Raw genomic sequence first — 57,316 nt, 5'->3', positions numbered from 1 at the left:
AACTGTGAAAACCACCGAACCGAATTGAACTGGTGGTTTTCGATTTTCAACTTTCTCCTCTTTTTTTTTTTTTTTTTTTTTAAGTTTTACAAAATGCAGCTATCAAGATTCGAACTCAAAACCTTTGTAATAAAAGACCAATGTATTAACCATTGCACCATCACATCTTATTAGTTTTTTTGGATAACTTATTTATATAAAACAAACACTCATATTTCTTTTTTTCATTTTTTTTTATAAAATCTCATCCTCTCATGCCTCTGTCTTTTTAATTTTCAACACCCTCTCTCTCTATCCTCTTTTCTTTTGTCACTCCCTTTTTAATCAAATCTCTTTATTTTTAATTTATTGATATTTTCTTCCATCTTTTAATTTTATTTTTGTCCATTAAATTGAAAAAAGTTAAAAAAATTATTTTTTTTAACCCAAATTATTTAATGCGACAACCACTCACTTTTATCTCATTTTTTGTTTGTTATCAAGTTTACATTTCTATTCTCGATTCTCTTGATTTCCTTCGAACTCCAAACTTCCTTTTTTAAATTGCAATATCTAAATCCCAAAATGTAAATTAAAATTTAAGTTCACAATGTCTAAATTCTCATAGACGCGAATTTTATATAATTTCAAAATATTGTGATATTTTTGGGTTGGATTTAGATATAATTGAAATTGAGATGAAATTTATTTGTTTTAACTTGTAATTTAAAAATTTTATTTTTAAGAATCCAAGTTATTAAAAAATAGTAAACTTTTCATCATATAAAGTATTAAATTAGTCCATTCCATGTCTTATTTTGTGCATATATATATTTATATAAATTATTTTTTAAAAAATTTATTGAACCGGAGTTGAACCGGTCTGACCGGTTAAATCTCGATCCTTTCACTTCACCGGTTCAATTAACGGTCCGGTTTTTAAAACATTGGTTTCTTCACCATAATTATCTCAAAAAGAAAAAAAAAAAAAAAAAACTTGGCACAGTTCAGCTTTGGCTCTGCCCTTTTGAAAAAAAAAACGTACTTCATTATCAGTTGCAAACATTAATATACAATTTGTGCTGCATTCACAAGGCAGTTGCATGGTTGGTTGATGAGCATATGCATCTTGTATACGTGCCACGGCACTTTCGTGCGAGCAACCTTTCCTCTAGTCTATTCACAAGGCAGCTGGGAGTGAGCCGTTACAGTCCAATGATCCAGCAGCTTAATCCTTATTTTCACAGTTGGGATCCTCTATGCCACTATTCGGTGTCAATCTCACTTATCACGTGATGATAGAAGAAATTTAAATAAACAGCACATGACAAATTAAATAAACAGGACACTATGGTATAAATATAGAAGTGGCACTGCATTATCAAGAAAAAAGTGGCACTGAGAATCCCGTGCGTTATTTCCATGGGTTTCACGTATAACACTCTTTAGACGAGGTGCCTTAAATCTATCTGACTGTCAGGTTTCTTCAAAGTGGAAAGTTTATAATTACATATACCCTCAGTGTGACTTACATCCCTCTCTTATAGATATGTGCTTCGAGGCATTCTTGGTAGGACTAGATTTCCACAACTATCACTTGCACAGAAGTGGAGTGTGATTAATTAGTAGGAGCTAACAATATTGATATTTAGATGTTTGGACAATATATGAATGTATATACGTATGTATGTGTAGCGCCGGAGACAATATCGAGCGAGTAATAACAGCTTCTAATTGTACTTCTCCAGTGGCATCTTGTGGATAAATTAAATGCCTTGTATAGTACTCCTACATGTGGTTAACAGCAAAGCTAAAAGGGGAAAGAAGTACGTAGTAACTAGTAACTAGTACTAGTGAGTTTCAAATATGGCATTAGCAAAAATGGGACGCGCAATTAATGTCCGTAATTTCTCAATTTACTCATTAACCAACATATTATTGAGGATGATGCCCTTTTCCAAATGAAATTAGCAGTAGCTGGCGTGACAAGCTAGCCAAGGGTGTGATGTCGTAAGTGGAGTGTGGGCACCATCACCGTGTAAGCGGCACCAATCAATTTGGAATCCCTTTCGTCCCGTTATTCCCGCCCAATCCAACTGGGGGTTTGGTCCGGTGTTCGCCTATTCTCTTCTTCTTCGAAAGGGTAAAATGCAGCCCATGTGCTTGGAACAACTAGTAAGTAGGTTACTAATGCCAACGACAGGTTGTAAGTTAAATTCCTGCATGTGATGTCTTGAAAAACTCTAGGATAGGCCTTCACCCCCGGGTAAGAGCTGGACTCTGCGGCCGCTCTCTAGACCAAATCCGAATTAGTTTCACCGAGGGTAGGGCGAAAGTTCAAATCTTATCTCCCATCACTTTATAATTATTTGGCTTCTCCAAATCTATATGGGTGCATGGTGCACCAATTTCATTCAATGATAGTTCAAACTCCGTCAATTCCTTTATTGACTCAGTTGGACCTCTCCTGAAATAAGTTAGATTAGAAATAGAGTAAATGATATCTATTGACAAAAAAAAAAAGGTAAAATGCCAGGATAAAGGGTGGTTTTTGTTGAGAGCAGATCCTCTGTCCAATACTTTGTGTCCAATTTCCTGTCCAATGTGAAACTACGTAGTTTCACTTATTATATCTACTGATGTGATAACTAAAAATAGGTGGTTGTTTGGCTGCCTTATACTTCTTTTTCTTTCTTCTTTTTTGGGTTTCTTTTGTTTACACAACTTTGTTACAATTCCCATCTTTTTTAAATATTCTTTTGTATTTGAAATCTTTAATACTTTGTTTTAAAAAAATGAAGTCCAATCCATCCTACACAAAAGGAAACCCCATTTGAGTCTTGTCCGCCCGACCATGGACATAAACAAACTCGCATTACACGAAAACAAATTGGAACAAAACATACGCTTATTATGAGTACCTTTCAATTACGAGGGTCATAGAATAGTGTTTTTTTTTTTTTAATCTATTATCACTATCTACATCACACTTCTATTTTAAATTATGCTTGAGGATGATCCAACAGGAAATCAATAGAATTAAACGACCATCAGATTATAAGAATGCAAAAAGCACTCATTTAAATTTAAGAGAAATCATTTTAATCTTTCACCTCACCAAAAAAAAAAAAAAAGACACGTGTGAGATAATTGGTTTCATAGAATAGTTCAAGGACCCGATATTTGCCTTTGGTCTCCTCGTGAATTGTGACGCCATCCCTTGTCGAGATCTCCAGTCCAGGGTCAAAATCACCAACGCCCGCCCGGCGCCCGTCCCTTTCCTTGCGTGGATGGTGTGTATCCCTTATAACCAGCCCGATATGAATCGCGCCGCATATCATGAATACAGACTTTCTAACATTCCCTTAAACGGTCCCAATTAAATTGCAAGGAAGTGATCTGCAGGTGGCCTCGTCCAGCGGAATCAAATCCTACTGCTACCACTTCTACAGTGGTTTTGCGATCTCGTGATGCCCCCTTTGTCCTACCTGTTTAGCTTCATTTTCTTCTCCACATGTATTTGATAGGCTCTTCCGGTCCCCCTTTTTTTTTGGTTACAATAATATTTAGCTTCTTCCTCAAACGTTGGACATGATCCATCCTTTTCCCATATATTTTTCTTCCGTGTCAGCATATCATCAACCTAATCCTGAATTTTTTTTTTTTTCCTTTTTGTTATTCAAGCATTAAACCATCCATCGTGTGGTATCAAGAAACCGTTTTTCCTGACCATGGAGCATCGATTCGCACTCTCGAGTCAGCAACACAAAATCAAATTGATGATGTAGAAATTCAAACCAGAAATTGTATTGACTTTTGATTTTTTTTTTTTTTTTTGGAAGCTACTGAATGTTGTTGATTGCATGAGATGGATACGAATACCACTAACCAACTTGTGACATAAACGCGGGCGTCTTACAACCTTATATTGATTATCAGACGCCAATATATACAAGTTTAGCATGCAAAATTCAGAATAAACACAAGGACCAGAGCATCCGAGGAAAGGGCCCATGACATAACTGGCTTTGTTGCCAAGGCCACCAGAGTCTTTGATGCTTATCGCCATATATATAGCAGCAACTTCTTGTTTGCATGCATGGTGGTGGTTTTTAGCTAAATTGCGCTGGCGCACTCTTTTTCCTCTTTTTTCGTTTGTTTTTTTCAGGAGGATGATGATTGACTTCGCATTCTCTATTTGCTTTGAGAAGGAGCACGAATGAACGGTACTACGTAGCATTTAATAAGAATATCATGCACATGGCTTGAGGCTGAAAACTAATTGCGGGACTCGTTGATCCCATGAAAATCCGTACCAGGTTAATTCGCCGGAGCTAGAAAGGGGATCCGGGGATGAGCTACTAAAATGAAACGGATAAAACATTCGTTTTCAGGTACGCCTGATCCGAGACAAGTGCCATAATATTGTTGCTGAATCATATGTATTCATCTAACAATCACTAATGTTGCCATCCAATCCGGTTCTTGTGGTCGTGAAAAACTAACATATTGCTTTTTCTCTACCATTTTCATCAATTCTTCTTTCCTCTGGAGCCCGACATATATCCTGACGTTACCTGTTAAGAGGATCATCCGTGATCTATAGAAGGGACCCATTTCTGTGAGCGTATGGATTTTGGGGATCTAAACGACGCTGCCGAGTTTTTATGAACTCTCTTTGTCTTCTAGCATGTGACGCTTTTCTTAGAACTATGGAGAAAAGCTGCAAATCTCTGACTAAAAATTAAGAGATTAGAGGAAAAATATTTTGACGGGGACTCCTATATAATCATTGGGCGATTAAGCAACAGCTAGAATAACAAAGCAGCCAAAAAACAAAAAATCTAATTGGTAAATAAGAGACCTTTAGGCCGTCTCTCCATGCACGTAAAATTTCATGTACGTGTGTGTTGTAACATAAACTCATGACAGATTCGTCAGGAGCAATTAAGTAGACTAATGCCCCCACATTCATATACACAGCAAATGTGATTGAATAGAACTAATAATGAAATCCAAAAAGTTGGATGTATTTGGAATTTCCATCTGTCAACATCGCTTCCTCTTCACATGTATGGACCATTAATTTTGTCATGCAGATGGTATCTTGGACAGCTCCAGAATATTTAGGGCAACTGCAGCCAACAGATCTAGAGTAACAAGCTAGGATGGACCTAGTACCGTCTGCAGCTTTCGTCGTGCCATTGGCTCTCTTCTCCGCAGCTCTGCTGGGCTGCTCTCTCTCTTACTCTCCGTCCATGTGTGCGTGACACGGAGAAAGAAACAGAGACTGAAGGTTGACAATATATGCCCAGATGAGTTTTGTTCTTCATCATTCACAATCATGAATCCCACATCGATCGACTAACTTGAATTTTGGACGTACCAGCAGCGCCAAAGCACTCACGTATATATTCTGAATGGACGAATTACTGAATTGAATGCGCCAACCTCCCATGTAACTTACCCGCCAAATCAATCACCATATATTCCCGTCCTGTGATTATGTATGTATAACTGATCTCTTAATGTTATTGCATGGCGGATTCCAATTCAAGGACTAGCACTGTATTGTTATTATATATATATATATATATAAGACATAATAATACTATCACTCCCTCTGCCACTTCTCTGTTTCTTAACTCCAACTAACTTAAGCGTCGGAGTCACAACGGGGAGTTAGTCCCGCTATTCTGCTCTTTACAGGTCAGTTCAAGATCAATTATCTGGTGCTAAGACCACCCCTGGTGTCTTGTTCAGGTCGCGCTCTCGATAGCCGCATCAATATACAAACAATTGTTATACATTTTTCTACCAGATAAAGTCCGAGTTCAACAGTCAAGCGTTAAAAAGGACGCCCTTCTTAATCTAATTTATTGGACGTGTGCAGTATTGGAAGAACAGCCTAATTTATAGTCCGCTTACAAAAAAGAAGTTGGAATCGCCAGAAAATCTATATCTATATCTATATGTATTGCAGAGAGGATTTTTAGCAGAGACCTTCTTAATGGTTCCCAATCTTCTCATTCTTTTTTCTAGAATTTTGTGAATATTTTAATACATAAAATCTAATTAAAAACTTTAAAATAGTGGATTATAACTAATCCTATCACTAGTCAAATTTAAAATTTAAAATGTTCTTGCTATCTCCTTCATAAACCATTTATAGTTTGTTATTTATACTTTAAGTCCTTTTTACTTCTTAATTAAATAAAATACATTTGTCAAGCCAAATTTCTCAAGGATAATTGATTAGTCTCATTTTACAATTATTCACCCTATTATATCCTTATCACTTTAGCCCCTTTTATTCCTTCATTAAAGAGGATTAATTTATCTAGCCAAATCCTTGAGATAATGTGATTAGTCATATTTTTTAGTTATTCATCCAATTATTTCTTTGTCGCTTTCCTTCTAGGTACAATAATCATTTGTCAAAATATTCTAATGATATACTTGATTACTCTTATTTTTTAATAATTTATGTTTCAATTACTAAATCAATTTTCTTGTGGCCTTAAACTTTTTTTTTTTTTTGTTTGTATTCAGCAAGCTAAGGGCACTTACTAGGTTTGCTTTATATATTTTTTATGTTGGATTTTATTCAGTAGGTTTGCTTTTTAAAGTTTTAAAATTTGAATGTTGAAATTATACTCTAACATTAAATTGGAGTATGTAAATAACAATTATGACATTTTATTTGCACTTAGAATAATCTCAATATTAATATCATGCAAGCATCTAGATGACTTTTCATTTAGCACATGTACACCAAAAAGTGTATGTAAAGAAAAATTTATGTATGAATTTTAAATTAATAAATGTGTATTTAGAAGGTTGCTTTTGGTGGTATTTTAGCAAAATTTTGATAAAAAGGTTGTATTTCATCAATTTTACATCCGAAACTTTACTCTTTATCGATGATTGCAATTCTAGCTTTTTATTTGATTAAAAACACTTAAAAATGAGGCAGCAACTTGGAAAAATAATTCTAACTTTTTATATGTCCAAAAACACTTAAAAAGTGAGATAATGAATTCTAAATAGTGAAAGCATTAAAAAGATAGAACTGTGAGGTTAGGGAAGGTAAAGATTAGGGGACAGTTATCAAATTTGATGATTCATGTGAGTTTGGGCAAGTTATAATTAGATTAATCTATATATTCCTACTTAGTTAATGATTCAAAATAGACGAGTCATCAATGAATATAGTTTTATATGGGTTTGGATTATCCAATCACCCTTCACAGCCCACTACTAAATTTTATTTTCTTTTGCATCCATATTTTGTCTAGCAACAAAATAGTAAATCATACCAACACATCAATTTTTACCTAAAGAAAGAGAAAAAAAACATAAAAATTGCTTAAAGGAGCCTAAAATGATCATCATAGTGAGTTTCAAATTTTGTCACTGTACGACAATCTAAAAATAGTTTAGGTATTAATGCAAACAATTAATTAACATTCATGAAATTTATTAAACTTTTATGAAAGGAATGAAGGAAGTAGGATAAATTTTAAAAAAAATAAAATAATAGAAATTAAAGAAGAGGATGAATAATTAAAGATGAATACATCTTATGATTGTTGGATGATTCCGGAAGGCACGTACGTTACAGATTTTTATTTTGCAACTAAACCTTGTCGTTCTTTTATTGGCTCCCGATTCTGCGTCGTCACTGGGAAACAGAGTCGAGTCTGTCGTGAACAAGGGTTTCCTCTGCATGCGTATCGTGTAAGATGATTCGATGAATGAACCAAACATGAAGATCCTCTTTATGACTTTTACGCATCTTTCGTCCTCCATGACCATTCTTGATCCTACAAGTATCCTTCCCCTTTTACATCAACTGCGCGCGGGGCCTGTCCTCCCCCGCTTTTTCTGTTTTACAAATTAGTCAAGATCAATAATTGCACAGCACCCCCCCCACCCCTTCCTCCACCCACACCGATTATAATCTCATGCGCTCTGCAATTTGCACACCCATCTCTTCCGATCTTCCATAGCTTCTTATTATTCAAGAAAAGGTATCTTTAAAGATCGCCATCGATCGTCTTGTCGGCTATCGGTATCAGGTTTGTTCAAAAGCGCAAGTGGACTGAATTATTCCAGACCAAAAATGACCCGTCCTCTTTTTTTTTTTTTTTTTTTAATTTAAACCCACGTTGATACTTGTCATCGTAGGAACGGCCACGTTATTATCATTCGTTAAATCCATTTTTTTTGAAAGCATCAGAGGAGTTTCAACAATTCATTCATCTTGTCTCGTGCCCCCGTTCGCTCGGCTCCAGCGGCAGATTTACTCCGAACTTCACAATCCTTGTTCCCTCACAGGATCAAGAAAACAACACGCGGATGTCTCCAAACAAGGGGTGAAATACCAAGACGCGTTAACCGCCTAGTGATTCAAATCCAATGGGCTAAAAGTTAAAATAAGTTCCTTGGCTAACAAGGATATCCTCCCCCCTAACCGTTAGCTTCAAGAACCCTGTTTTGTTGGCTTTACCACCCCCACTGTGCAGCAGGTACTTCAATCACACTACTGTTTTTTGCTGAAAAAGTTCCAGTAGTACAAATCAAGCCCAACCGTCAAATTCATGACGTGTATAGAATCTGTTAACAACCCAATATTCGCAATTTGGCATGTTTCAGCCACGCAATATCAGGCGATGAGATTGACAGCAGTAGCAAAACAGCAGCGTTTTTCATCCTCCAGTTTTACACAACTAAAAGCGAGAAAAAGGAACTCTCATAACCACGCTGCTTCATCTTTATCTAGTCACCAAGGCACAAACCAAAGACAACAAACTGGAATCCTCAAGAAAACTTCCGACTTCTGTAAAATGTACTTGTTCTCCGTCATAAACTGGGGCATTCGATAATTCCAACTAATAAAGATCCTCAAGTACACCAAACACGATGTAAGACGGACTTTAAAAGAAAGCAAATGTTCTTCTCTTTACCTCTTTTAGTGTTGTTCGAAGTATAAGGGGAAGGAAGGGAAGCAGAATGTTACAACAAAGGAACCAACCCGCTAATTGAATGCACTTGCATTCAGAGATTCTCGTTTTCATTCTGATGTGCATAATCATATTACTGTACACAAATGCGGAGTGGCATTTGAAGGCACCAAAGAAAGGAGGAATAAAGCTCAAAGAGAAATATGTACTCTTATTATACAAAAATTAATCCTGAACTTCCAAGCAAAATTGGATCTTCAATCTTCAAAGGAAAAAAAAAAAATCCTTTATGTACAAGATGAATCTTAAAAAAAAAAAAAAAAAAAAAAGTTGGAAAGGGAACAATTACTAAAATATCTAAAACCTTATGTATCGTTCTTGTATGACTAAAAGGCACAAAGCCTAACTGGAGGTATTCTTCTTTGCAGCATAGGAGCGATATGCTGCCAATCCAACAACAGCAACAGCAGCAGCAACTGCAATAACAGTTGAAGAGTCAAAGCAAATGCAGAAGGCTTGAGGAACCTTTTATGTACAATCACCTCAAAGATTCCCCCTTTTATTCCATTTGCCCTTTCTTTTGGGGGGTGACTCTTTTCAACTTAATTCCAGATTACTAGACCATAGCTCAAATCACAGTCAAAACTTAGGACACCTTCTAGCATACAGGATAAATTTCTGGTAATTTACAAGCAACTAGCCTCAATAAGGTAGTGCTACTGCTGTACTAACAGTTTAGTTTCAAAAGGAAGGCATTTGAGAGAAAAATCATACCTGAGACAAACATGAGAGAGCGACTAACAAAATGGCGATACAGTTTCCTGTTTTGTCCAACCTCAGTTTCCGGAATGTTGAGATGAGGGCGATCAGCTGCATGCACTATTCTCTGGAAAACATTGTTCAGATCTCTTTCCTTCACACTCACATGAACGGGTGCATCTATTCCCATATCCTGACAAATCTAAAACATAAAGCATACTTACCACAGTTAAAAGATTAGTATATGCTCATTTGTGTTTGTGAGGGCGTCTCAGTGTGTGTGTGTGTGTGAGAGAGAGAGAGAGAGAGAGAGAGAGAGAGATCATCCTTTGTATTGGTTTTGTAGTTAACTTTTACTAATATTGTGGAAGACGAGGTGCACACCTCGACCTCCTTCCCATAAAAATTAGATGCAATAAAGCGGAACCAATCAAGTAACAAGTACCTTGGCTGAATCTTTTATACCATTTGAATAGGAATCCAGATCATCTTTGGCAGCAATAAAGAGACATGGCACCCCAAAACCGGTCTCTTCACCTTGCCTAGCAACATCCTTAAGCAATTCGGATGCTCTTTTTAAAGAATTTTCATCCGAGCTAAAGAAATGAAAAGTATCGTGAGAAACATCAGCAAATTTTGGAGAGAAATCTTTAGGAGAAAATTGAAAAAAACAGACATATTCTAAGAGTAGAGTTCTCTCATGCATCAGTGATAATGAGACTTGAGAGGCTAACCAAAGCAACATCTAAGACTTCCAATGACAGCTACCAACAGGACATAATTAATCATTTAATCCACTGAATCCTAAGTAGTCACAATTCACGGTTAACTCTTTGTTTAACATGCTACAATCCCCACCTGTCATAAACAAATACTGCAACATCACAAGCGGCCAAAGACTTCTTATCAGACAACAAATTTTTAACCTCATCTTCAGGAATTTCACGAAGCACAAGAGTTTTTCTAGTTCCCTGCATTAAAAAGTGTATATCGCAAATATGTCATCACCATGGTATTCCAAAGAATTTAAACTGTATAAATATGCTTGTGACAAGACATAATAATTGTTTTACTCATAGAAGACTGATATGGTCTTACATTAAACATGCTTTTTACAATTAGTCATACTCATTGACATAATATGTCATGCGCATGTTTATGGATTTGTGCAAGAGATTGAGAATTTTGAGATGGTACAAGAACATAGTTTATACGAATATGTGAGTGTGCATGTGAGTTCATATGCAGAAGTGTGTGTGTGTGTGTGTGAGAGAGAGAGAGAGAGAGAGAGATTCTTTCAATCTAACTCCAAAGCATGACATTTAAGCCACTAGTACTCACCGCAGCCTGGTTAACAACATTCACCACATACCAATCACTACTAGTTGGTCTGTAATTTTCTGAGAACGGCCTTAAATACAAGAAAGAAATGTAAACGACGTCAAAATCTTTGTGGGATGTAATAAAAATTATGCACAAGGAAAGACAGAAGCCAGCACTGGCAATAATACAAAGCAGAAAGTTAAAAGGATTAGAGACAAGTTTCTCCTAAATTTAAACTAATCTGATTAAAATATGAGAAAAACCATAAGCAATACACCTTCCAAGAAAAGACTTTAAGAGTGTAGACTTTCCAGCATTTTTAGGTCCAAAGACAAAGCATTGATGCACATCTCGTTCTGTTCTCTGTTTCTTGCGGTCCACAGATCTTCTCCTAGTTACATGGAATGCTGATGCAGCATCACAGTTATATCCAATGTATATTAAGTTAGCCAAACTTTGATTGGGGTTCAGCAAAGTCATAAGAGCCCACTGCAATCATGTGCTCTGTATCAGTGACAATTAACCGATAGCTCAACATCAGGCAGAAATGCCTAAGGTAAATGGCAGAATAAGAGACAGCATCCAGCAAATGATTCAAAAAGAGGCAAAAAGTACAGAACAAAGATAAAATGCAGCTAGAATAAAATATCAGTGCAGAACTCCCATAAGAAATCAAATAACAAGCAGCAAAGGCCAACTGTAGCTTTTGTGAGGAACAACCCATAAACCAACATGCAACATAACATTATCTGTTGAATAGATAATGTTGCATGAACTTAGTTCCACATGACAATCATATCAAGTTGACAGATCTATGTTGATTTATCAACATATAAACATGCGCATATGCATGTCCAGATAAATAGATGATAACAACAGAGATATTACAATTAAACCTCCCAATTGCAAATCTGAAGCTACAGAACTTGAGAAGTTTTAAGAAGCCAACAGGAATAACCACAGGAGTCAAAAACCATATGACAACAAAAAAATATAAACGTACGATCATATGCAATCATCAATAAAAAGGCATATCTCTAATGGCAAACTTCACTAGGAGTAACCACTACAAGAGCTTCAAACAACGCACCTCACATAGATATCCAGAAAGAGATAAGCCCCCCATTGGAGTTCTGTCAACTGCATCCTTATAAGGAGCATCTTCCCACGGACTGAAGTTTTAAAAATAAGACAGATTTGAGAAATAATAGTATTTCAAAGGAAAAAAAATAAGAATAAACCCATGATTCATGTGTAATACTCACCCACTAACATACATACATGCATGCATGCATATACATACATACGTATATATATATATATATGTATATATATATGTGTGTGTGTGCATAGATATATAGACACACACACACATACATACATACATCCATACATACATACATATATCTATCCAATCTCATACATTTGATAACTAAAAGTCTCGTGCTTTTTCTGTGTTTAAAATGCATAACAGAAACAGGAAAACTTTGCATTATATCTAGACCAGCCAAGTCAAGTCATATTTGTACGTGACTCTTCAAAACAAATTGACAAGCACAACATGCAAAATGAAGCACCACCATAAACCACAAAGTCAAATCCAAATTGAGCAATTCAGGGAGGACTGAAGACAAAACTGCTCAAAAAACCAACCTTTCTGGTGCAGTTGAAAATAGTTCAACAAGCTCAGAATGCTGAAGAACACCATCCTGTCAAAGAAAAACTCAGAAAATGATCTTCAACTGTCGAATATCAATTGATGTCTAAAAAACAGACATAACTGAAATTTGAATATAAGGTTATGCAGCTCCATAGTATGAGTCAACCATAGGAAACATGAATTATGCCAACTTTAACGCTAAAAGGGCACTATGATCCTACCAACATTAAAGCCTTTGGTGATCCCTTGTTACCTAGATAGCCATAAGAAGATTTTTTTTCTTGCAGGTCCCATTAGGGACTAGCTCAAACTTCAATCTTCCAAAACTCAGACATCCTAAACCCTCCACAGATACCATTTATTTTTGTCCAACTTGCACTTCACAGAGAATTAGACAGCCTTTGAGTGGTAGACATATGAGTGTGTTTGGATTACACATTATTTCCATCTTATTTACACATACTAATTTGCTTGCATCATCAACACATTTTCCAATCACCTTTTTATCTCACATATATCATATCAAAAATGTGCTACAGTATTTTTTCACAAAATTATCTCAAATAATTTACTATCCAAACACACTCACTCTCTCTTGCTTGCCGGCTTTCCCATGGTTACAAATGTACTCTTTTCTATGTATATTCAGTTGCTATATTGGAATGATCTTTTCCACAGAAAAAATTTTCCAGAGAATGCAACTAAAGCAGAGCACAAAAGTTCAGGCCTAGTTAACACTAACATTTAAAAAAATTTTAAAAAATTAACTTAAAGATATACGATTGGAAGAGGACAGGGAGGAAATAATCTCTACAGTAAAACACAGTACATTGTAGGCTTCACGAAACCAGTTAGCTGTAAATTTTCACTGAAAGAGTTACTTGATAGGTTTCAAACAAATTAGAACTCGGCAAAATACAAATTCTCTTAGAATGAACTTAGAATGAAGCAAAATGTCTACCGTACTTTATCACCATCATATGTGCTGAAGACTCCCTTCAAGAACTCCATGGCTTCACTTGTCAATTCCATATTCTGCAAGAAGATAATGGCAACTTTAGAAAAACGTTTTAGACATACTAGACTCTCTATAGACCCCATTCTTAGTACATCAAAGAGATACTCAGAAAGAACAGGACAAAATATCATAAAACTGAACCATTACCATTTTGACCAAATTTTAGTTGAGAAACCAGTAAGTTCATAATAACAGAACATGCGAGACTCATTAAAAATATCTACTCAAGTACAAGCACAATCACAGTATTGATTTTTCTCCGGCTAAATGCTACGGTTAGATTATCTCTTTACTTGACTTCTAAGGAATTCTTGGAAACACGTCATGTTTAACCAGTAAGGCAGTTTCATGATTGTGATGCCATTAGACTGCACAAAAACCTTATCCAATCATGCAAAAGGAAAAGAGGTAATTCATGGCTTCATTAGAGGAATCACCTGGTCAGGAGCCTTTTTGAATGGAATAGATAGATAAGGATCCCCCAGCTTAATTTCATCATCATACCCAAATTTTCTTAAAACAGTCCAAGTTGTCTCAAGCCGACCTTTTTCAATAAAAAGAGCATGCAAATAAAGAAACCCTGTCAGGGTAAGCCCAAGGTCATTGACTCCTTCACCCAACTTCTCTTGTACGACTCTCTTCACCTCCACTATTTCAGCAGGCTGTAGCGGAGCATTGAAGCATCTAACCTGTATCATATCATTTCAAATGGTATAAATGACGGCACTAAAACTGGCAGAGACAAAATATAAACGGGAAGAAAAATGATAATGTATGATGAAACAGTATCAGAGAAAAGGAAGTGGGAAGCAGCAACCTGAAACTCATTCAACTCTTCATCATTGAGGGCATCATCCATGTCATGGTCACAAAGTATAAATATCCGTTTTAACGCTCTTACGCAGCGGGGTTTCAGAGTTTGAGTCTCTTGATCAAATAGTGGGGCAGTTGGATGAAGCACTGCCTTTTGAGCATAATAAAATACTTCAGGGACCTATAGACAAACTAGCATAATATTAATAGCAACGGACTATAATTAAAAAATTTTCATAAAATGAAGTGACAGAATCTCTAACGAATAGAGGCAAACCTGAAGCATATTTGCTGCAGAACATTCTATACAAGTCTCAATCTCTCGAAACTGTTGCATAATTGGGGCCATTACCTGCTCCAAACTCATATGATACTCCTCATCTCGCTTATCCAGCTTGCAGCCAACAACTATGACTGGTGCCTTTATCTGAAAATTGCATTTAACAAAAAAAAAGTTTCAAGGTGAGTGGCAACAATCTCCACCATTTTGGCCTTGAATCTTGAGAATGAGAATGTTGGGATTGTAGTCTTTGGTAGTGATACTGCTATTAAAGAAGGACATCTTGCCAAGCGCACTGGATCTATTGTGGATGTTCTTGCAGGAAAGGCTACACTAGGGCATGTGGTCAACGCATTAAGAGTACCTATTGATGGAAGAGGAGCTCTAAGCGATCACCAGCGAGCCTATGCAAACAGGTCTAAAAGCGGTAGATAGGCCTCGTTCCTATAGGTCGTGGTCAACAAGAACTTATAATTGGGGACCGACAAACTGGAATAAAAACAGCTATTGCTATCGATATCATGTTAAATCAAAAGCAAATGAACTCGTCGTAATTGAAAATAGTTTACCAAAAGATTTAGCCGTTAAACATTGCAACAAGTGTCAAAATAGATGCTTGTGAAACAACATAATTCAGGAGAACTCCAGAAGAGAAACGGCAGGCTTGCAGCATCAGCAAGATGCTATATTCGGCACTGGTTTGCTTCTCGGATTTCACTCCGATGTTTATTACCAACCAACCAAAAAAAGAAAAAAGTTGGATAAATACTCGGTAACTCACATCAAGGTCCACTGTCTGCCCAATATACCACAAAAGAGCAGAGGAATCAATGAAAGAGTCTACGCGGGCACAGAAGAATATCGGGATTGAAAGCGTACCTCTAATCGGCGAAGTTCGTATAGCCAGAAGGTAGTGAGGCGCTTGAGCGTGGCAGGCTGATCGCATGCATAAGTCAGTACTACTACATCGGCTCGCTTCAATTCTTCAGCAAGCTTACCTCTGTTCTCCAAGCTAAACTAACCAACAATCGATAAAATACATCACTCATTACCCAAAAAAAAAAAGGATGAATTAGAAAAGAACAAATAAAAAAGCACTGGTGACTTGACGATTAACATAACGTAGTAGAACGAGGAGGAAATGGAATGAAGGAGAGTAATTGTGAGAACCTGGATGAGGTATCGATGAGAGTGAGGGGGACGTTATCAGGATAGAAGTCGGGGGGAAGGCGAGTGGGAGGGAGAACAGGCTGGACTTGGATGGGGAAACTTTCGGAGGCGGCAGCGGCAATGAGGCTTGACTTGCCGGTAGCGCGGTCGCCGACGACGACGACGCGTATGTTTGTGCGGGAGGAGGAGGTTGAAGAACCAGGCATCGAAATGAATCGTGTCTGTGATCAGAGTGGAGTGCAGAGGTGTGAAGAGACTTTGAGAGGGGCGTGATCGGATGAATTCCGGGGATCGAATCAACTATTCACGGAATGTCGCGTCATGTTCCTCTCGTGCTCTGAGCTCCTGTTGCGATTGGACATCTGGCGAAAATTGTTTGCCACCGTCGCCCACTCGGCCTGCGTTTCCATCCTGTCCCGAGGTACAGGGAAATCCATACAATGCGCATCGGACTTTGATTATCTGCTGTCATCATTGGGCTCGGGCCGCCATTATGTTTTGCTTAATTTAATGGGTCCGTGATAAATGTGCTGCTATATTGCTATGTCCCCACGCAGATTTTTTGCAAGGTGGAATTGATTTTTTTTTTTTTTGCTAAAGTCACGTGAGACACACAGCGCTAAAGCGTCCAAGCCTTCGACTCCTGCTCTAATATGTACTTAAGGGATCTCTAACCTATACTAAAGGCTACTCTAACCTCACAATTTACTCCTACTAAGGACTACTGTAGGAATTAAATCAAGATCATTATTTGTTAGTTTCTTAATTGGAGTTGGTTAGAATTAGTATAGTTGGAGTCTACGTCTAGTTAGTTGAGTTTCAGTCTAACAAGGATGCTTGATGTCCTATTCCAATGTGGTCTTTAATTTGAATTAAAAAACTACATCTAGTGTATTTTTATTGTATATAGTCATGAGACAAAGAGATATAAGTTATTCAATCCAAACACAGGAAAGGTAATTATTAGCAGAGATGTGATTTTTGATGAACATGAAGCTTGGAATTGGTCTAAACAAGATCCCAAGACATCGCCAAAACACCCATCCATTTCTCCCATTGTGGGACCAAGTGCTGATAAGCAAGCAGTGGAGCAAGTTGTGCAGCCTCTTGGTGATCATTCATCTTTCGTTATTCAGGTTGAGACATCCAGTCGACCACAGAGAGAACGACGCATGCCAACCCGATTTGATGATTATGTTGTTGGCACAGATGATAATTTAACTGACGAAGCAATTGTAAATTTTGCTCTTTTTGCAGATTGTGATCCTATCTCATTTAAAGAAGCTGTCAAAGATGATCGTTGGATTCGTGCAATGGATGAAGAAATTCATGCCATTTAAAAAAATAATACATGGAAGTTGACCACTATCCCACCTGAAAAGAAGCCAATTTGAGTGAAATAGGTATATAAGACCAAGTATAAGCCAACAGGAGAGGTGGATCGCTTCAAAGTGAGATTGGTTATCAAAGGCTATAAGCAGAAGGCAGGTATTGATTATTTTGAAATTTTTGCACCAGTTGCTAAACTTGATACAGTTCGTATGATTATATCACTTACTGCAAATAATTGCTGAAAAATTCATCAATGGATGTGAAATCTGCATTTTTAAATGATTTTCTTGAAAAATAGATATATGTTAAGCAACCTGCAGGTTATGTTAGAAAAGGCCAAGAAAGCAAAGTATATAGATTGAAAAAGACATTATACGAGTTGAAATAAGCTCCTAGAGTTTGGTATACTCGCATCGATACTTATTTTATTGAGCATGATTTTCTGAGATGTTCATATGAGCATACTTTGTACATCAAATTTAATCCTGGAGAAGATGTCCTTATTGTATGCTTGTATGTGGATGACTTGATTTTTACAGGCAACAATCCCAAACTAATTTCTGAATTCAGGGAGGTCATGATTAGTCAATTTGAGATGACAGATTTGGGATTAATGTTTTATTTTCTTGGTATTGAGGTTCATCAGTTGGATGATGAAATTTTTATCTCACAAAGGAAGTATGCAAGTGATATTCTGAAAAAATTTAAGATGGATGTGGCTAAACCAATGATGACGCTGGTTGAAGAAAAAATTGAAATTAACCAAAGATGGTATCGGTGATTTTGTTGATGCTACTTATTTTAGGAGGCTGGTAGGGAGTCTCAGGTGTTTAACTTCTACGAGACCTGACATCACTTATGGAGTTGGTTTGATTAGTAGATTCATGGAATCTCCACGTCAGTCTCACTTGCAAGCTGCTAAGAGAATTTTGAGATACATTCAAGGTACACAATCTAATGGTATATTTTATTCATCTTCACATGATAACAACCTTGTTGGATACACTGATAGTGATTGGGCTGGTGACACAATACAAAGGAGAAGCACTTCTGATTATGCATTTTACTTGGGATCTGGTGTATTTTCTTAGTCCTCAAAAAAACAATAGGTGGTTGCTTTGTCCACAGCAGAAGCGGAGTACATGGCGGCTACAAGTAGTGCTACTCAAGCATTTTGGTTGCGGAGAATGCTTGGATTCTTGCAACACAAGCAAGATGGTCCTACCACAATATTTTGTGATATCATGTCTGCTATTGAGTTGACAAAAAATCCAGTTTTTCATGGGCGCAGCAAACATATTGACATCAAGTATCATTTTATTCGTGAGTTGGTTCAATAGCAAGAAATTGCCATTGACTATTGCAGAAGTGAAGATCAAGTAGCTGATATTTTGACAAAGCCACTCAAGTTAGAAATATTCATGAAATTGAAGAAGATGCTTGGCATGGTGAAATTTAAAGATCTTGATTTAAGGGAGGCAATGTAAGAATTAAATTAAGATCATTATTTGTTAGTTTCTTAATTGGAGTTGGTTAGAATTAGTATACTTGGGGTCTACGTCTAGCTAGTTGAGTTCCAGTCTAACAAGAATGCCTGATATCCTATTCCAATGTGGTCTTTGATTTATTAGATGGTGCGGATCCCTGAGCAAAGTGAGGACTTGGTACCTATATGTATATGTGTAGTACTAGTCTGCCGTAGGTCGAAGCATGTGTAAAAGCTGAGGGTCCTTATAAATAAATATTGGCATTGCCTCCTGGAGCTTCATATGCTTCTGTCTCTATTTCATTTTTGGTACCGTTGCTTTATTTATTGGTTGCACTATTCCGCTGCAAGTTCATTGAGAAATTTATTTATTCGTTGTTATCCTGTGGGTTATATTTCTACAACTACTCTAACCTATATAATAAGGAAGTGTAGGGTTATGGGAATTAACAGAACTGAACCAACATTTAACCATACAAGTGCAAGAAGCATTGATAGAGATTGAAGAGAAACCACGTTAAGTGCCAACTTTTGATGGAAGCAAAGTTTGAATTCTTAACTTCCCATCCCATAAAACACATGTGATAGTCAATTATTCTAGAGGTAGTTAGTTCCATATTGTTCTAATCATCATTTCATTATTTCTAATAAAGTATGTTTCTCAACTATATTTTCCTATTCTCAAAATGTAGAATTATTTCTAATAAAGTATGTTACTCAACTAATTTTCCTATATGCAAAATGCATAATTTGGTGGTTTTTTAAAAAGATGCAAGATTTGGTTGATTTTCTATTTACAGATAACATATTGTGGGTTCACAAGAGATGATTTTGCAACATACATCATCCTTGTCTATTGGAAGAATAAGAATATACCAGGTTCTCTAAAACAAGATTCTCTAAGTAAAAGAAAATAAAAAAATTTAAAGCCAATGTACTCCGCTACTTCATTAAACAACTCTGTGACATATTCTCAATTTATTTTTTCATATATTAAAATTTAAATGATCAATAGAAGGGATATAAATGTGAGAGTATCCCTTATTAGAACCAATTATTAGCAGAAATGGTAGAAAAGAAAAGCGGGCTGATTTAGGGCGCCTTTTTTCGCCAGAAAACATTCCTCGGAGCAAGTTGAAGCGTTTTTTAGTTGTGTGAACCGCTAGCCCGGTTCTATTTTGCTCCGGAATTTCCCTGCCTTCTCATTGGTGTCCCGTGAAGATTAAAGATGTTCCCTCGTTTGTTGCGCAGATCCCTCGCCGTCGTGCGCTATTTCTCGGCAGAAGCCATTGGAGCGACGGTGAAGTCCCCACCATCAGGTGGTGCAAGCAGCAAAATCACGAGCACTGGTGGAAGAGACACCCTCGGGAGGAGGCTACTGAGTCTGGTATACACAAAGCGCAGCGCCGTCATCGCCATTAGAAAGTGGAAGGAGGAAGGCCACGTAGTCCAAAAGTACGAGCTCAACCGCATAGTCCGAGAGCTCCGTAAGCTTAAGCGCTATAAACATGCCCTCGAGGTGTCTTCTTCTTCTTCCTTCTCACTTTTTCCTTCTGTTTCTTTCTTTATTTTCTCAGAATTCTTTTGTTTATATTTCATAGTGAATATTACTGGGATGAATTAGAACTTGAACTTGCTAGTATATCAAAGATGATAAAATTCTTATTTCTTCTTAAAAATAAATAAATAAAGATGATGGAATATAAAGTTCTCTGGGACCCCTAATAGCTCTAATAAGAAAAGATAGCGAAATGGATTCAATACATTTACTTGCAGCTGTGTGTGAGCTGTGGTGAACATTGAATCCGGATGATCATCCATTGAGTTGCTCCTTGCCAGCTTTTAGTATTTACCATAATGCTCAATAAAAACCTTGCACAAATTTTATTTTATGTTTTTGAGTAGCCTTGTGAGGCATTATCCTTTGCGGAGGTTTTATTTGTTTCCTAGTCAATCTGAATACTGTACTTCTGTAGGTATGTGAGTGGATGAGGATACAGGAAAATATCAAGTTACTATCTGGGGACTATGCCGTCCATTTGGACTTGATTGCAAAAGTCCGAGGCATGAATAGTGCTGAGAAGTTCTTTGAAGATCTTCCTGACAAAATGAAAGATCACACAACATGTAGTTCCCTTCTTCACACCTATGCCCAACACAAGGAATCCGCTAAAGCGGAAGCTTTAATTGAAGAGATGTCAGAGTGTGGTTTCTTGAAGAGTCCTCTTCCTTACAACCACATGTTAACCTTGTATATCTCCACAGGGAAGTTGGAGAAGGTTTCAGCGATGATTCAGGTGTTAAAGAAGAACACTTCACCAGATGTTGTTACATATAACCTGTGGTTATCTGTCTGTGCACTGCAGAATGACGTAGAAACTGCAGAAAAAGTATTCCTGGAGCTGCAGAAGGAAACACTGGATCCAGATTGGGTGACTTATAGCACATTAACCAATATCTACATTAAAAATTCACTCAAGAAAAAAGCAGCTTCGACTTTGGGTGAAATGGAAAAAAGAATTTCCAAGAAAGTTCGTCCCGCTTATTCCTCTCTCATTAGTTTACACACTAGCCTGGAACATAAAGATGAGGTTTATTGGATTTGGAAGAAGATGAAGTCAATGTTCCACAAGTTAAATGACTCCGAGTATATGTGCATGATTGCATCCCTAGTGAAACTCCATGAATTATGCAAAGCAGAGAAGCTTTACATGGAATGGAGTTCTATTTCTCCAACTGGGGACTCTAGAATTCCGAATATACTTCTTGCTGCTTATATCAACGATGGTCATATGGAAATGGCTGAGAAGTTCTACAAACAGATGGTAGAAAAAGGTATGACTCCTAGCTATACCACTTGGGAGCTTCTGACATGGGGCTACTTGAAACTAAAGAAGGTGGAAAAGGTACTTGATTGTTTCAACAAAGCTATTGGTAGTGTGAAAAAATGGGAGCCAGATGTAAAGATGGTCAAAGAAGTATCTGGGATGCTTGAAGCGAGTGGCAACATTGAGGGTGCAGAAAAATTGTTAGTTACTCTTCGGCATGCTGGACACTTGAATACAGGAATATATAACTCACTTCTCCGAACTTATGCAAAAGCTGGTAAGATGCCAGTTGTAGTTGCAGAGAGGATGAAGAAGGATAATGTCGAACCGGACGAGGATACCAGGCAGCTCATACAGCTAACTAGCAGAATGTGCGTGACTGAAGTTCCGAGCTCTATCCTGTGAGAATAACTTGAGATTTGTTGTCTAGGAGATAAAAAAATGTACCTTGATGTATGCCTTTATTCAATTTGATTCTGCAGTTGCAGGGATTACTGACACAGTCTGCTGCTTCAATATTGTAAAATAACGGGGATAAGTAAGATCTTTACAAAGCGAGGAGACGGTTCTTCCATTCCGGTGGATGTTTGTTACTGAATTAGAAATTCATCAGGGTACAGAACAGGGAGGGTCCTCGTAGGCTGTGAATTTTTGATGGCGTAATAAAATGGTGGAAGAAGGTTGGCTGATTGAGGATCTTATTAAGCAGATTTCCGGCAACTCATAGGTTTTTTGTTGTTCAGTAATCTCCACACCCAATTACAGGGCATCTGTTCAATCAAATGACAAAGTGTTTATGATGGTAAGGTTCTGGAGCAGTAGCAAAAGGAAAACAAAAAAAACAGGAAAAGGAAAGGACCTTCTCTGGAATTTGTTACTAACAGCGAGACTAATTAGGCCATACGATCCTACGCGGCAATGTAAAAATTTGCACCATCTCTCGGCGCCTCTTTCCCCAGTCTTGGGAAAACGATAGACGGTTCAATGTTGGGCGATTTTTGGCATTTGAGAGAACAACATTGGACTTGTGGATGAAGGGAATGTTCAAAAGAAACATGCGTTTTTGCCTTTATTATGTCATTTCCATGAGATATATAATTACATCAATAGGTGGAATGTAGTAAATGGGAATCGAGAACGATGACACTAATGCTAGCACTAATTTGTTCAACCATCCCATTCTTCGCCTGCTGCTACGGCGCTGCCTCGTGGCTTTCCGGTGCGTAGTAAATTAGGTTGGGGGGATAATGGTAAAATCACAATCTGAGAAGATGGGGAAGGGAATCAACACGATGAGCTGGTTCGTTCACTTGTTCGTTCGGTTGATCAGATAGATGGTCCACTCTCCTAATTAAACCAAAAGTTGGTGCGGTGGTTAAGACTTTGAGACTGAAAGAGCCTCTTCCCTTCTACTACTACTAATAATAGTAATAGTATACTTAATACACCATCCGCTGCTTCCAACGCGCACGCGCTCGTAAATTTCCTTCTCTCCAATATCTCCGGACCGACAAACCCAACTGCCGGCCACGCAGGTCAAGGGAGCGAATATCTTGACTTGCATTCATCTTCAAAATTTTTTTGAAAGTTTTATCAGCGCTCATTTTGAAATTTTGTTGACTCCGAAACTTTTATAAGAGAAGGCCGCCACGGATGATGCGAGGAATTGGCATATAATTGGACCAGCGCGAAAACCTTTAATCTAAGAAGAGTAACTGCAACGACCTGGAGAGGGGTTTACCCAACCCAACCTATCCACCTATCCCGTCCAGGTCATTATCATCCTTCTTCGTGGTTTTGTTTCTCAACTTACTCATCAGTCATCATCCTCCCTCCTCGCTTATCATTATCCTTATTTGAAATCCAAAATCCAGGTCAACTATATATGTATATATATATATATATACCTTGCTTCTTAATTTCCCATCTCTCCGCATAAGTAAAATTAGTTGCATTGCAGGTTCAGAGTCGGAGCTCGACATTCTCTCTGGATCCGTCCCTCAAAACCAAAAAAGACAAACAGAGCAAACCATTTAGTAACCCGCACCCCTTTCTCCCTTATCTGATCCTAAATAATGGCTGAGAATGGAAATGAGAACGTGATTCGGTATGAAGAAGGAATGTCGAGTCTTCTTCCCGCAAATGCTTTTGACCAGCAACAATCATGCTTGCAACAGAAGGTGTTCTATTCTATCTTTCCAAGCTCAGCTCATCTGTCATGCACCACTAGTCATGCTTCCCTTCCATATATATATATATATATATATATATTCTTTTTTCCTCTGCTTATGATATTATTCTCAGTCCCTTTAATCTCTTCTGCTCTTTTCCTTCCTCCTATTAATCCTGATCATTCGACTGAATCGCTTGGTTCTGTTCTGTTGCATTGCTGGGGCAGTTGAGATATCAAAAGCACCACCAATCCGAGCGGCACTACTCAAAATCACCAGCAGCGGATAATTCGGTACTTAAATCACTTTTTTTTTTTTCTCTTGTATGTAGAGGAAAACTTTTATTTTCTTCTTGTTCATGATCATGAGCTTTTTCTCTGGTCTTCAATATGGAGTATGTATGTTATTATGCAGTTAGGATTTTCAAAGATATTCATAGTAAGTCAGCATAATAACAGACAAGATTTAGTAGATAATTAAACATGTGAGGAATAAGTCAAGGATTGCAGAAGATGCTTCCGCCGAATGTTGCGGGGCAACTCTTTGGGTAGCGTGAATTTAAATCCGAACCTTTCCGCCAATATGATATGGTAAGGAGTACTCAATTAGTAGTAGTATAAAATTTCTTCAATGTCTCTCTCTCCTTTTTTGTGATAAATGACGATTACTATGCTAGTTGTCAGTTTTATTTATTTTGTGATAAATTGCACATTAAGGGAGTAAGACTCAGCACACATTATTGTAGTTAATGCAAGACTCGCAGTTGGGATCCTCTATGCCACTATTCAATGTCAATCCCACTTATTATTTAAATAGCACATGACAAATTAAATAAACAGGACACTTGACATAAATATAAAAATGGCACTGAATTATCACTGGAAAAGTGACACTGAGAATCCGGCGTGACTATGAACCAGGCAACTGGGGTCCATTTTAAGTACTACTCAGATTTACTACAACTGTAAGATTTTAAGCTTAATTTTATCTTCCCGCCCCCAAAAAAAAAAAAAGGAAAAAAATTAATAACCTTAGTTTTCACTTCAAGGATTGAAATCCCAGTAGTTGCACGTTAAGTACAGAACAAAAAGGAGGATAGAACTTGTTAGAAGCCAATGACAGCATTTTTTTTAAAAAAATTTATTTTTCCTTCTCTCTCTCTCTCTCTCTCTGTTTGGGCTTGTCTCGGCCTATGGCATTAATTAGGCAGGCCGATAGAATGAAGATGTAAAAACTGATTAATTTTGGCATGGTTGATGACGAGCATCGAGTAGCATTGGAAGTCCGGCCAGCTGGGAAACCAAAGAACCAGAAATGGGGGGTCGTCGAACACGAAATGGGCAATTGGTGGTCCTGGAATGCAAGCCCTGTTCTTGGATTCTCGGCAACGATCCTGCGGAACAGGAGTGTTTCTCCCTCGAAGAGCAGGAACCCACTTTCCATCATCCAATAGGCCAGGTGGTTGATCATTCGCACCAGCTATCACTCCACCATGCAATAATCCTTGTTTCTATGTATGTACAGTACTTTGTAGCACCTAGTTATTCTCTTCTTAATTTTAGTTAAAAGGTCTTTTCGGGAAAATGCAGCCTGCCCGCCTGTTCTCCTTCCGTCCCGCGTCGTTCAGGTCCTCAACCTTAATGTCCACGAACTTGGCTTCCAGTCCAGGCCCCAACAACAAGGTTTGCATTAGCGTTCCACTCACTCAGTTTATCTGCAGCCGTTTCAATCGTCGAGTCAGCTCCTAGCTCAATATGCAACTTTCACATAAAGGACCGCTAGTATATATATACTATATGTGTAGGAGTGTTAACTACTAACATGAGACCTTCGACTAATATGCAGAGCGTACTGGCAAGCAATCCAATGCTGGTGGTAAGAAAGAGAACATTAATGCAGCAGCCGGAGTGGGAAGCGGAGGCGGCCAGTGTTGTTCGCCGGAGATTTTTCTCCCGAAGGAATGGACTTACTAGCTTGGCTGGCTTTATACCTCGTACAGAACACTGACCAGAACCTGCAACTCGTTTCAGATTGATTGCTGCTGACCACGTGCCTTGTGGTGAATTAAAATATAGTTTAAATAATACCAGCAGCCAAAACAAAACCAAAAAAAAACGAAATAAATTATTTAGAAATGCTGAATTGCATAGGTTTTCATTCTTTTTGCACGAAAGAAGTAGATGGTACATAAATTATTTAGTTCTTGATTTTTTTTTTTTTTTTTGAGGAAAGATTAGTTCTTGATTCAATTCACAATAGTCTGTAATTAATTTACTGTTATGAATTCCACTCGATCGATTGTATCCGTTTTCGGAATAAGGTTGATATATGTTACAGATGCGCCCGAACAAGAGACGAACTCCTCTGCCATTCAAGACTTTTAGCAATTAAGTCCATCGCCGTGCATGGATCATTGGATGGACTCGACTCACCTGGAGGTGTGATGCATGAGAAATGACGCTGTTGTTGCCGATGCTCAGGCAGACGGATCCTCTGTCCTTAATATCGGTTCATTTTTTCTATCAAATGTAAAATTATATATAGTTCCACTTATTAATACTGCTGATGTGACACATAATATTGAATGCATATTTAGAGGGTGTTTAATAAATGAAATGATATCATAATTGTACCCACGGTCTTTTACTTTGAAATTTCACGCCACATGATTCGGATGAAATTAGGCACGTATTTGAGGACGATATTCTTGAGTTTGTCAGAGTTGCAATTGCATACAGTTATGTTGATTCAAAAAATAGACCGTTCATGCTAAACTTGAATTAAAACTCATTTACCAAATACCCCCTAAATATGTATTCAATGTTATGTGTTATATCAGTAATATTAATAAGTAGAACTACATAGGTTTGCATTTGATGGGAAAAATGGACAAAGGCTCCCATGTAATGCCCATGCCCATGCCCGTTTGAGCATTGTATGATTTTTTTTCCATATTTGTTTTTTTCATTTCATTTTCTTTCTCTTCACCATTTGCCTTCACAATACTATTGCACAATCTTGAGAATAGAATTCTTATTTTTTTCCTTTACCCTTTCTCCTTATAGAAACGTAACAATACTAATAATAGAGAAAATATAGCAATGCTTACATTTAAGTTATTTATAATTTGACATACTGGAATTTATCTTTGATGCTAACCGTACATAACTTAACGGAAGTTGACCATTTTACTATCAAACATGATTTGTTGTGCAAGTGAGAGACAAAATAATAAAATAAAGGAAGAAAACAAATTACAAATAAGTTAAGGTCAAAATAAGGATCAAATTGACCAAACGCGAGAATCTAATGTAATGAACGCGGAGATATGAGATTTATAATAGAAAGAAAGGAAAATAAATGGAAAACAAGGCAGCATTAGACAAAATTTTGGGGGGGGGGGGGTTGTGGGGAAGGGAAAAGGAGCAGATTAAGAAAAAGTTGGTGTAAAACAAAATGCAAATTATCCACATTTTGAGGGTACTGCAGTCCGGAAAATTAGATGGGGTACCGTAAAATGCCTATTAAAAAGTTGAGGGTGGCAGAGTGGAACTCATACCAAAGTTCACGGGGCTTTAAAGGAATTAATCCTCTATTTGCAAAGCCCTCCCTAAAACCCGAATGGAAGACCCAAACTACTAAGCGGATCCGAGAAACGGTCTTTTTAAGGATACGGAGCATCCGGCTTTGAGCACGGGGTTCTTTTCCTTCCCATTACTACACTGTTCTGATGAACTCTGCGCTTTTCGGCCATGGAAACCACCATAGTCATCTCTCAGCTTCAACTCTTCACCACCAATTACTTCAAGATTTCAGGCAACTATGCCCTCTCTCTCTCTCTTGAATTTGTTCATACATTTACTTTTGTTACTATATCTACCTATTTTAGAATTCTATTCGCGTATATTCTGTACAACTAGATATTTTTATTTTAAAAGAATTACGAAGGTCTCAAGAATCTCGACATTTCGTACTGTTGGAAGTCACAAGAAGTAAATATCCTGCTAACTGTTAGCAATTATGTTTATTTCTTTTTTTTTTTGGCCAACCATGTTAACTTAAATTTGGCTCAGAATTATGCATATGCTGTGTTATTTGCATCATTCTCCGTATCATCACTTATTGGAAGAAATTGGTTTCTTTTGTGATGTTCTATTGTTGGAACTTTAATGCGCTATTTTTGGTCTTCTTTCCTAAGGCATGCTGTTGGCATCCCTTTTCTCGATCCAACTTGTGTCTTATCATTGAGTCGGCAGCAGGAAATCTATTTGGCGGGGAGTTGGAGTTCTACTTTGATTTCTTTTTCCCGGTTTTATCAAAAGTGCACCAATACTTGAGCTATTTTCAGTTTGTGATTGATATTCTGAACCAAGGACAAGGAGAACTCTGAGGGAGGGTGCTTTGGAATTTGCTGTATCAGACTAAGTGTTTTGTTTCATCTCTGATGTTGCAGGAAACGATATTATGCATAGGGAGAAATTTTGTCATCGACCAATTCCTGGATTATTTCCACTCAAGATAAATTGTTCAAGATTCGGTGGAAAGCCCTTATTGTTGTTGGATAGGCAAAATATCAGACCTTCTTATGATATTGTTTCTAAGCTGAGAGGAAGATGTTATGATATTAAAGCTGCATCTACTGAGTCTTTAGGTTATGAACAATTCCTGCCTGAACCTAATGCTGGCGAAGTGGTTCTTCCCTTGCATGATTCTGGTGGCAATGATTCGTTGCGACCAAGGCCGAAAGCTTATAAGAATAGATTTTTGAACTTTGTTCGCCTCAGTTCAGTCCTTAATACTGCTGCTGAATCTTTCTTTAAAAGTGAGATACGAAGGAGGTTATTTGTGACTGCCATCCTTATTGTGATAAGTCGTGTTGGCTACTTCATTCCTCTACCTGGTTTTGATCGGCGGTTGATGCCCCAGGACTATCTTAGCTTTGTCTCAGGCTCAGTTGGTAAGTCGTGGTCTTTGTGATCATAATTCCTTTGTATGAATCTACCAAATGCTCGAAATGAAATGGTTGTTTTTTTGATGTATCAAATGCGATTACAGCTTTGGTCATTTTTTGGAAATTTCTGGTGGAAGACTTTATTGATTTCTCAAGACATAGTATCTTTTTAAGTTTTCTTTTGGTATTCAGTTAATGATATCTTGGAAAAGTGGAAATCCCTGGAGTGTCTTCTTCATAAGTTTGGGACATTATGACATTTACATTGTGTCTCTGTGATAAGTTGGTATGGCTGATAGTCCTGTCATGGGAAAAATTCTTACTTGTCATGGTTTTTCTGTAGTTTACCTTGTGGCTGGTAAAGTGGTTAGGATAAATAAAGAACATGTTTTAGTAAAGTGACTAAAAAAGTAATGTTATAGCAAACTTGGAACCTGTTTTGGGGAATATGGACAATAGTTGAAGCTCTAGTTTTTATAATTTGCTGTTGTATCTTGTACAATGTCTTTAATAAATTGGTCACGCAAATTTCACCCATTGGAAATGGTTTCTAGTAGTTTGAACTCTAGGTTGTGTATAGTTCCTCAGTAAAAAATGTTTTTGCTTCTAGATGAAGCAAGAGGTAACATTATGTTCCTTTGGATTTGAGGGTCTATCATGCAAATTTTTTTCGCCTTCTTGCTTCAAAGGCGGGAAGGTAGAAAAAGAAAAAAAAAAAAAAAGGAACTCTGTGACTTTGCAGGTAAAATCATTTTTCACTTTCACTTTGCAGATGAACTAGGTGACAGCACACCGGAACTTAAGCTTTCTTTGTTCCAATTGGGTATCAGTCCTCAAATTGCAGCATCAATTCTCATGCAGGTATCCTGGGTTTCCCATGATAGATCATGTTTTTGATGGTTATTTGGTAGTATTATGCTGCTACACAGGCTAGTGCTTTCCACAATTTATTGTTATCTAGGATTTTTGGAGCTGCACATTACATAAAAGACATTGTGAAGTTAATCATGTATATTTGTCAGTAAATCTTCCAGCTTGGCCTCAGAGTTTGTAATGCAAGGGATAGTACTTTGTATAAAAGCATTTATATAGGCCCAGTTGGTGTGTCCTGTATATAGAGCTGCTACACATGCTCTTGCTTGCCTATGATTATTCAGTCTAAGAACCATTATTGTCACTTTTCAGCATAGTTGCCTGTCGTTTAGCATCTGAGGTTGTAGCACCTTATTTATAATGGAGCACATTCTCTTTTACAGTTGTCTTATTTTGTTGTTTTTTCTTAAATAGGAGTAGATGACGCGAATCTTTTGAGTTAATGTGCTTTATGCACTTTGCATTTACCTATAGAGTCTATTATGTTCTTCTTTTTATTATGAATTTCAATGAGCTTAAATCAAATTCATTTTTGTCATTCAGGTTCTTTGCCATGTCGTTCCTTCTTTGGTGAAGTTGCGAAAAGAAGGCTTGGATGGTCACGTGAAGATTAAGAGTTATATGTGTGTCTTGGTTATCTATTTCAAGCAGTGAAATGAGTTGTTAAGAAAAATTTTCCTATGTTATCAAGTTCATTTACCCTTTGATCAAGTTAAGGACAATAGCAAATATTTATTGATCTCAGATGGTGGATTTCGCTTGGGTTTGCCATAGTGGAGGCTCTGGTTCTTTCTTGTTATTCGCTCCCATATTCCATTTATGCTGCCAGTTACAGGTGATTCGAAAATATGAATTTCATTCTTGACAATGAATTTGTGATAGAGTTGGTTGTCTTATCTGATCTGGTTACCTTTTTTTCTACTGTGGGTCATCTAATCATGCAAAAGTATTGTTTGTCTCCAATGAGTTGCATTTTTGTACTATTGCTGAAATACTTTGTTATATCTAAACAATTTCTTATGGATATTTTCATCTTGGCTATGGTGTATTCTCTATGGCAGGGTAAAGCACGTGATGTTGACATCTTCCCTTTTGGTGTGTGGTGCAATGACTATGACATGGATTTGTGACAAAATAACAGATGCTGGATTTGGTATTGCCTGGAATTCTCAGTTATCTGCCTTTCCACAACTTTTTACTGCTGTTGTTTCTGCATGCTGCAGGGAGTTAACAGCTTATTTCATTTTCTAGTCAAGCAATAAAGTCAGTCTACCTAAAACCTGTCAAGCTTAGGTTTTCATTAGAAACAGTTGAGTTTTATCTCTTATAGAGATTAGTGAATGATTTTTCGGACGAGTTTTCTGTCCATAATGACCTTTTGAACTTCATGGGGGTTTCTGCAGGTCAAGGCTCGTCATTGATTATCTGTGTGGGAATTTTGACTGGCTACACAGATACATTGTCCAAAATGCTAACTCAACTATCAGGTGGGCAACAAATTGCAGAATGTGAAACCTCTTCTGGCCACATGATTCTCTGACTCGTGGAAATAATACTTAAATGTGAAGTAAGACATGTAGTATATAGCTTGTGCTCTTATCTACAAAGACTATTATGAACATGAAATTGGCTTATGTAATTAAACCTCTGGATTGATGATTATTCAGCGCATAGGGGCCTATTCTGATCCCCCTAAAAAATAGAAAGAGATTAGCTCTTATGTAGAATATTGCAGATTCCTCCTATTTCTTTGCATGAAATTCAGTTTTTTTTTTCTTTTGAATTTTATTGCATGCTACGTGATTCCCTGGCTGGTACCTTCTCTTGAAAGCAATACCAGGTCCTTAATTATTTCTTTCACTTGAAGAAATATGCAGGTACAGTTATAAATCGATTTGAAGAGTATATTTCTGTTAATTGATTCTTGTTACCATTTTGACTGAGATTGTGGAGTAATTGGGTGCTTCTTGTTTGAGCATCTTCTTTGATATCATGTTGCTTTTCAAGAAATATTGTTCTCATCTTTTGCATGTGATATTAATTTGGACTTCTTGCTTTTTGCAGGAACTGCTGTTAGCTGGTGGCCGTATGTACTAGCTGTTTTTGGTGTTTTTACTGTAGTAACTATGTGGGCAGTTGTTGTGACTGAGGGTTGCCGGAAAATCAAGCTGCAGTATTTTGGTTTTAAACTTGCTTCAGCTGCAAGGTTATGCATATTGGCCTTTACAATACTTACGGACTCTTGTATAAATTAGTAATGACTTTGCATTGCCATGATAATTGATAAGGGCGTCAAATCTGGTGACAGATTGAATTCACTTAAGTTTGCCAGAGTTGAACTTAAAAATTGAATCTCTGCTCTAATTTGTCACACTTTTGGATATAGACTTAGCTATAACTTGATTTTTGACTAACTTAGAAACTATTTGATTTTTTCTCATTTAATTAAATGTAACCTAGCTTGCGTTAATGTAAGATTTCTGTTTGGTTGCACCCTTATTGATCATTAGACCCTATGTTTTGAGCAGAGAAGATTCTCCAATTATTGAGGTGGAGCCTTACATCCCATTCAACATAAATCCTTCAGGGATGCAGCCTGTTCTCACAACTTCTTACCTATTGGCTTTTCCCGGCATCCTAGCAAGGTAACTTCATCTGTGATTCAGCACTTAGTGGTTTTCAGTGGTTCCATTTTGGTTTCTATCAAACTTCAGTGCTATAAATCATTCTTCAATCTAAAACTTGTCCAATGCCTCTTAATTGCATACTATCCAGCACACTGGCTGTGGATAACTGGAGCCTGCTTGTTATCCTGGTTCTTGTGTTTTTGGTTGTTTCTTAGCTAGAGCAGTATAAAGCCTTGCAGTAATATTGTTATTTTCTGGAGAGTTTTTGCAGATTAAATTCCTTGCTCCGTTTCTGTTTCTTGTGGTCCTCCAATTTGCCACTAACTATACTGGTGTCTATCTGAAAATGCCGAATTGATATCTATTTAACTTTAAATGAAGCATCTTGTGAGCAATTCCAACCTATAACTCTCTCATTTGGTACTTTCCTGACAGCCTTCTTGGTTCACGCTTTTGGGAAAATGTGAGAAATATCCTGAATCCTGAAACTTCTCTTGGTGCTGAGCCATGGGTTTATTACACAATTTATGCGTTCTTTGTGTTCCTCTTCAATATATTTGACATTGTAAGTTTTCTCACTCCACTTCATTCTTTGTTGATGTGGAATACAATCTACAATAAGATCCATTGCTTTCTTCTTTCTGAATCTCTTCATAAATTGACTTGATAGTTTCATATAAATGACTAGCAAGGGTTGTTCTTTAACGCCAAAAGTTGTTGGATGTTTTAGTGATAATTTCGTCCTTCAGGAAAATATACCCGATAACAGAAGCATTTTGGGGGTCTGTTTTTGGGGCATGTTTCAATTTTTAAGAAGTGGAAGGTATCCTATTGTGCTTCAAAATGCTGTCAGCATAATGTAAACCATCCTTTTTCAACTTTGGAATGTAAAAAGGTATAAATTTTGGTCGTAATAAGATGTAATTCTCCCACTTGATATTAACTTAATGCTGCAGCAGAGTCCAATTCTATTGATATTAATTTTTGATTGCGTGGTGTGTTTGATGATTTATGAGAGGATGAGATCTCATTCTTTCTTTTGCTACGGGGACATGTATCTGTAGGCAAACATGCCCAAGGAAATAGCTGATTATTTGAACAAGATGGGGGCCAGAATTCCACATATAAAGCCTGGAAAGGCTACCATTGAATATCTGACAAAAGTTCAAGCTTCAACACGTTTTTGGGGTATGGATCAACCAATTCTTCCTTCAGATTTCAAATTTCATCTGATGCTATTACTAGTTCAGCAACGCTATATTTGCATCTTCTTTCACACTTGGGGTTCACCAGGTCGCATGCTGAACACCTGCAGGTGGTTTATTGTTAAGTATTTTGGCCACCACATCTACAATACTTGATCATTATTTACGCCGCATCAATGAGGGATTTGCAATAGGTTTCACGTCAGTTTTGATAATAGTAAGTCTTTTACTCTTGGACCCTTTTTGATATTAATTTCTCCTCCTGCCTCACGTTAACAAGGCACTTGTTTGCATGTTTGCAAGTTACTACACCTTTTGTTCTCTTTGCATATCACATTCATAGAAATTACCATGTGGAAAGGGTATTGCTCTCTCTCTTTCTCTATATATATGTGTGTGTGTGTGTGCATCCAAATGACCCACCTATCTGTATATATATTTACACACATACACACACACTCGCATGCATGTTTGTTCTTAATTAATTACCCATTTTCTCTCTCCAAGGTGGCATAACTAACTGAAAAGAATTGATGGGTCATTTGGATAGTTGTGTTTTAATTATATTCATATCGAACTCTTCTCTAACTAATTCTTCTCATAATTTCTCTCTTTTTTATCAACTTAATCCTTTTTAATAAATTTAAATTATATTTTATTATGGTTTTCCTCTCTCTTCTAATGAACTTTATTTTTATTTATAAATTCACTTGATTTATTTTATCCATATGTATCAATTTTATTTGGTGCTAATGTACGGGTTAAAATACTTATATTTTATGGTATTTGAAGTCTTGAAGTTTGTCATGGATCTAATTAAGACTAAATGAGATGACGATAGCCAGCGATTTCGATTTATCTGCTTGCTGTACATGTGGCTGAATGATTGATTGGACTTTCAGGGAAGGAAACTTCCCCTTGTTAGTCAAAAAGAGAGAGGACGACTGGTTCTTGAATGCAGCCAAAGTTGGGAGTTAACAATCTGAATCACTTAACCCTCGTGAAGAAAACTTTTTATTGCTTGTTATGAGCTGATATGTCATAAAGGAATAATTTTGATGTACACTGGAGGAGACACAGGTTGTGGATTATCATATGACCTCATAAACCAGAATGTACCATGAAGAAACTCAAACACAAACCAACTTCACCATTAAACCTGAAAAGAGAGAGAAATAGTCTTTGAAGAGTTTATTAGTGTGCACTATTTGCTAGGAATTTGGCAGCAAGCCTGTAGGTTAGGTGGGATGACATTTTATTTTTCCATATCATTGACTTGATTGGGTTTTCCTAGTGATTCATGTTTCAGTCCTGGATTACGGCAGGTCTTTTGGTAGCTATGATTAATTTCATTCAACATCTAACCAACTCCTTGTTCTTCAATGGTTTGTAGGTGGGTTCAATCATTGAACTCAGAAGATCTTATCAAGCTTATAATGTGATGCCAAGTCTGAGCAATGCATTAAGGCGTTATGGTGTTTAACATCTTCACATGCTGGCTAAACTCTCTCAGAACTCCCTCCATGATATATTTTGGTGGAAAGTGTGGTATTTGCAAAAGATCTTTGATCCATGGTTCACTGGAGATTGAAGAAGCAGTTGGTCTTCGTAGAGGTCTGGTCATTTTTTGGGGGAACAAGACGAACTATTCAGAGCTGACTCGGTATGCAAAGCATTTGAAGTCTAGAGCCACAATGACAGGAGGCGCTTGCTTCAACGCTAGAAAAGGAAGTTCTTGCTCCGCTCCTTGTCCTTGCCATGAAAACAGCAAATCTCTTGGCTTAATGGTTTGCATGTTTAAGACCGACTTTCTGCAGATTAGAGATCAGGAACCTGCTATCTGAAATGATTGGTGCATGCTCATGAATTGATGGATCTCCTTATTTGTACCCACAGGAAAAATGACTATGAATTTGTGGATTCAATCAAGTCAGTGGTAATAGCATCTCCAGAACTTGCATAGCTGCAAGGAAGCTTGGTCGTCCGTCCTATGGAAAAGTCTTTTTAACTGGCTGATTCTAGGGTTTCTACACAGTTGTAAACCTGCATGTTTAATGTGTAGACGGTAGACGTATGTTATCGTAATAGCAAGGCCTAGTTGCAGAAGAATTGCGGGGGTGGAATGGATAGAGGAATAGCAATTTTTTGAAAGAAATTGCAGACAGTAGCGATTGGCGATATGCAATATTCTGGAAATACATGTAAACATACACAGAGTAGCTATCAGCCAAAATCCAAATACTACTATAAAGTAGGACCCATATAAAGTTTGTGGGAAAAAAAAACTATAAAGTAGGACCCGGAATCAAGGACCGCAAAGTACTCGCCCTTGAACTCTGATTATGATTGAGTACTAGTAATTTAATTTGAAAATGTGAAAAGAATTGATGTTTTACTGCACAAGCAAATAAATCAAGATGCATATATTTGTCATGTCACTGCTCAATAAAACTCAAATCTACTAAGAGTGTTGTATTATTCTAGGAGCTTATTCTCTTGGGGTTGGTTGTGCATTTCTGCTTCCCTCGTATCTCTAAAGCCTGTATCATATTAAGGTGTCATTCTAAAATGTTGGCTCAAAAAAAAAATAAAACTGACTGGTATTATCTCAAATAGGAGTGTTTGGATAGTATTTTGTTTGGATTGTGTTTTATTTCCCCAATTTTATCTGCTTACATCATCATTACAATTTTCAATACACCTTTTTATCTTCTCAATTACCTTTTTATCTCACACACATCACATCACATCACAAAAAGTGCTACAGTAAAAATATTCCAAATAAAACATAATCCAAACAAATATTTCGTTTGCATCATAAACACATTCCCTAACTCACCTTTTTATATTCTTAATAACTTTTTTATTTCACATACATTACATCACAAAAAGTGCTACAATAATTATTCCAAATTATATTTCAAATAATACCAAACAAACAAATTGTTTCGAAAAGGAAATTTGAAATTGCTACTATAAAGCAGATGCAAAATTAGATGTTACTAGTGGGAGTGTTTGGATACAAAACTTATCCCAAATAATATTTCGCTTGCATCATAAACACATTTTCCAACCCACCTTTTTATATTCCCAACCACCCTTTTATCTCACATACATCACATCATAAAAAGTGCTACAGTAATTATTCCAAATAATACCCTATCCAAACAAACAACTTTTACTGCTAGTACTACTAGTAATGTAATTAAAAAAGCATATAATAACATTCTACTATTACTTTCTTTTTTTGTTGTCTTTATAATTCGAGGGGAATTAAATCACGTGAATGCACTACACACCTACCTGAATTTTTTAAACAGAGCTACTTTAATGTGATAAATTGACGGGAGATAAAGATTCAATCAATTTTTAATGCATTGGTAGTGACCAGTTTCTTTTGTTGTTGTCCGATACTCTGATTCTCGCGGTCTTCTTGCTTTCGCTATCATCGAGTTGAGCTCTTCCAAAATCCTCCTCTCAGCAGCAAAATTTTTGAAGAATTTTAGGCACAAATAAATATTTTATATGTGTTGTAAGATACTCACCTAATTATTAGAAACCTATGCTTTGAAAAATGCGGCAAAGCTGTAATTCTATTTATTTATTTTCATTTTGTGGGTGATTAAAGTTTAAAATTGACTGTTAAACTTGTGCGTCAAAATTCAAAATATAACATAAACGTCAGAAGCCCGCCTTCTGCCTTAATTCAAACAAATTGGGAGAAAGGGTTAGCAAGGATTCCCCACCTCCAGCTCTCCATTCGTCGTAGGTCATATTTTCCGGCAAAACGCTGCTGCTCCACCTCAAGTCCTCTCCTAAGTGACGAATGGAAGAATCAGCCATCGGAAGTTGGGAGATGCAGGAGTTTACCGACATCGACACAGCATCAGACTCCCTCAACAGCTCCGTCATTTTCCACGTCGTCACCGACATTCTCGCCTTCGTCCTCTATATGCACCATCAAATCCCTTCGTTTGCACACTAGCCTCATCTGCTCTTTTTTTTTTTTTTTTCCTTTTTCCCCCTTTCCCGTTGACAGTTAAAGATTCTGCCAAATTTTTTTTTTCAAATTATACAATCCCCAACTAATGCATTCGTTTTTACTTTCTCTCCATAGTGTTTTGCAGGATATTAGCCTCGAATTTGACGAATTGCAGAAGGAGTACAAGGATTTGGTGAGTAGAGCCCTACTTTTGTGCTTGTCATTATTGATTTTCCTCTGAAAACCCAAGGATGTATTTTTTTTTAATTTAATTATGGAATACTAGGAAATACTACTAGCTTCGCAAGCTGAGATGAAGGCATCCTTACGGAGGAAGCACGTTTCCAGAAAGAGAGAGGTGAAGCAGGGTATCAGAAGACTGGAAAAATTAATCAACTCTGTCTCTAATTTCAAGACTGCTCTTCAGCTCTTGATCCCTCAGATTCCACAAGTTCAGCGGCTAATTCTGGTTCTTGGACCTAGTCCCTTAAGGCCCATACATCTCTATGAACTCTGTTTTTCGAGCGGAACAACTGTTTCCGCTGATTTTGTCAGAACAAAAGTGGCTGACGGAATCTGCAGAAAGGTTTTCCATCCCTCTTTCTCTGTTATCTCTCCGTCCTCTTTTATAATTTTCAGAGATTGGGAGAACTAGTGCGTCGCATTTTGTATCTGGGCTTGTCCTTCGGTTCTTATGACTTATTCACAATTAATTTTTGGGAAGGCCATTCGCACTTTGATCTCGGGAGGCGCTGGATCAAATAGCGACTCATATTCCGGTACTTGAATGTACATAAATGTGTCTTTCCAAGGATTTAATAGTGTGTTATTCGCTAATTTGTTTCCATGGATTGAATCTAGGCCCTTCAAAGCTTTTCTTGTTGGTAAAAGCTCCCTCCTCCTTGAATTTGCCTTTACATTTTCTTCCCAAGCGTGAGTTCAGATACAATAAGAAGGTAAAACTATATTAGCTTGCTTTTCATGCAAATGGTACTGCCTTTCATATTTGTTTCCTATTTTGTCACTCCTACAAAACATTGTAGCATCATTGGTTTTTACTATCATTTTTGTTGATAGTGGCATTTCACTTGAAAACTTTGAGATTAGTGCATCTTTCTTAAAGTATTATTGGTTTGAAATTGCCTTGTCAAAACATAGAAAAGAGGCGGTTGTAATGGGGAAACGTAATTCTGCAAATCACTGCATGATGTTAACTTTGATAAGAATAGTATAATTTCAAAAGATCCGGTGGAGGTATCTCTGATGCCTTTGAAATTTTATGATGTCAGTCTGATTTATGCGTTAACTTTTCTTTGATGCTTCCTGACCCATGAAGCTTCGATATAGTGATTTTGTCATTTGTTGCTGTTATTGCAACAGAGACCGATACAAAAGCATTTTTCCGTTGTTTTTTGTGCAGATAGCGCCATTTAAGTTGCGGTTCAAGTGCAGAAGTGAACAGCCGGCGTTGAATGCTCAAGTTGATGACCCTCAACCTGCTAGCTCCGTGTTGATGAATTCAACATCAACTGATAACGTTTGGTACTTTCTGTCCTTGCAAATGTAATGATTTTATTTTTAATGAGTTGTTAAGTTCGAAGACGATATCTTGGTTCTTCTACTTTGAATCACGAAACCTGTAACGAACTGATCCATTTCTTTAATCCCTGTTCTCTTCTGTATTAGCTTGTTGCCAATCTCTGAATTTAAGCAATGCGTGTCATCTCACGGAATTTGTAACATCATTCATTTGTCAAAAAGCCTATTCCCTTGGCTTTAATGATCAGGCATATTCTCTTCAGTGTCTTTCCTTGGCTTCATAACTGTGCCTATTTTCATTTGTTTTGCAATTTTGTCCTTAGAAGTTAGAGCTCATCCACTCCTTTTGTTTTTTTGGTCAGTTTGGACTACAATTTAGCGCTCATCCACTCCTTTATTTATTTATTTATTTGTCAGTTTAGAGTACAATTTGGAGTATGTACTCTCAGATTAATGGCTGTTTAGATATTGGCCCAGTTGTTTGCATGATAATGCTGAGTTTCATAATTAACTCAACATACCTATAATATTTAAAGAAAATTATATCGATTGTGGCTCAGTGATCTTATCAATTACTACCATTGTTTTCCAAGAGTGTTTAGCATAAAATGATAATGAAAGCTTTTGCTTTGGCATAGGGAACTTCTCTATTTATGCTTGCCATGTCTTCGCAAGGAGTAATTCTTTTTCAGCAAACTTTGCAGGTTTCAGTGTCGGCACATAATCAAGGGCCTAGCTTCCAAATCATTGTCAACTGAAGGGGGGTGATGTTTGCCTCGTCACTCTTCACAAACTAAAACATGACAGATAATTTTTTTTTTTGTTGTTACAAGATGCAGCAATGTTGTCCTAGTGGTATTTTTTTTTCTCTAATCCGGGATGCAGATGCAAAGAACATTTGGTAGTTTCTTTTTCTTTCTTTAGGTTTGGGAAGCATATAAAAAGGAAATGTGGCTTGAAGAAGCAATAATGAAAATTTCATTCATGCAATTCCTCTTCATTGTCAAATTGTTCTAGATCAACAGTTCTCACAAATCTGACATGGAGACCTGTACACATCTTTACCATCAGATTTGCTTCTCTATTTCCTTGTACATCGGCGGCGGACTCTTGTTGTTTGGATACAGATTATTTGGAGTATTATTTGAAATATACAGTAGTACCATGTAATGGGGAGAGGAAGTGACCAGTGTTTAAAGCTTTCAATTAGCGGGCAATGTAAAGATGAAAAATAATCAACTAGACAACAAGAGAAAGAATAAACATATATAAATTATCCCTAAACTATTTAAAATTCCTCAATTAGTCCACTAAACTTTGTGGTTAAACTATTTATGCAACTAATTAAAGCATACACATTTTGTGACCAAAAAAAGTGCGATGCTTTTCTTGGTTGAGTGGCTAGAAGTGTAAGTAACTAAATATATACTTTATAATCGTTTAAATGACCATTTTGACTTGAAAAAAAAAAATTAAGTGAGCAAATAGAGAATTCTTAGTCACTATTTTTGCCAATTACCACCCTCTCCCTCCCCCACCAGCCCATCCCGAAAAAAACAAAAAAAGAAGAATCGGTCGCAACCCTACTACAGGAATTGTGAAATGGGCCTAAGGGTCTAACATAAGACTCAGGATTTAATGGATCGTTCTAGGCTCGTTCGTTAATTCTTCAGTCTTCCAGAAATCCAGACTCCTACACTCCTACTTAAGCTAATTAGACCAATACGACAGCGTTAAAACTCATATATAAACCGCAAGGCTTGAACAGGCAGAAGGAAGGGGAAACGCCATCTCCGAGACCGGCGAGTTTCTCTACGCTGTTCAGTCGTCGTCGTCGTGAGAGGCGAAAGCTTAAAAGCGTGAGAGTGACGCGATTGAAAGATGAAGTTCCAAATAGAAGACGTGACGGTTTATTTCCCCTACGACAACATCTACCCGGAGCAATATGCATACATGGTGGAACTGAAGCGTGCCCTAGATGCCAAGGGCCACTGCCTTCTAGAGATGCCGACTGGCACCGGTAAAACCATAGCCTTACTTTCCCTCATCACCAGCTACGCACTTTCCAAGCCTTCCAATCCGATCAAGTTCATCTACTGCACTCGCACAGTTCACGAAATGGAGAAAACGTTATCCGAGCTTAAGTTGCTCCACAATTATCAGTTACAACACCTAGGCCCGGCCGCCAAGATCCTTGCCCTAGGTTTATCTTCCAGAAAGAACTTGTGTATTAATCCTACTGTGGTTTCCGCTGAGAATAGAGATTCCGTCGATGCGGCTTGTCGCAAACTTACTGCCAGTTGGGTTCGCGAGCTCGCTGCTGAAAACCCTAGGATTCCGACTTGTTCCTTTTTTGAGAACTACGAGAAGTCTGCTTCTGAAGCCATTCTGCCTCCGGGGGTTTATACCCTGCAGGTTACCTTTTTCTTCTGTTTTAAAGCCATTTTCTCTCTTTTTCCTCCATTAGTTCGTGGTCTGTAAATTTTGCTATCGGTGCATACAACTGGGGACTCTTGAGCTTCTAGTGATTTCTAGGTTAAGATGGATCTCAATTGCTGTTTTGATTATGCAGGATCTTAGAGCCTACGGGAAGTTGAAAGGATGGTGCCCATACTTTTTAGCGCGGCACATGGTGCAACTTGCAAATGTGGTGGTTTATAGCTACCAATATTTGCTTGATCCTAAGGTTGCAGGCATTATATCCAAAGAGATGCAGAGAGAATCTGTCGTGGTGTTTGACGAGGCGCACAATATTGATAATGTATGTATTGAGGCTTTGAGTGTCAGTGTGAGGATGCAGACACTCGAAGGGGCTACTAGGAATATCAATAGGATGTCTCAGGAGATAGACAGGTATGTACAAGTCAGAGTCAAGTGTCCATTGCCTTTCTATTTAAGTATGTTCTTCCCCTATGTACACGAGCTGTCTTCTAGTCTGTACTTTAGAAGATCAGAGCAGTCTGACCCGTTTTGTTGGTAAGTTTTGTTTGTATTTTTAGCAACTTCTATAAGTAACAGTACCCCTAAATTCTTGCAATTGCTGCTTGTTTTGAAAAATCTGCTATTTAAATTACTTGAGGACCATATTATGCTCTTCTCTGCTCATTGGTACTTGTACATTGTGAAACTCAAATGACGAGTTTAACAATTCCCTTTCTTTGAACTTTTTGGCATGGTAGGAAGGTTTAAGGCCACTGATGCTGGTCGGCTTCGTGCTGAGTATAACCGACTTGTTGAAGGTTTGGCTCTAAGGGGAGATCTGCCAGGTAAGTTAATTTAGTGCGGGCTCTACATCTGATAGTCTTCCACTCACTCTTGATAGTGAGATCACTTGGATTGTCTTTCTCTCTTGCTGCAGCTTCAGATGCCTGGCTAGCAAACCCTGCCTTGCCTAATGATATTCTAAAGGAAGCAGTTCCTGGGAATATAAGGCGGGCAGAGCATTTCTTGTCTGTTCTCCGGAGATTAGTTCAGTATATTAGAGGACGCTTGCAGACTGAAAATGTTGAAAAGGAGGGGCCTGTTGCCTTTGTTGCTTCTGTTAACACTCAAGCTGGAATTGACCAGAAAATGTTGAGATTTTGTTATGACAGGCTTCACTCATTGATGCTAACTCTGGAGATATCCGACACAGATGAATTCTTGCACATACAAACTATTTGTGACTTTGCGACACTTGTGGGAACATATACTCGAGGATTTTCAATTATAATTGAACCTTTTGATGAGAGGATGCCACATATTCCTGACCCAGTGCTGCAGGTATGCTTATGTCATGACCATCTTCCCAAGCTCCCACCCCCCCCTGCCACCAAAATTCCCCAAAAAAAAAGTTTTAGAATACAAATAAGTTGCAAATGGTGAATACTTAATGAACAATATCACATATGAGCAGTAAAATGAGACTCCTTTTGTTTCTGTATGTCCTTTATTTGAAGAAGCAAGACTGTGATATAAAACATAGTGGGTACAGCAAGAAGACAAATTGTTGTTTCTTCAGCTTCTGTATTTACCAAGGAATCTATAATTTGGGATGTAATGGTCCTTTTTTTTGGGTGGTCATTGTCTTTTCAATAACTGCATTGGAAAATAATATTTTTCTATTAAATTTCAGCTATGCTGTCATGATGCTTCTCTTGCCATAAAGCCTGTTTTTGAACGATTTCAATCAGTTGTTATAACTTCTGGGACTCTCAGCCCAATTGATCTTTACCCACGTCTTCTAAATTTTAACCCAGTTGTTAGTCGAAGCTTCACAATGTCCTTGACTAGGGATTGCATATGCCCTATGGTCCTCACACGGGGAAGGTATGCCCTTTAACTATTGTAGTACATGTATTAGTTGCCAATTTTTGTTTTATGATTAGGTTGAAAGTCTACTGGTTCACATCATTATATCATTCTTTTTCCTGTGGCATGTCATTTAGTGATCAGCTTCCTGTAAGTACGAAGTATGATCTGAGAAGTGATCCTGGTGTTGAAAAAAACTATGGAAAGCTTTTACTGGAAATGGTATCTGTTGTTCCGGATGGAATTGTTTGTTTCTTTGTCAGCTACTCTTACATGGATGGGATAGTCAATAGTTGGCATGAAACAGGTCTTCTGAAGGTGATAATAGCCTCTGATCTTTCTCAAAATTTCCAAAGAGAACTTTATCTTTATTTCTTTTTTTTCTGTAATTTGCCTAGTTTCCTTGTTCATTCCACTTTATCCTTGCTTTTCCTATTCTTTTATATTGAAGAGTATTCTAAATCGTAATTTATTGGCGAATGGCTCCTTCTTTTTCCCTGACATGTTACAGGAAATAATGCAACATAAACTGGTTTTCATCGAGACTCAAGATGTTGTTGAAACCACATTGGCTTTGGACAACTATCGCAAAGCTTGCGATTGTGGAAGAGGAGCTGTCTTTTTCTCAGTTGCGAGGTAGAATCATTGAACTCCTATCTCCCTTTCCTTCCACCATCAGTTCAGTACTTAAGGTGCATATATCTGGTGGTTATTCAACTTTTTGCTCGTTAAGTGGTTCAATTGATGAGGAGTATTCATGATCGCTGCTCATTAGGGATGATCATATAACTCTAGTGATATCATCACATATGTCAGAACTTATGAGATTACTTCTGCCTTTGCTGTTGCTGCAGCATTAATTCATAAAAGAATTTTTTGTGTATTTGAATTGTTACTGGACTTGGTTTACTGGATTTTTGCTTGAAACTATTGCTGATATGCCCATCTTTAGAAAGTGATACCCATGTATTAATTGCTGTTATGTAAATTCATGGTTTTCAGCAAAAGGCCTCTATGGAATATGGTACGCTAAATTGGCATCTTTCCTACCTTCTCTTGTAATGGTGTTATGCAATTTCTTCCTTGTAGAAGTTTCTTGTGAGCCAAGATGTCACACAGCATCAAGGGGGCCTTTCTTTTTGTTGGCTAGTCTTTGGTGAATTTTGTCTTTTAGTCTGTTAGTAAGGGAGTGCTAAAGGGCTTGACTGTCTCCAATGGATTGACTCAATTACAGGGGCAAAGTTGCAGAAGGTATTGATTTTGATAGGCATTATGGTAGGCTTGTCATCATGTTCGGCGTTCCTTTCCAGTACACATTAAGCAGGTAACCTTTCTGCAGGGACTGAACCAGAAATTTTAATTTGAGGGGGGCAAAATGCATATGCATATAAACTTTCAAATCAACATAATATTTTTTTGAAAATTATTGGGGGGCAAATAGCTTAAAATACATAGGAATTTAAAAAAAATTTTAAAATTTTAAGGGGACAAAATATGAATATCTAGAACTTGGAGGGGTGGGGCCCCACCTCTTACATGAAGAGATGTTTTCAGCATTAGTCGGCTTGCTTTTTGTGGGCACTAATACATGTTGACATTGTCTCAAGCTTTACAGCTAAGACGTTCAAAAGATTATATTTTTTATTATGCCCTTAGCTAGTGGTGGTTGACTTTAATATTCAAATGCTACTATTGACACTGGTCTTTTTAATCATCAATAAGATTCTACAATAGCCAGGCTATTTTTTTTTGAGTTTATTGGTAGCATAATTTGTAGTCCGAATCTTTCTGTGCTGCATGTCCCACTGGATATTAAATTACAGCATTGGGATTTTCTTTTATGTACAAACGGGTTCAAACCTTCGTTGGTGTTTTTAACAGATTTTCATTTATGATCAATTTTTATTCCCTGATGTGGCTAATATTGGTATCATAAACTGCAGAATATTGCTTGCAAGATTGGAGTACTTGCGGGATACTTTCCAGATTAAGGAGGGCGATTTTCTGACTTTTGATGCTTTGGTACATTATGATTGTTCCTGTATCATTTTGAAGAAACTTGCATATGTTTGTTTTTACAATTGTTTGCATGCATCTTCAGAGACAAGCTGCTCAATGCGTTGGGCGAGTTATCCGTTCAAAGGCAGATTATGGGATGATGATATTTGCTGACAAGAGGTTTGTAGTTTTCAGTTTTATAATTAATGAACAAGAAACTGATTAAACAACAAAAGGTCTGTTGTTGGTGGTCTCGAAAGTTGCATTTGATAGGAACTGAGAAGGAAGATAGACTATTACCATCTCTACATGCTACATGTATGTTTTGGCATCAACAAGGAATCAACGGTATGGAAGTCTAAGCTTGGTACAACCTGTTAGTTGCAGCATGGAACTGTGGATTTGGGTGGTGCCTACAAAAGGTTATAGTTTCTTTATAGAATCAGCAAACTATAATTGCTATTTTCGCTGTTGAAGAAAAGGGACAGGACTGGACTTTAATGAGAGTAAACGTGACAGGTAGCCAAACTGCTTGGCCTTGTATTTTGAGCTTGCTAGGTCATACTACAAGAAGACCTCCTTCAGAAATCATACATGAACAGTTAGATTGGTTTCTGTTGATTATGGTGGCTGTTGCCTTCTGCTTACAGCTTCGCATTTCTGAAATTAATTGATCCTATCTTCTGTTTTGTATTCAGGTATAGCCGTCATGACAAGCGCTCTAAGTTACCTGGTTGGATTTTGTCACATTTACGTGATGCACATCTTAACTTGAGTACCGACATGGCTGCGCATATAGCAAGAGAGGTGTAGTTCTAATCCTATCTTTGTGCTGCTCTTTCCTACTAGTGTCTCCACAACTGCTTGCCAGGTCTAAAGCTTGAATAGAGAGTGGGATGGACGGGGATAATAGATTTTTTTGAAAATATCTTTTTCTGTTCTTTAGGGTTGTCGAATGTCATTCGTACTGTGTCTTTAATACAGCAAGTTCATGGATAATAGGGAATTAAGGAAGAAGGATCTCAGATGATTATCAAAGTCGCCGTGCTTGATTTGAGTATAGCATGTGACTCTACATGAGTTGGTGTATTGGATTTTCGTCAGGTTGATGACAACTGGTATTAGTTATGGGCTTTTATTGGCATGAGCCACACATAGGGTAGCTTTAAGTGTGGTGCTTCTATTTCATCCAGAATTGAAGTATTATTTATTCTTTTGAATGATGCTGCCAGGGATGATGACTCCAAAGTAGGGCAGTTTGATATCCTTGTATGTATAAAGTGGTACTACAAATGATAGTAGAAAATCATCTGACGTGAACTAACCGCTTTAGGTTTAGTAGTCCTTATTAAAAGCGCTACATTTTCTGTGCCTTTTTTTTGGGTAGGGGGTGTGGTCAGAGTGGACTACTTTTAACGCGTATCCTTTCTTCTGGATGCAGTTCTTAAGGAAAATGGCTCAGCCATATGATAAAACTGGTGTCATGGGCAAGAAAACCCTTTTGTCAGAGGCAGACTTGGAGAAGATGGGGAATTCCAACCTTGGGGAAATGTTCTGAAGATTTTGGGTTAAGCTGCAGTCTTGTTGGATGCCTGTGAATTCACCAATTTTGTCGTAAATTTTGACCCTTTTTTTTGGGCTGTTGTTGCTACAGATTGTACACTGGTTGAACCAGAAACTGATCTAGAAGGAAAAATCTGGAAATATGACAGGAGGTGGAGGGGGGGGGTGCGAATTAGAGAATTTTGCTTTTTTTTGAGTGTTTTTCCTTTTGGATTTGTCTATTTACAGAAGAATTTTGGGATTTTGTTGGAGATAGGGTGTTTGCATAGCAAATTATTTCAAATAATATTTTCGTTTACATCATAAATATATTTTTAATTTATATTTTTATATTTTAATTATTTTTTAAAATTTCATATGCATCAAATTACAAAAAAAAAAATTATAATAATTATTTCAAATAATACTCTATTCAAACAAATTGGATTTGCACGGATACCTTGGTAATTGCTGGGATTATTGGATGAGAAGGTGAAGGAAACTCCGAGATCATTTCATTTGCTTTGAATGATGTAAAGATTCCCTTTTTGTCGCTTGAGATCAGTTGGAAACGATGTCAGCAGAAGCTCAAATTGGACATCACAGCAGTATTATTCAACGTCCTACACGGTACCAGAACGTGTAGGCGTCCCTGGGGAGTTATATGTTATCCTGTCTTGCAACTGGGGAAAGGACATTGGGCATTAATGTTGCAGCCACAAAATGCTCCAGCCTTAGAAAGAAAAAAAAAATAAAAGTTCGGAAAGGTTTAGATATAATCTAGGCATCACTAGGGTGCTAGCAAGTCAAGCTCGCGAGCAGCTTGATCAAAAGCTTGACTCGAGCTCGGTAAAATCGAGCTCGACGAACTTGAGCTACTCATTAAATTTAACGAGTCGAGTTCGAGCTCAAGAAATAAGTACTCGAGTGCTCGTCGAGCTTAATCGAGCATTCATATTTTATTTATATTATATATTTATATTATATTTTTAAAAAAAATTATAGATTTATTTCAAAACTCGAGCTCGAGCTCGAATTTAGTTTTATTTCATCGAGTCGAGCCCGAGTCCAAATTTTTTTATTCGATCGAGCTCGAGCTCGAGTATGGTGCTACTCGAGTTCGATTCGACTCGATAGCACCTCCCGCATCAGCAAACACATTTCATTCACCTTGCACTTGCAGGGTTTCTTGGTTGATAGCGATGAAGGCGGGTTATTTTTTAGGTGCGTCTAGACCTTGCTAGAAAATCTGAACTCCCAGCAGAGGGGAAAGCGCCGTCAATATTGCTCGCATTTTAGGTCCCCAGTGTATAATAAAATAAAGCGACCTCTTTTTGGCTCCTTGATTACATTTCCAGCCATATTGTAAACGACGTGGATACGTCAAGCATTCGAAATTTTAAGAGCAAAATTGACAACTCACAATTTTTTGTCGAAATTCCCACAAGCAACTCAAGTGCAAATATCAATCATCGGGTTAAATAAAAAAGTAAATTTCAAAATATGGAGGTTCCGATGAGTGGAGCTGAGAAGCAATTAAGACCAAGTATTATGACGAACCAATCATCTTGCCCCGGAATTCAATAGATTTGATTTGTTATGATTCCTTACGGGGGCAGGCAATCGTCTTTATTTCACTGTTTCCTTTGAAGTGACTTTATCTTCCTTCGTAAATCCATTTCTTTCCTTGCAAGACTCCAGCGGAAAATACCTCCAGGGGAACTCCAGATAAAGCTCATCGTTGGGATCTCCTGTGTGAATGTATCACAAAACTAACAAGAATTTTTGACCTCCATCTCTTCAAAAAAGAATAAAAAAAAAAAAAGAAAATTTGCTCCATAAGAGAGCGCCCATAGAAACTTTTTTTTTTTTCCTTGTTTTTTGGGTTCCATGACACCATCACCATTACTGGCTTGGCGAATTAAATTTTTTACAAGTAATATCTATCAATTGCTCTTCTACAGTGCAGATTAGGACACACCAAATTCCAATTGATGTGGTTTATTTGGGTTCTTCAAAGGGAATATTGTTAAAAATATCCGTTACATTTTGATGAATATTTTCGTCATCCACTTTTAAAATGTTAAATTTACAAATTTAAATTAATAAAATGTGGTTCCAATCTAAATTTCCAATCACTTTTTAGTATGAATCTGAAATTACCACTTGACCCACATGCAGTAATTTTTAGTATACAAAAATGTCAGATCTTACTTTTTAGTGGCAAAATGAAGATATATTAGATTAGAACCCACTTTTTTTAGGAAAAATAAATATGATTATGATCAAATCCTACTTTTTAACGGCAAAAATGCATCTAGATCAAGTTATTTGCTTAACTACAAATGGGATCCAACTTTTTTGCCCCAAAAAAAATGACTATATATGGGTCATGTGATGGATTTAAGGTAAAATATGGTTTAAAATTTGGGTTGGAACCAAATTTGGTCGACTTAATTTTATAAGGAATCTATATTCACTATTTTAAAGTGAAGAGCGAAAAAATTATTTGACAAAATTTGATAAACGTTTTGAACGATTTTCATTTTTTCAAAATGGTTTTGGATAAAATTCATGTGGTTCCAATTTTACCCTGAAAATTTCAAATATGCCATGTATCTATGGCTTTCTCTTACCAAAGCATGGTTTGAAATATGATCAAGGAATAAAAAAGTTCGTTTTTAATTTGTAAGGGACTAAAATATTTTATTTTGTATGTGGGAGACTAAAATTTAATAACACTAAAATGTAAAAAACTATTGGTGTCATCTCGCTCCGGCAAAGTATTGGTTGATGACAACTAAAGGAGGGGTGCATTTGGGAAGGTGTCTAGGTTTCTAAATCCCGGGTGAAAAACTGCAAATTTTGTGGTATAAAGAACCCCTAGTGCAAATAAATCAAACGTACCATAGGTGTTTAATGGGTACTTGTTAACCAACTAAAATTGCATCTAACGTACCATGAGAACACGCAATCACTATTACTATATACTTCCTACATTTAGACACTTCAAAATTAGCTACATTTTTTCAAGGGTTATTATTACTTTACCCTCGTAAACTATATCACTACTATCAGTTTACCCCCTAACATTATCTTTTAGTCATTTCACCCTCATAAGTAATTCAACTCAACATGTTAAGAAATTTTGGACAAAAACACCCTATTATTTTATAGCATTACTACATTATTATTATCATTTTATTCGTTTGGATTATAGTGATACAATCACTTTAGTTCCTAATATTATTTACTAGGCATTTTACCTCATCATTAATCTAACTAGTATGGTCAAAAAATTTTAAATATATTTACCCTTTTTTGTATATAATTAAAAATAAAAAATTTGGAATGGTTATTCTTTCTTTTTTTCACTTTAAGCGATCGAAAAATATAAAAATAAAAGGATTTTCTCAAATTTCTTTTTTTTTCACACTTATTAATACTAGGGAAAAAAAAGATATAGGAAAGAAGAAGACAAAAAATTAGATTTTGCAAAAAAAAAAAAAATAAAGAAAAGTCTAACATTGTCGTATTACTTTAAGGTTGTCAAGATTAGAATTGGAATTTAGTGGTAAACAACAAAGTGGAATAATTTTAAAATAATAAATGTATTTAATTCTTTCTTATTTGTAATTTTTTAAAAAAGAATTGAACTCTCTCTCTCTCTCCCTCCCCCACCCCTTCTCCATTTTTCAATTTTTTCGATATTAATAAGATTGCCAAGAAAAAAGAAATTAATATTTTGACTTTTTTTTTCTTGATACTAAAATGGAGAAGAGTCACTCTAAATTTTTTATTATTTTTATTATGTAAAAAGGAGGGTATTTCTTCTAAAGTTTTTTAACTTGCTAAGTTGGTATGGTAGGATAACTTATCTAAAAAATAATTCTAGGGGGTAAATTGATAATGAGACTATATTTTATGGGATAAAGTTATAATAATTTTAAGAGCTAAACATGTCTTTTTACTTTAATTAACAAATTTCATTAAGTATGACCGTTAGTTTTGGGGGTACAGTGATTAAAAGATAACGTTAAGGGGGGAATTGATAGTACACCAAACGTTAAGGGAGTAAAGTGATAATAACCCTTTTTTCCAAAAAAAAAAAAAAAAAAAAAAAACTTATACCTAAGGCCTCTGTGCCCATTAGGCAACCATTAACGAAACCAATAAAAACGTAGGAAAGTTCTGCTCACTATGAATTTGAAAGTTAAAGATTATGCTTAACTAGTATTTCAATTAAACAAGTAAGAAAGATTAATTTCAAAAAATTGTAGAGGGAAATTGTTAAGTAGTTACTCGTAGATTGTCATTAGTTATCTGTTTAGGCTAGGAACACCTTGTCATCTACTCGATTATCACAGTTTGATATCAACCTGACTAGATGAAAAAAAAAATTTCTTGGTTGCCTATCGATGTTTAACGCAAATACTGAGGGATTATTTGGTTAATTGCCCTTTTGACCTCCATAATGGTTGCCCTTCTACCATTCGCGTATTCTTTCACCTGATAAAAAAAAAAAAGCAAAAAATTTTTGGAATGAGATGGTCATTGTAATTGAATTAAAAAATCTTATCCAATGAAATTTTGCTAAAAATTAGCATTATAGAAGGGAAGCCCCAAGGTAAGCGTACCTCGGGTAGCATTATAGAAGTGATATACCTTAGCCCTTAACTCAGCAACGAAGAAGCCATTGCAAAGAGAGGATTGGACGGCTGTGATCTCTACTCTAAGCTCCCTAAGCATCTGCATGACATCCAACAACAGCCCCTCCCGGTGAGGGCACTGCAGCTCCACCAATGCGTCACTTTCAATTATCGACACCTCCACCTGTAACACTCCCTCGGCCGGAGACACCACCGCTGCTTTGGGCTTTCCTCCGCCTGTAGGACTATCCTCCACTATCCTCATTTTCCTCCTATCCAATCCTTGTCCGACCTGTACTCGTGCTGCGGTGTTGTTGCTACTGCTTCTTTGCTCCTTGGCATTCTTCTTGGGGTGTCCATCGGGCTCCATCTGCCGGAAACGTGCCTCGAGTTCTTGAATCTTCTTCCTTAACTGCTTCACATACTCGATGGTGTCCCCGAGAATGGATGCCTTATCCATTTTGGTGACGAAGGGCACGAGGGACCTCAATATGATGAAACGCTCATTCAGTTTCTCCCTCCGGCGTCTTTCTGCTAGCACGTGGTTTGCGCTGAGCTCTTCTTGTGGGGTGCCTTTGCGCAAGCGGGAGGCTGAATCTGATATTGCCGCTGCGTCTCGAGACTTTGGGGAGGTCTCGTCTCCGGATTTGGAGGCATGGAGGAATGGAACCGTGAAGAGTATGTATTTGAGTGTCCATTGGGAGGAGGATCCTCGGAGGTTGCCGTGGGCGAGGCTGTCACAGGTGGTGGCTGGCCACTTGGAGAATGCGGAGTGGATGGATTGGGTGACGTTGCCGGTCATGCTGGAGGAGGAACACCGGCTTGATTGGTGGTGAAGAATGGTGGACACTGTTTGAGAGAAATGGCTATCCTCTTGAGCGAACTCATTCTCTGACAGTGGGACTCCTGTGGAAAATTTAGAATAAAATTGAATTTTTAGCAAAGACTCAACTATTGCTAAGTTAGAAAGTAGTAGTAATTCAATGGGGTTTCAGCACGTTAAAGAACTCATATCTGCATGGCTTTTCTACGTACGTGCATGCATGGATGCGGTTTTCTAAAATCTGTCTGACCATCGTGATCTCAGTCCAGCGGTTACGATAACAATTTTTCCATGTACAATACTTTCAATAAACTCCAAATTAAATCAGGTGGATGTGCCGTTTCACTAGAGTTGTGGAATGGTAATAAGATAATTTGAGTTCAAAAGTCACGATTTAAAAGTCCACCTAAATCTTCGTTAAACTAACCAATTCAATCCAGCAAACATAGTTCACAGTTCAAGGGAGGGCTCTTAAAGTTTTCTTCACTTATCGAATTCAAGGTTCGAGTTCTGAACGTGATAGTTAAAGATAGGAAGCGTGCACGAAGAGAGGTGGGACGGTAAAAAAAATAGTTAGTATGCTGGGAAGGTCTAGTTTGTGACATGAGACCATAATAAAGGGAAAAAAAATAAAAATACCTGATGTTGTTGGGGCTGGTTCTAGACTATGATTGATGCCGGGATCCTGTATACGTGGCCATCTAGGTGTGGACTGTGATGAACACAGATCAGGCCGGTTTTGCTGGACTTCCTGATTCTTGTTTGGCCCATGGGGAAGCAGATGATAGTCAGAGTCCCAATTGTTGGAGCCATCTTCTGGTGATCCCAGCCTGATATCCTCGGACATATCAAGTTGCACTAGCTGGCTGGGCTCAGTAGTTTTGATTTGAGGCATGCTATTAGGGTTCTGAACCCCGGAACTAGGGGCACTACTCTGAGGAACTGTCTCACCGTCAGAATCTGAGTCAGCAACAGCGTCAGCGTCCGCGTCTACTTCGTCGTCTTCTTCTTCTTCTTCTTCCTCTTCTTCTATTTGATCACTATTATCTTGGGACGTGTGAATTGTGGTGTAAGGAGCAGGCACTGGCACTGTGGAAGAATGGAAACGTGGCCCTGAAGCAGTAGCTGGACTGGAAGTGGAGTGCTCGGATAACGCAGGCTTTGGAGTCTGATGAGGCTGTTGATGCTCTGCGCAAATGCTCTTGATATGTTGGACGAATCCCAGATCTTCTTGAACCTAAGATCAAGATAAGGGGGAAAAAAAGAAATCATTCCTTGACGGTCCATTACTGCACCATTTGTACGTGGTAGTTCTGGAGTGTTATAAGCCTAGCAAAGATGATACAAATGAAATGGGTTTTACCCTTTCAACAGTTCCGAGTTCAACTACGCCATCCAGCAAAGGGATGCACACCACGGTCTGTAACTTGCAGGGAAAAGAGTTCGTATCATTAACAACCTACTCTTGCCATACCAAGTTGATCATAGTAATGCTTTTGTACTGTCCGCAGAGAGAAATATATTTGAAACTAATGGCAGTGAGTTTTACCTGTATGCGAGCACTCTGACGGATTAGAGAAATAATTCACAGGAAGAGAACAAATGAGGAAAAAGAGTTAGTCAACTTCAGCGTATTTTTTTGGAGCATGTACATGATAATTTGAAAGAACGAGGATGAGGCACGTACCTTGGCAAGAATGGCTCTTGTAAAGAGTTTGCTGTCAACCTCATTTGCGCCTGTAAGCCACACATGTTGCCTCTTAGCATATGCCCTTCCTGGCAATCTATTGTGTGACACGTTTGAAGTACGGATTAACTCCTTAGGCAATCACCACTTAGATCAAATATATAATCTACTTCAGCGAATTGATTTGTTCTTTCGTTTCAATTCGTTGTGATAAAATCGTCAACCTATCTACAAAAAACTATACTCGTTCAATTCAATAAAAGAAGGGCTTCACTTGTAACTAACTTACTTCCCTAATTGCATTTGCTTCGTGTATTATATATGGAAGTGAAATATATATATATATATATATATATATATTTCTCATGTCTTCGGGAACTCTACGTGGACCGATGGTTTTACTGTGTCATATAGTCCATAGAGCAGTATTTATTGAGTCGAAATCGGAAGCTTCTCGACGCCACAACGTTGGTGCATTTTGCATTCAGATACAGTAAATTTACACCCATTAATTTGAGATGTAAATGAAACTCAAAATCTTGTAACAATGCTATGTCCTTTGGAAGTTTTAGCCGGTTAGCTGTAGGGTTACAAAGGAATTTCTACTTGGCTTTATAATTAAGCATGAAGTTCTTGAAAAATTAAACATCGATCTTTGTTGTACCGCCGACAACTTCATACAAATTTTGCAAGATATTTGTCACCACGTTGGTAATTAAGATCAGCCAAATTTCTCCCCCTAACGCTTACATTACATTTCTGTATACGTTTCTTTGTCAAATTACATTACATTACATTACATTACATTACATTACCACCACGGTTATGGTTGTTATACTTATCTGTCGTTTATTAAATCAAGTGTCGAAAGAAGGAAATCATCAAAATCCTAACTTTCTCTTTTATCTTTCCGCAATAAGACCTATTTTTTTCTGCTTATAAAATACAAGTAACATCTAACATGAAAACTCGGCAAGTTCCTACTGCTGTCTTACTACGTATCATGAATATGTGAGGATGTTAATGAATGAACGAAAGCTCAAGTTAAATCAAAAATCATAATTAAGTAGAAGAGTAGAAGCTAAGCTATTCTTTCACGAAAACACACTTACCCTACTCCAGGAGCGAAAGAGAAGGACACACACATCAAGTAAAACCATTCAGACTCCGTTAAGTCCTCCGGAGACAAGGATGCAGAAGGTCTTCGCGCTTGCTGCTGCTGCTGGTTTGTGTCTCCGGAAGAGAGGGCATCGTATAGTTCTCTGAGCTGCTGGCTTCTCTGAAGGGATGCCTCCTCCGCGCTTACTTCCATTGGCTGCACTGTCTTCCTAGTCTTTATAGCTCCATTATAGTACCCATCACCCCACACTAGAATCCTACATGTTTTGTGTTCGGAGGAAAAAAACAAAAAGAAGTCATTCAAGTTTTTTCTTATTTTCATCAGTTTGTCGCGTGCAGAATTACTTGTAAATAGAGAAGAAGAAGAAGAAGAAAATTTACTAATTAAACAATGACGACCCTGGGATTTGATTATTCTCATGAGTCGGGTTGTAGCTAGGTTGTAGATATTATTTACCTTTGTTGGGGACAGAGTTGCCAGAAAAGACTATATGTCCATTCAACCGTTTGCACCGCCCTCTGCAGCATGTGTTGGAGCTCACGACTACTTGGTGGTGCAGCCATCTACGGCTGTGGCCAGGAGATTGATCTTTATTGTTGTGCTAGAAAATGTTGTTGATCATTTCTGAAACTCAAATAAAAAGCTCAGAAAACGGAAAAGAGGAAATTGTTCTGGTGCTGTGAATACAACGGAGGGATGGCAAACGGAGATAAAGATGGATGTTAACTGAAAATTTTAAAAAAAAAAAAAAAAAACTTGAAGAAAACTCAAGTATAAGTGAGGCAGATGGAGTTGATGAATAAAAGGGGTAGATATTTTTGCCCTTTGCATCGAGAGCTGAGGGTAGATAGATCAATGATGGGTGGAATTAGGCTGGGACTGGCAGGAGAGAAAATAGAGGTAGATGCATGTTGAAATTGAGGAGAAGACTTGTGAGGCCCTAGAAAGATATTAATTGGCCATTCGGGTTCGAATAAGAGGACGAAATGCCTGCCTCACACCTGAGAATGGTCGTTAGGTTTGGAAGCCGAACATATTAAGGTTTTATAGAAGGCAGAGGAATGCGGTGTAATTTGGAAGCACAGGCAGAAACACAGAAAGATTCTGGGAGTTTTGACTGGTTGGTGCTTACCTGACAGTTTGAGAGACTTTTTATACTTCTAGTTGGATATGTGTGCCGCATTTCTGAAGAGAGGATGCACACTCACTCTTTCTTGGAACCTACATCGATCGTCGACGGTAATCGTTGACTCAAACGTGAGCATCAATCGAAATTACAAAGTGCAAAGATCTTCTTTTTATAACTAATAAAATGTATCACACGTTGTAGGTTAACTGATTATTTAACACTTGTCATATATATATATATATATATATATATATATATATATACATAGCAAATTATCGAGATAGTCACTAAATTCTTTGAATGATAAAGAAGTTTTGGTTACTCAACTTTTAAGAGTGTGTATTTATTCACTAAACTATTACAAGTATAAATTTTTTGCTATTCCGTATGTTTTTACTGTTAAGTCTAACAAATCTAAGAGTCGCACGAGTCACGAGACATAACCAAATTTGACAAACTTAATTGAAAAAATAAATGAAATGACCTAAAATTTATATTTTTAATAATTTAGTGGGTAAATATATTCTTTTAAAAATTGAGTGGCCAAAACTCTAATATTCACTATTCAAAAAATTTGATGACTACCAGGATAATTTGCTATATATATATATATATATATATATATACACACTCACATACACATACATACACGCATACACATATACTCTAGCAAACTTGACTTTATGGAGTAAATACTAGAACACAATGGCATCAAAATCCAAACTTATCATCTAATCATACTCTGTCTTGATTTGAGATTAAACGAGAGAAGTAGCATGTGTGTGTGTGTGTGTGTTTGTGTAAGAGTAATCACAAAAACTTAATTATCTAATGCCTGATAAGGTCGGTCATCTCTTATTTGAAGACTATAAAGATCAACAATTCAGGCAATTTCGAGTTAGGTGCGTTTCCTCTCAAAATCTGAACTCTCAAAGTCTAAAGCACGTGGGTTGTTTCGGTGCAGAAGCGGCCACCAGATTAGGCAGTCATGACTGGGCGTTGGCTTCCCCCATTTAGATCCAACGGATGTTCTGTCCCACATCTTGTGTCACTCCCTATTTCATTTTTTATTATATTGATATTTTTCCTATATAAACATCACATTTTAGTTCTTTT

The 57,316-nt window shown here is 37.3% G+C and overlaps 7 protein-coding genes across 17 annotated transcripts; 5 read left to right on the top strand and 2 right to left on the bottom strand.

Moving 5' to 3' along the window:
• Positions 1-9,130: 9,130 nt before the first annotated feature.
• On the bottom strand, positions 9,131-16,442 carry LOC113716650 (mitochondrial Rho GTPase 1-like). 3 transcript variants are annotated; one of them, XM_072068144.1, is made up of 14 exons: positions 15,969-16,442; positions 15,678-15,810; positions 14,796-14,945; positions 14,523-14,699; positions 14,143-14,394; positions 13,654-13,722; positions 12,681-12,736; positions 12,118-12,199; positions 11,305-11,516; positions 11,046-11,115; positions 10,563-10,675; positions 10,150-10,300; positions 9,720-9,897; positions 9,131-9,421 (listed from the first exon to the last, which is right to left on the bottom strand). In XM_072068144.1, the coding sequence occupies exons 1-14, from the start codon at positions 16,172-16,174 to the stop codon at positions 9,348-9,350; spliced, it is 1,923 nt and encodes a 640-aa protein (XP_071924245.1). In that variant the 5' UTR covers positions 16,175-16,442; the 3' UTR covers positions 9,131-9,347. The 3 variants fall into 3 exon arrangements, with proteins under 3 accessions (XP_071924245.1, XP_027096847.2, XP_071924250.1); XM_027241046.2 differs by having other exon boundaries at positions 9,720-9,906; positions 15,969-16,439; XM_072068149.1 differs by having other exon boundaries at positions 9,720-9,906; positions 15,678-15,815; positions 15,969-16,107.
• Positions 16,443-19,843: 3,401 nt separating this feature from the next.
• LOC140015497 (pentatricopeptide repeat-containing protein At4g02820, mitochondrial-like) lies at positions 19,844-22,116 on the top strand. Its single transcript, XM_072068130.1, has 2 exons — positions 19,844-20,305; positions 20,763-22,116. The coding sequence occupies exons 1-2, from the start codon at positions 20,015-20,017 to the stop codon at positions 22,017-22,019; spliced, it is 1,548 nt and encodes a 515-aa protein (XP_071924231.1). The 5' UTR covers positions 19,844-20,014; the 3' UTR covers positions 22,020-22,116.
• A 337-nt stretch (positions 22,117-22,453) lies between these two features.
• Positions 22,454-26,419, top strand: LOC140015499 (uncharacterized). The gene is made up of 6 exons (XM_072068132.1): positions 22,454-23,386; positions 23,575-23,794; positions 24,013-24,078; positions 25,060-25,243; positions 25,375-25,467; positions 25,631-26,419. Exons 2-6 carry the CDS (start codon positions 23,690-23,692, stop codon positions 25,756-25,758), a joined length of 576 nt encoding a protein of 191 aa, XP_071924233.1. The 5' UTR covers positions 22,454-23,386; positions 23,575-23,689; the 3' UTR covers positions 25,759-26,419.
• A 1,005-nt stretch (positions 26,420-27,424) lies between these two features.
• Positions 27,425-35,680, top strand: LOC113716677 (preprotein translocase subunit SCY2, chloroplastic-like). 2 transcript variants are annotated; one of them, XR_011822138.1, is made up of 13 exons: positions 27,425-27,601; positions 28,239-28,742; positions 29,509-29,597; positions 30,153-30,232; positions 30,355-30,444; positions 30,671-30,762; positions 31,013-31,096; positions 31,674-31,815; positions 32,138-32,254; positions 32,672-32,801; positions 33,301-33,424; positions 33,530-33,658; positions 34,835-35,680. XR_011822138.1 is itself a non-coding variant. In XM_027241083.2 (13 exons), exons 1-13 carry the CDS (start codon positions 27,538-27,540, stop codon positions 34,922-34,924), a joined length of 1,713 nt encoding a protein of 570 aa, XP_027096884.2. In that variant the 5' UTR covers positions 27,432-27,537; the 3' UTR covers positions 34,925-35,680. The 2 variants fall into 2 exon arrangements, 1 of the variants encoding a protein (XP_027096884.2); XM_027241083.2 differs by having other exon boundaries at positions 27,432-27,601; positions 33,552-33,658.
• A 1,472-nt stretch (positions 35,681-37,152) lies between these two features.
• Positions 37,153-40,002, top strand: LOC140015491 (uncharacterized). 2 transcript variants are annotated; one of them, XM_072068117.1, is made up of 7 exons: positions 37,153-37,413; positions 37,559-37,616; positions 37,710-38,009; positions 38,148-38,202; positions 38,285-38,379; positions 38,844-38,965; positions 39,667-40,002. In XM_072068117.1, exons 1-7 carry the CDS (start codon positions 37,268-37,270, stop codon positions 39,728-39,730), a joined length of 840 nt encoding a protein of 279 aa, XP_071924218.1. In that variant the 5' UTR covers positions 37,153-37,267; the 3' UTR covers positions 39,731-40,002. The 2 variants fall into 2 exon arrangements, with proteins under 2 accessions (XP_071924218.1, XP_071924217.1); XM_072068116.1 differs by having other exon boundaries at positions 39,655-40,002.
• Positions 40,003-40,611: 609 nt separating this feature from the next.
• Positions 40,612-47,120, top strand: LOC113716709 (general transcription and DNA repair factor IIH helicase subunit XPD). 5 transcript variants are annotated; one of them, XM_072068106.1, is made up of 13 exons: positions 40,612-41,377; positions 41,535-41,815; positions 42,146-42,228; positions 42,321-42,724; positions 43,077-43,270; positions 43,390-43,570; positions 43,764-43,888; positions 44,487-44,576; positions 45,196-45,274; positions 45,354-45,430; positions 45,949-46,057; positions 46,253-46,368; positions 46,692-47,120. In XM_072068106.1, the coding sequence occupies exons 1-12, from the start codon at positions 40,844-40,846 to the stop codon at positions 46,328-46,330; spliced, it is 2,235 nt and encodes a 744-aa protein (XP_071924207.1). In that variant the 5' UTR covers positions 40,612-40,843; the 3' UTR covers positions 46,331-46,368; positions 46,692-47,120. The 5 variants fall into 5 exon arrangements, 2 of the variants coding, with proteins under 2 accessions (XP_071924207.1, XP_071924205.1); XR_011822119.1 differs by lacking the exon at positions 46,253-46,368 and having other exon boundaries at positions 40,615-41,377; positions 45,354-45,672; positions 46,692-46,800; XR_011822115.1 differs by lacking the exon at positions 46,253-46,368 and having other exon boundaries at positions 40,615-41,377; positions 45,354-45,672; positions 45,770-46,057; positions 46,692-46,800.
• A 3,946-nt stretch (positions 47,121-51,066) lies between these two features.
• On the bottom strand, positions 51,067-56,100 carry LOC140015479 (transcription factor BHLH42-like). 3 transcript variants are annotated; one of them, XM_072068101.1, is made up of 8 exons: positions 55,528-56,100; positions 55,064-55,327; positions 53,952-54,048; positions 53,814-53,828; positions 53,628-53,684; positions 52,904-53,501; positions 51,430-52,347; positions 51,067-51,301 (listed from the first exon to the last, which is right to left on the bottom strand). In XM_072068101.1, exons 1-8 carry the CDS (start codon positions 55,632-55,634, stop codon positions 51,279-51,281), a joined length of 2,079 nt encoding a protein of 692 aa, XP_071924202.1. In that variant the 5' UTR covers positions 55,635-56,100; the 3' UTR covers positions 51,067-51,278. The 3 variants fall into 3 exon arrangements, with proteins under 3 accessions (XP_071924202.1, XP_071924192.1, XP_071924196.1); XM_072068091.1 differs by having other exon boundaries at positions 51,458-52,347; positions 55,528-56,098; XM_072068095.1 differs by lacking the exon at positions 53,814-53,828 and having other exon boundaries at positions 51,458-52,347; positions 55,528-56,098.
• Between the last annotated feature and the right edge of the window lie 1,216 nt (positions 56,101-57,316).

The sequence above is a fragment of the Coffea arabica genome, chromosome 1e, assembly GCF_036785885.1.
Source record: "Coffea arabica cultivar ET-39 chromosome 1e, Coffea Arabica ET-39 HiFi, whole genome shotgun sequence".
NCBI classification, from domain to species: Eukaryota; Viridiplantae; Streptophyta; class Magnoliopsida; order Gentianales; family Rubiaceae; genus Coffea; species Coffea arabica.
The sequence above is the reverse complement of the archived record's forward strand: the minus strand, read 5'-3'. Positions and strand labels throughout refer to the sequence as shown.

Excerpts from the sequence above, each read along its gene's own strand:
- LOC140015491 (XM_072068116.1), top strand. The coding sequence starts at position 37,268 with ATGGAAGAATCAGCCATCGGAAGTTGGGAGATGCAGGAGTTTACCGAC. Across the intron at positions 37,414-37,558 it reads ATGCACCATCAAATCCCTTC|TGTTTTGCAGGATATTAGCC; the intron begins GTTTGCACACTA and ends TTCTCTCCATAG. Across the intron at positions 37,617-37,709 it reads AGAAGGAGTACAAGGATTTG|GAAATACTACTAGCTTCGCA; the intron begins GTGAGTAGAGCC and ends ATGGAATACTAG.
- LOC113716709 (XM_072068104.1), top strand. The coding sequence starts at position 40,844 with ATGAAGTTCCAAATAGAAGACGTGACGGTTTATTTCCCCTACGACAAC. Across the intron at positions 41,816-42,145 it reads ATGTCTCAGGAGATAGACAG|GTTTAAGGCCACTGATGCTG; the intron begins GTATGTACAAGT and ends CATGGTAGGAAG. Across the intron at positions 44,577-45,195 it reads TTCCAGTACACATTAAGCAG|AATATTGCTTGCAAGATTGG; the intron begins GTAACCTTTCTG and ends CATAAACTGCAG.
- LOC140015499 (XM_072068132.1), top strand. The coding sequence starts at position 23,690 with ATGGCTGAGAATGGAAATGAGAACGTGATTCGGTATGAAGAAGGAATG. Across the intron at positions 24,079-25,059 it reads CACCAGCAGCGGATAATTCG|CATTGGAAGTCCGGCCAGCT; the intron begins GTACTTAAATCA and ends AGCATCGAGTAG. Across the intron at positions 25,468-25,630 it reads GTCCAGGCCCCAACAACAAG|AGCGTACTGGCAAGCAATCC; the intron begins GTTTGCATTAGC and ends ACTAATATGCAG.
- LOC113716677 (XM_027241083.2), top strand. The coding sequence starts at position 27,538 with ATGGAAACCACCATAGTCATCTCTCAGCTTCAACTCTTCACCACCAAT. Across the intron at positions 32,802-33,300 it reads TCTTCAATATATTTGACATT|GCAAACATGCCCAAGGAAAT; the intron begins GTAAGTTTTCTC and ends ATGTATCTGTAG. Across the intron at positions 33,425-33,551 it reads AGCTTCAACACGTTTTTGGG|GTGGTTTATTGTTAAGTATT; the intron begins GTATGGATCAAC and ends GAACACCTGCAG.
- LOC140015479 (XM_072068091.1), bottom strand. The coding sequence starts at position 55,634 with ATGGCTGCACCACCAAGTAGTCGTGAGCTCCAACACATGCTGCAGAGG. Across the intron at positions 53,502-53,627 it reads AACTCGGAACTGTTGAAAGG|GTTCAAGAAGATCTGGGATT; the intron begins GTAAAACCCATT and ends TCTTGATCTTAG. Across the intron at positions 51,302-51,457 it reads TTGCTGAGTTAAGGGCTAAG|GTGAAAGAATACGCGAATGG; the intron begins GTATATCACTTC and ends TTTTTTTATCAG.
- LOC140015497 (XM_072068130.1), top strand. The coding sequence starts at position 20,015 with ATGTTCCCTCGTTTGTTGCGCAGATCCCTCGCCGTCGTGCGCTATTTC. Across the intron at positions 20,306-20,762 it reads GCTATAAACATGCCCTCGAG|GTATGTGAGTGGATGAGGAT; the intron begins GTGTCTTCTTCT and ends GTACTTCTGTAG.
- LOC113716650 (XM_027241046.2), bottom strand. The coding sequence starts at position 16,174 with ATGCCTGGTTCTTCAACCTCCTCCTCCCGCACAAACATACGCGTCGTC. Across the intron at positions 15,811-15,968 it reads CTCATCGATACCTCATCCAG|CTTGGAGAACAGAGGTAAGC; the intron begins GTTCTCACAATT and ends TGGTTAGTTTAG. Across the intron at positions 11,116-11,304 it reads TTAAAGTCTTTTCTTGGAAG|GCCGTTCTCAGAAAATTACA; the intron begins GTGTATTGCTTA and ends CTTGTATTTAAG.